The 72,089-nt window shown below is 44.1% G+C and overlaps 1 protein-coding gene across 1 annotated transcript; it reads right to left on the bottom strand.

The window, feature by feature from the left end:
* Positions 1 to 22,858: 22,858 nt before the first annotated feature.
* On the bottom strand, positions 22,859 to 57,476 carry LOC143960941 (uncharacterized). The gene is made up of 6 exons (XM_077469978.1): positions 57,116 to 57,476; positions 52,899 to 52,977; positions 44,540 to 44,590; positions 43,392 to 43,521; positions 32,700 to 32,834; positions 22,859 to 22,962 (listed from the first exon to the last, which is right to left on the bottom strand). The coding sequence occupies exons 1-5, from the start codon at positions 57,239 to 57,241 to the stop codon at positions 32,738 to 32,740; spliced, it is 483 nt and encodes a 160-aa protein (XP_077326104.1). The 5' UTR covers positions 57,242 to 57,476; the 3' UTR covers positions 22,859 to 22,962; positions 32,700 to 32,737.
* Between the last annotated feature and the right edge of the window lie 14,613 nt (positions 57,477 to 72,089).

Genomic DNA, 72,089 nt, shown 5'->3' with positions numbered 1-72,089 from the left:
GAAAAACTAACAAATAAAGAACCCGTAATAAAAAAAAATAAAAAAAAGAGAAGGGGGGGGGGGGAGGGCGAGGAGTGGAATCACCAAGCCGGGCAGCTCCCCGCACCCCGGCCCCACGGGTAAACCGGAGTCAGTTGCGACCTGTAAAGTGAACCAAATGACATATCAACATAAATTATTCTAGCGGTCATCCATAAATGCATTTGTAAACCGGCATGAAATAGAAACAACTAGAGGAGACATAATAACAACTGGAAAGTATGGCAAGGGCAACCCAGGGGGGGTACAAAAAACCTGTAAACAAAAGGGTTAATCAACAGTAAAGCTATTCAACCCGTTAGGGTCCAGGCACATCATGGGGGAGGGCCCCAGAAGTGAAAAAAGAGAACTGGTCCAGGTGGGCCCGCAGGCACGGATCAGCCGTTAGGATCCTGAGGCAACGGAGATCGAGGGGTGCGCCTGCGACCTTGTTTCTGCCACTGCGGAGTGTAGGGTAGACCAGGTGTGGTCGGAGCAAACGGCCAATCGGGCAGCGCAACTTGAGGCAGTTCAAGTGTACTGAGGAATGTAGGCAGGTCCCCTAATGTACGGAATGAGGCAGTTTTACCCGCGTGGTGCACTCGGAGGTGGAACGGAAAGCGCCACTGGTATTTAATTTGTCTTGCTTGAAGGAGCTGCGTGAGAGGCCTCAGGGATTTCCGCATCGCCAAGGTTTGGCGGGAGAGATCAGGAAGGAGCATGATAGGCGTGTCGTTGAATAGGATCGACTGTTGTGTGCTGGCGGCCCTCATAATGTCCTCCTTTACTTTGTAAAAATGGATACGGCAAAGAGTGTCACGGACAAAGGAGGGGTCAGGGGTGCGAGGACCCGATGTACGGTGCACCCGGTCCAGTTCGATCGGGTCATCTTTGGGTCGTTGGAGTATCTGGTTGAAGATGGCCGTAACCGCAGCAGGTAGATTCTTGGGTTCAACCGATTCAGGTATCCCCCGTATGCGTATGTTGTTGCGGCGACTACGGTTTTCCAGGTCATCCTGCTGATATGAGAGTTGTTGAAGCAGGACAGTGTGGGCATTTAGGATCTGGTCGTGTGACTGTATAGCGTCCCGCAGGCCATCAACCGTGTTGTCCACATCATCAAAGCGTACCCCCACATCTTTTCTCAGGTCCGAAATCTCCTTCCGATATGTTTCCTCAATCCTATGCACACAGCGTTCAAAGTCATCTTTAGTGGGAAGAGACCTCAGGTAGCTGTGCAGGAATCTGATTTGCGATTCCATGTCCCACCCATCCCCCGATCCCAATGAGGCATTCGAGCGGCTTCTGGTAAGCCTGGGGGAGAGGGCAATGTCCTCGGGGTGTGAGAGTAAGCTGTGGGAACGCACTTGAGGTTGCAGGGTCAGTTCAGAGCGTGCTGGGGACGGAGGAGCCGGCGGCTCTTTAGGTGCTGGGCGGTGCTGCGAAGACAACCTTCCATGGCCGAAGTAGTCATCCAAATCCCCTCCTGGGTGACGGCTACTGCCGCCCCTGTGCGCCTTGGGCTTGTCTTTCCCCATGGAGCTGGGTATGGTCCGGTTTACAATCTAAAAATGACTCACCGCTCCATACGTCAGGCCAGGCCCTTACAGAAGAAAGAACAGGTCAGTCAGTTAGGAGGGACTTGCATACGATGAGACGTGATTATATAGGCATGCGACAATGCGAGGTAGCATCCACAGTAGTAATTCTGAGAGGTATACTGGCTTGCGATCTGAGCAGATGGAAAGGTCATCTAAGTAGGAGCAAAAGAAATTTGTCAATCCCCCGTTGCAGTAGAATAAATGAATATGCGGTGAAAGCCAGAACAGGTCCGCAAGCAGGGGGAACAGGAGACCGCAGGGGGTACTTGAGGCAGGATGCTTGTTACAGCGAGCCAGTAAAGCAGGTTAAAGGGAGCAGTTCAATAGGGATGCAGAGTTACAGGGAAATGGCATGCGAAGCAAGTCTCCAGAAGGGGGGGATGTGGGGGAGCAGTTAGGCCAGCGCAGGGAGGCAGATTTCAGCCGCTGTCGTAGGCCGGAGCGGCCTCGGAACGAATCCCCGGGCCGCAGCTGCAGGAAACTCCGGGGATTCTCAGGCCTTAGTAGGCCGCACTAGGCCGGAGCCGGCCGCGGGCTCCCCGGGGTCCGCGGGAGCCCGAAAACGCCTCAGATGGGTCCTGGGCGAAGGGATGACGGTGGGGGTTCGATGGAAGCCCCTTACCTCTCCCTCCGGTGCAGCGGCAGTGTTCTCCGGCGGTCCGGCAGGCCCAAGATGACGGCGGCCGGCGGGGACTCGAGCGGCGGGTCCGGGCGGCCAGGAGCCTCAGCGCCGATGGATACAGGGCCCGGAGCACTTGGAAGCACAGCCCGGTCTCGGCCAGGCGATCAAGGAGGCACAATCTGCCAGGGATGTAGAGTATGGCGGCGGATAGCTCAGTGGACGATCGGAGCTCCTCAATCAAGCGTCCGCCGCCATTCGCGTCAGGCCACGCCCCCATAAGGAAATATTTAATAGTGACCCCATTAAGTCACTTTTGGCAAGTGTGGTAGTTAGAGATGGCCTTGCGGTTTGCGGCGAACTTTGCTCGTTCGTGATTCGCAAAACCAGCGGACTTCTGGTGCTGTTCCCGGCGGACATATTTGTTTACATTGTGAAGAACTTTGACCCATGACACATCCATCATGGGATACAGGACAGCCAATTGAGACATTTCAGCACATGGACATACCCCCTACCTTATAAATAGACCTGATCTGGTGGCCATTTTACATTCTGTCTTTTGTCAGTGTAGGAAAGGACGCTGTGTGGAGCAGGGACAGTTAGTCTAATCACTAGCTATTACTATTAGGTCCACAAAAGTCCTTTTAACCAACTCAATACAGTGCAGTTACACCCCCTTCCTGACCAGACCAATTTTTAGCTTTCAGCGCACTCACAGTTTGAATGACAATTACTCAGTCATCCAACACTGTATCCATATGAAACTTGCGTCCTTTTTTCCACACAAATAGAGCTTTCTTTTAGTGGTATTTAATCACTAGTGGGTTTTTTATTTTTTGTGCTATAAATAAAATAAAATGTAAATTTTGTGAAAAAAATGCCTTTTTTAAATTTTTGCTAATTAGTAATTTTTCTTCATAAATTTTGGCCAAAATTTATACTGCTACATATCTTTGGTAAAAATAACCCACATTAGTATACATTATTTGGTCTTTGTGAAAGTTATAGAGTCTACAAACTATGGTGCCAATCACTGAAAATTGATCACATCTGATCAGGCCTTTAGTACATCAGGTGTACCTCATTTCTTGAGACACTAACAAGTCAGGAAAGTACAAATACCCCCCAAATGACCCCTTTTTACAAAGTAGACATTCCAAGGTATTAAGCAAGTAGCATGGTGAGTTTTTTTAAGTTGTCATTTTTTCCCCACTATTCTTTGCAAAATGAAGATTTTTTTTTTTATTATTATTATTTTTTTACAAAATTGTCATATTATCAGGTTATTTCTCACACACAGCATATGCATACAACAAATTACACCCCGAAATACATTCTGCTACTCTTCCCGAGTACGGCGATACCACATGTGTGAGACTTTTACACAGCCTGGCCACATACAGAGCACCAACATTTATGTAGTACCTTCAGACGTTCTACGAGCAAAAATGATGCATCTCATTTCTCAACCACCTATTACACTTTTGAAGGCCCTGGAGTACCAGGACAATGGAATTTCCCATAAAATGACCCCATTTTGCAAAGCAAACACCCCAACGTATAATCTGTGAGGCATAATGAGTCTTTTGAATGGTTAATTTTTTTCCAGAAGTTTTTGGAATATGTGGGAAAAAATTAAAACGCATTTTTTTTTTACACAAAATTGTCAATTTATAAGATATTTCTAATGCCGCGTACACACGACCAGACTTTTCGAGGGACTAAGTCCGACAGACTTTCGACGGAGTTCTGATGGAGTTCTGACAGAGTTCTGACCGACTTTCCGAATGAACGGACTTGGCCACACACAATCACACCAAAGTCCGACGGATTCTAACGTGATGACGTACGACTGGACTAGAATAAGGAAGTTCATAGCCAGTAGCCAATAGCTGCCCTAGCGTCGGTTTTAGTCCGTCAGACTAGCACACACACGAGCGGATTTCTCAGTAGGAACTGGGTCCGGCAGAGTTCTGTCGGAAAAATTTGAAACATGTTCCATTTCTAAAGTCTGTCAGACTTTTGCAAATCAAAAGTCCGCTGCAGCCCACACACGTTCGAATAGTCTGCCGGAATCATTCCGTCAGACTTTTGATGTTGAAAAGTCTGGTCGTGTGTACGCGGCATTACACATAGCATGTATATAGCAAAAATTACACCCCAAAATACATTCTGCTACTCCTCCCGAGTATGGCGATACCACATGTGTAGGACTTTTACACAGCCTGGCCACATAGAGAGGCCGAACATTGAAGTAGTACGTTCAGGCGTTCTAGGAGCATAAATGACACATCTCATTTCATTCCTACCTATCACACTTTTGAAGGTCCTGGACCACCAGGACAGTGAAATTACCCACAAAATGACCCCATTTTGGAAAGCAAACACCCCAATGTATATTCTATGAGACATGGGCTGCAAATAGGTACTCGGGTACTCTGATGGGCTGTAGATAGGTACTCGGGTACTCTGATGGCCTGGTGACAGGTACTCGGGTACTCTGATGGCCTGGTGACAGGTACTCGGGTACTCTGATGGCCTGGTGACAGGTACTTTGATGGTTTGGTGACTGGTATTTGGATACTCTGAAGGGTGGTGACAGGTACTCATATGGACTGTGACAGGTACTCGGGTACTCAGATGAACTGTGACAGGTACTCTGGTACACAGATGGACTGTGACAGGTACTCGGGTACTCAGATGGGCTGTGACAGGTACTCGGGTACTCTGATGGGCTGTGACAGGTACTTGGGTACTCAGATGGGCTAGGACAGGTACTCAGGTACTCAGATGGGCTGTGACAGGTACTCGGGTACTCTGATGGGCTGTGACAGGTACTCGGGTACTCTGATGTGCCGTGACAGGTACTCGGGCACTCTGATGTGCCGTGACAGGTACTAGGGTACTCTGATGTGCCGTGACAGGTACTCGGGTACTCTGATGGGCTGGGACAGGTACTCGGGTACTCTGATGTGCCGTGACAGGTACTCGGGTACTCTGATGGGCTGGGACAGGTACTCGGGTACTCTGATGGGCTGGGACAGGTACTCGGGTACTCTGATGGGCTGGGACAGGTACTCGGGTACTCAGATGAACTGTGACAGGTACTTGGGTACTCTGATGGGCTGGGACAGGTACTCGGGTACTCTGATGGGCTGGGACAGGTACTCGGGTACTCTGATGGGCTGGGATAGGTACTCAAATACTCTGATGGACTGTGACAGGTACTCTGATGGACTGTGATTGACAGGTACTATGAGGGGTGGTGACAGGTCCTCTTTATTGGGGGGGGGGGCAGGTAGGCAATCAGTGTGATTGGTGTACACTATGCGGTAACGAGATGTTACCGCAATCTCCTCCTCACACACGATCGGTGTGTGAGGGGGAGAACAACCCAGTAACATCTCGTTACCGCGGTTTGTTTACATTTTAGTGATCGGCTGTGAAAGGATCACAGCCGATCACACAGGTAAACAGCCGGCCAATGGCTGTTTACCAGCGTCGGTGACGAGCAGTGTTCCCGGGGAACATGCCGCCACCGACGTGCACGCGCAGCGCGCTCACGATCGCGCGCATGCGTCGTGCACAGTTGGGGTGTGACCATCTGTGATCGGCCGTGACTTCATCACGGCTAATCACGTGGTAAACAGCCATAACCAAAGGCTGTTCACCCCCTTCGGTGGCGAGCGGTGTCTCTGTGACACACCGCCACCGAAGAAACAGGGATGCGCGCGCACGATCGCGCACATTCCCTGTTTAAACGGGAGGCCGTCATATGACGGCCTCCTGCCACAATAGGTGCGCCGCCTGCCCGTCATTTGACGGCCGGCGGTCAGCATCTAGTTAAGGACTGGTATAGGTGTACAGTCTATAGGGTTCTAATATACTTCTAATATACTTTCTTTCAAATATAGAAAGCATATTATAGTGCACTGCATGCAGTGCTGACCGATTCTGCAGCTGTCGTTTCTCAGTGTAGGGAGGGACAGTTTGGTGTTTGGAGCAGGGACAGTCTGCAATTCACTAGCTACTCGGTCAAGAAAGGTCCTTTTAAGGACTGGTATAGGTGTGCAGTATATAGGGTTGTAATACACTTATAGTATACTTTCTTTCAAATATAGAAAGCATATTATAGTACACTGCATGCAGTGCTGACCAATTCTGCAGCTGTCGTTTCTCAGTGTAGGGAGGGACAGTTTGGTGTTTGGAGCAGGGACAGTCTGAAATTCACTAACTACTAGGTCCACGAAGGTCCTTTTAAGGATTGGTATAGGTGTACAGTATATAGAGTTGTAATACACGTATAATATACTTTCTTTCAAATATAGAAAGCATATTATAGTGCACTGCATGCAGTGCTGACCGATTCTGCAGCTGTCGTTTCTCAGTGTAGGGACAGTTTGGTTTTTGGAGCAGGGACAGTCTGCAATTCACTAGCTACTAGGTCCACAAAGGTCCTTTTAAGGACTGGTATAAGTGTACAGTATATAGGGTTGCAATACACGTATAATATACTTTCTTTCAAATATAGAAAGCATATTATAGTGCACTGCATGCAGTGCTGCTGACGGATTCTGCAGCTGTCGTTTCTCAGTGTTGGGACAGTTTGGTGTTTGGAGCAGGGACAGTCTGCAATTCACTAGCTACTAGGTCCTCAAAGGTCCTTTTAAGGACTGGTATAGGTGTACAGTATATAGGGTTGTAATACACGTATAATATACTTTCTTTCAAATATAGAAAGCATATTATAGTGCACTGCATGCAGTGCTGGCTGATTCTGCAGCTGTCGTTTCTCAGTATAGGGACAGTTTGGTGTTTGGAGCAGGCACAGTCTGCAATTCACTAGCTACTAGCTGGCTACTATTAGGTCCACAAAGGTCCTTTTAAGGACTGATATAGGTGTATTATTTGGTGTGCAGTAAATAAGAGTGTAATACACGTATAAATTACTTTCAAATATAGAAAACATAGTATAGTGCATTATCACTGTGCAGCATTGTGACTGCTGAGCGGTTCTGCAGCAATACTACAAAGAGTGACAAACGCAATTAGAAAAAGTATTATAACTGGTGTGATAGACCAGTGGCCCCCCAAAACGACAGATTGAAGCGGGGTGTTATATACCTTCTTCCACATATACTGCACTTCTCTAGAGACTTTTGTCACAGGGTCATTTAAAAAAATGACAGGCAGAGGAAGAGGCAGGCCCTTCCGCAGGGGTGGTAGGGGTAGGGCAGGAGCAACAGGCTTGAGCCAAAGTGGCAAATTGCAGAAGGTGCATTCGATTACGTCAAAGAGGGAGATATGGACCAGCAGATAGGGAGGAGAAGCAGGCAAAACTTACATTGCACAGGAGGGACAAACCAGACTGCTAATGTATCAGTAGCGAGCCATCAACCATGTTCGGTCACATCTGGTGCTCCCAGGATGCCGGCACATGGCTCCGCAGTGTGGGCTTTTTTTAACGTGTCCCCTGCTGACAATAGTCTTGCCACCTGCAGCCTTTGCAGTCAACGCATAAGTCGCGGTAAGCCCAACACTCACCTAGGGACGACCGCCTTAAGAAGGCACATGAGCTGCCATCACCGAGCCCAGTGGGAGCAACGGAACCCACAAAGCCACACTCCAGGCTCTCACCATCCAGCCTCTTCTACTTCTCCTTCTCCTCTCTCCTCAGAATTGTCCTCCACTCCACCTTCCATCATGCCGTCCTCACGTTTTTCTGGAAAAAGGCAGGCTTCCGTGGGGCAAATGTTCGAGCATAAAAAAATGATGACGCCGGATAACCCTCTTGCCCAATGGTTGACCGCTGGCTTGTCAGAACTGATAGCCCGCCAACCGCCAAATTTGTGGCCATTGGAACACCACAATGGAAGGTCCCAGGAAAGAAGTATTTCTCACAGAAGGGCATCCCAGAGCTATATGGCCATGTTCAGCAGAAAGTGAATGTATCTCTGGCACACAGTGTCGGTGCCAAGATACATCTGACCACAGACACGTGGTCTAGCAAACACGGGCAGGGAAGGTATATCACTTTTACTGCCCACTGGGTGAACCTTCTGATGGCCGTCAAGCATGTAACCCGTGGCACCCGTGTAGATTTGGTTTTACCGCCACGGATTGCATGCAGGCCTGGCTCTTCTTCTCCTCCTCCTCCATCCTCCTCCCTCTCCTCCTCGGGTGACTCCTCCTTTTCCGCTGCTAGCGTCTCTTCCGCTGCGCCGCCCAAGCTCCCCAGAACCTATTCGACATGCCAGGTGAGACGGTACCATGCCGTGCTGCGTCTGTTGTGCCTGGAAGCCAAGAGCCACACTGGCCCGGCACTCCTTTCAGCTTTGCGTTCACAGGCAGATCAGTGGCTAACACTGCTCAATTTAACAGTTGGTAAAGTGGTGTGTGACAACGGTGCCAATCTGCTTAGCGCATTGAAACAGGGAAAAATGACGCACGTGCCATGTATGCCACACGTCTTAAACTTGGTCGTGCAGCGATTCGTTGTCAAATACCCTGGGGTCCAGGACATCTTGCGGCAGGCAAGGAAAATCTCGGCCCATTTCAGAAGATCTTACACGGCCATGGCTCGCCTTGCTGACATTCAGCAGCGACACAATCTGCCGGTCAGGCGTCTTATTTGCGATTGCCCGACACGATGGAACTCAACCTTCTATATGCTTGATAGGCTGCTCCAGCAGAAACGTGCAGTTAACGTCTACCTGTATGAACTCTACGGCCAACTACTGCCATATAAACTGGTGGACTCGGAGGCCTTTCGAAAATTTTTGGCCATTGGAACACCACAATGGAAGGTCCCAGGAAGGAAGTATTTCTCAGAGAAGGGCATCCCAGAGCTATATGGCCATGTTCAGCGGCAAGTGAATGTATCTCTGCCACACAGTGTCGGTGCCAAGATACATCTGACCACAGACACGTGGTCTAGCAAACACGGGCAGGGAAGGTATATAACTTTTACTGCCCACTGGGTCAACCTTCTGACGGCCGTCAAGCATGTAACCCGTGGCACCCGTGTAGTTTGTTTTTACCGCCACGGATTGCATGCAGGCCTGGCTCTTCTTCTCCTCCTCCTACTCCATCCTCCCTCTCCTCTTCGGCTGACTCCTCCTTTTCCGCTACTAGCGTCTCTTCCGCTGCGCCGCCCAAGATCCCCAGAACCTATTCGACATGCCAGGTGAGACGTTGCCATGCTGTGCTGCGTCTGTTGTGCCTGGAAGCCAAGAGCCACACTGGCCCTGCACTCCTTTCAGCTTTGCATTCACAGGCAGATCAGTGGCTAACACCACTCAATTTGACAGTTGGTAAAGTGGTGTGTCACAACGGTGCCAATCTGCTTAGCGCATTGAAACAGGGAAAAATTACACACGTGCCATGCATGGCACGCGTCTTAAACCTGGTCATGCAGCGATTCGTTGTCAAATTCCCTGGGATCCAGGACATCTTCCGGCAGGAAAGGAAAATCTCAGCCCATTTCAGAAGATCTTACACGGCCATGGCTCGCCTTGCTGACATTCAGCGGCGACACAATCTGCCGGTCAGACGTCTTATTTGCAATTGCCCGACGTGATGGAACTCAACCTTCTATATGCTTGATAGGCTGCTCCAGCAGAAACGTGCAGTTAACGACTACCTGTACGAACTCTGCGGCAGAACAGGTTCTGGGGAGCTTGGTTTTTTTACACCACACCAGTGGCTGCTCATGTGCGACGCATGCAGACTTCTGCGCCCCTTTGATTAGATCACCAAACTGGTCAGTCGCAGCCATGGCGCCATCAGTGACATTGTACCTTATGCCTTCTTTATGGAGCGTGCATTGCGTCGTGTCATTGATCAAGCCATGGAGGAGCAGGAGTAGGAAGATAAGGAAGTCGCAATGCTGGATGAATTCCCAGGGGGGGCTACTCTATCTGAGACAAGTCAACAACAGGAGTCTGAAGAGAAGTCAGAGGAGGATGGTGCCGGGGCGGATGAGGAGGAGCAAGAAGAGCATGCTTTAAACCTTTCTGGGATCTTTGTTGTTGTCCATGGATGGGGAGAGGAGAACGAGGAGGACAACATTATCCTGGATGATGAGCAGGAGCCAGGCCACCACACCGCTTCCAGTTTAGTGCAAATGGGGGCCTTCATGCTCCAATGTTTTAACAGAGACACGCGTATAAAAAGCATAAAGGTCAAGGACCAGTACTGGGTGGCAACGTACTTAGACCCACGGTACAAACATAAAATGGCGGAAATGTTACCACCATCACAGAGGGCTGTCAGAATGGAGCACTTACAGGCCTTGCTTAGAGAAATGCTGCATTCTGCTTTTGCGTGCGCTGGCAGAGTAATTCCCACTCCCAGAGAAAGAGTTGCGGGTACCAATCCAACAGCGCCTGCAAGAAGAGGGCGGTTTGAAGATGTGTTGGTCACTTATGATATGAGATCATTCTTTCAGCCGACCCATCGACAGGTGTCATCCGGATCCAGCATCAGGGAATGCCTAGACCGACAGGTGTCCAACTACATCGGGTTAACGCCCGATGTGGACGCTCTGAGAAGTGATGAACCCCTGGACTACTGAGTGGGCAGGTTTGACCTCTGGCCAGAGCTTGCACAATTTGCAATGGAACTGTTGGCTTGCCCCTTGTCCAGTGTCCTGTCCGAAAGGACGTTCAGCGCAGCAGGGGGGATCGTGACCGATAAGTGTACTCGCCTAGCTCACGACAGTGTTGACAACCTCACATTTATAAAAATGAATGAGGCATGGATCTTGGAGGAATTCAACACATGTGACCAGTAGACCATGTATATGCATAACTCTATAAACAATTTATATAATCTAGCACACGGACCTTTTTTCTACCTTTGGCTCACTTCCTTGTACAAAAAAGCACACCGTACTATATGCCCGTACCCTCCTGTTTGAAGAGGTTGAGCGGTGTCATATTTTTGGGTCCCGCAGCGAGTTGCTGGTATCAGTGCTGGTGTCAGTGCTCTCTATCTCGGTGCTGGTGTGGTGTCAGTGCTCTCTATCTCGGTGCTGGTGTGGTCTCAGTGCTCTCTATCACGGTGCTGGTTTCAGTGCTCTCTATCACGGTGCTGGTGTCAGTGCTCAGTCTCTATCGCGGTGCTGGTTTCAGACAGTGAGGGAGATAGCAGTGGAGAAGCCAATCAGCAGGCAGTGCCAGCACCATGGCTGAGGATCAGCACTGGACTGGCACCTCCGGACCACCGCAGTGGAGCCCTGCATAGGTGGGGGTAAGGGCAAGGCATAGGGAGGGGCTCAAGCACAGGTTGGCACACTGGGACACTGGCACAGGACTGCGCTGCCCTGACTGTGGCACTGATCATCTCCTGCACCCCCTTCATAGCCTGGCCTCACCTTGCCTCTCCTCCATGGCCTTCATGCGCTCCTGAATTGTCAAAATTTCACAGATAAAAAAAGAATGCTTGTCGTTGTCGATCCCAGATTCACTTAATACTTTTGTTATGTCATACCTGACTAATTAAAAAAAAGCACTTAGGACTTCATAATCAGAAGTACCTGCGAGGGATAAATGCAAAGGCAATGTTTTTGTTTCATCAGGAAATGCATGTTTAATATTCAGAGTAAAGGTACTCATCCATCCATGTGACAATATAAACAAAGGAAGAATTTTCTCCTGCACTCGTGAAGATGTTGATATAAAATGGTAGTGCTTTCAAAGGAAGAGATAAATTAATAGACAATCATGTGAGTCCTGTTGCCTAAACTGACCAGGGGTGGTCTGAAGTAAGCCAAGTGTAAGAAAGAGATGGAAGGCGCGTGATCTGATGCATTGATCAAAATGTTACAGTTTATTCATGAAAAAAAGGGGGGGGATGTGAATCCATACAAAAAGTATCTACGTGTTCATAAAACCAGGTTACACGTATACACATTAAATTAGAAAAATAGACATGCCCATGCAAGGGCAAGTGCTGAAATTTGGCTGACGCATTACAAGGAAAAACCCCTCTTCATCAGAGCCTTGTAGAACGAAAAGAGAGGTCTCTATAGTGTTGTGGATCAACATACAGGGGAGTGGCTAGTTTTGGAGGAGTGACACATGTTCAATGTGTACCTGTTGGTTGTGCCTGCATTCAGGTTAACAAGAAGGATGCAGCCTGCATACATCTGTTTGGGAACTGGGAACAGGAGGCAGTTGCTTCTGTAAGGATTCTTGGTAGCTCCAAACAGAAAGTGGTCTTGAGTTGCAATGAGGATATCAGCTGTCTCCATCCATGTGAGACATCAGCCTGATGTGGACAAACTTGGAGCATAGGAGAACTCATCATCTAACATGTGTCACTCCTCCCAACTAGCCATTCCTCTGTATGTTGATCCACAACACTATACAGACCTCTCTTGTCGTTCTACAAGGCTCCGATGAAGAGTTTTTTTTCCTTGAAACACATCAGTAAAATTTAAGCACTTGCCCTTGCATGGGCATGTCTATTTTTCTCATTTAATGTGTATATTTGTAACCTGGTTTTTTGAACACGTAGATACTTTTTGTATGGATTCACTCCCCCCCCTTTTTTTCATGAATAAACTGTAACATTTTGATCAATGTATCAGATCACGCGCCTTCCATTTCTTTCTTACACTTGACTCATCCATCCATGTCTCCATGTATTATTTTATTGATAAATCGATATAAATGCTATTGGAGTGTTTTCAATGCGATTTCTCAACAAATTAATGCAGAGAGAGATGGATGGATGGGTACCTTTGCTCTGAATATTAAAAATGAATTTAATAGCATTTTTAGATTGAGGTGATCAGATACGGTTTAGTTCCGCTTAAATGAGGGTAGCTAAACTTTTCTTTTTACATTTTTCTCTTGGGAATCAACATGTTTTAACCACCTCGCGCCCGCCCTATAGCCGATTTACGGTCTTAGAGCGGGCGCTTTCCTGCAATTGGCCGTCCCTGGACGTCCTGTTGTTTACTTCCGCAATGCGCGCCGCCGCGGGCGCGCATCGCGGAAGTTCTGTGTTCGCCGTGTCCCCAGGGGACAGGCAAACACAGATCGCTGTAAACGGCCAATCACAGCGGCCGTTTACAGCGTGATCGGCGTGTCCAATGGGAGATGATCTCATATGTAAACATATGAGATCATCTCTCAGCGCCGCTCTCCCTCCTCACACAGACAGCGTGTGAGAGGGGAGAGATGAACGGCTGCAGCAGCCGTCAGTGCACAGAGAGAAAAAAAGTGTAAATAAAAAAGTGCCATCCTCCCCCAGTGCCATCCTCCCCCAGTGCAATCCTGCCCCAGTGCCATCCTGCCCCAGTGCCATCCGCCCCAGTGCCATCCACCCCAGTGCAATCCACCCCAGTGCAATCCACCCCACCCCAGTGCCACCTGCCCCCAGTGCTATCTGTCCCCAGTGCCACCTGTTGTCAGTGCCATTTGTCCCCAGTGCCATCTTTCATCAGTGCCACGTATTAGTGCCATCTGTCATCAGTGCCACGTATCAGTGCCATTTGTCATCAGTGCCACCTGTCAGTATCACGTGCCATCTGTTGTCAGTGTCACGTGTCATCAATGGCACTTATCAGTGCCATCTGTCATCAGTGTCACGCGTCATCGGTGCCATGTATTAGTGCCATCTGTCATCGGTGGCACGTATTAGTGCCACGTATTAGTGCCACGTGTCATCAGTGGCACGTATTAGTGCCACGTGTCATCAGTGGCACGTATTAGTGCCACGTGTCATCAGTTCCACGTATTAGTGCCACGTGTCATCAGTGCCACGTGTCATCAGTTCCACGTATTAGTGCCACGTGTCATCAGTGCCACATATTAGTGTCATCTGTCATCAGTGCCACATATTAGTGCCATCTGTCATCAGTGCCACGTGTCATCAGTGCCACGTATAAGTGTCATCATTGCCACGTATGAGTGCCATCTGTCATCAGTGTCACGTGTCATTGTCCTGGTATTTCAAAAGTGTAATAAGTAGTCAACAAGTTAGATGTGTAATTTATGCTCCTAGAACACGTGATGGCGCTCCCTGCATGTTGAGCCTCTCTATGTGGCCAGGCTGTGAAAAAGTCCCACACATGTGGTATTGTAATACTCAGGAGGAGTAGCAGAATTTTTTGGGGGGTGTCATTTGTGGTATACACATGCCATGTGAGAGAAATAACCTATTACAATGACAATTTTGTGGAGAAAAATAAAAAAAATGAAAAATCTTAATTTTGCAAAGAATTGTGGGAAAAAAATTACAACATCAAAAAGCTCACCATGCCTCTTACTAAATACCTTGGAATGTCTACTTTCCAAAAAGGGGTAATTTGGGGGCTATTTGTACTTTCCTGACTTGTTCGGGTCACAAGAAGCGAGATAGGCCACCAGTACATCAGATGTGATCAATTTTGTGCGATTCGCACCACAGCTTGTAGACTCTCTAACTTTCACAAAGACCAAATAATATCCACTAATTTGGGTTATTTTTACCAAAGATATGTAGCAGTATAAATTGTGGCCAAAATTTATAAAGAAAAATTAATAATTTGCATAATTCTGTCACAGAAACAAAGAAATATGCGTTTTTTTTTTCAAAATTTTCGGTCTTTTTTCATTTATAGCGCAAAAAATAAAAACCCCAGAGGTGATCAAATACCACCAAAAGAAAGCTCTATTTGTGGGAAAAAAAGGACACAAAATTCATTTGGGTACAGTGTTGCATGACTGAGTAATTGTCATTCAAAATGTGAGAGCACCAAAAGCTGAAAATTGGTCTGGTCAGAAAGGGTGTTTAACCACTTTCAGACCGGACCATTTTGCTGGTAAATGACCAGAGGTCTTTTTACAATTTGGCACTGCGCTGCTTTAACTGGTAATTGCGCGGTCATGCAATGTTGTACCCAAACAAAATTTGCGTCCTTTTCTTCCCACAAATAGAGCTTTCTTTTGATGGTATTTGATTGCCTCTGCGATTTTTATTTTTTGCGATATAAATGGAAAAAGACCGCAAATTTTGAAAAAAAATGATATTTTCTACTTTTTGTTATTAGAAAAATCCAATAAATTCAATTTTAGTCATACATTTAGGCCAAAATGTATTCAGCCACATGTCTTTGGTAAAAAAAAAGTCAATAACTGTATATTTATTGGTTTGCGCAAAAGTTGTCACATCTACAAACTAAGGTACGTTTTCTGGAATTTACGCAGCTTTTAGTTTACGACTGCCTATCTCAGTTCTTGAGGTGCTAAAATGGCAGGGCAGTACAAAACCCCCCCAAATGACCCCATTTTGGAAAGTAGACCCCCTAAGGAAATTGATAAGTGGCATGTTGAGCCCATCGAATATTTTATTTTTTTGCCTCAAGCGATTGAATAATGACAAAAAAATATATATTTTTTTTTTTTACACAAAGTTGTCACTAAATGATATATTGCTCACACATGCCATGGGCATATGTGAAATGACACCCCAAAATAAATTCTGCTGCTTCTCCTGAGTACGGGGATACCACACGTGTGGGATTTTTTGGGAGCCTAGCCGCGTACGGGGCCCCGAAAGCCAAGAACCGCCTTCAGGTTTTCTAAGGGCGTAAATATTTGACTTCACTCCTCACTACCTATTACAGTTTTGAAGGCCATAAAATGCCAAGATGGCACAAAACCCCCACAAATGACCCCATTTTAGAAAGTAGACACCCCAAGCTATTTGCTGAGAGGCATGTTGAGTCCATAGAATATTTTATATTTTGCCACAAGTTGCGGGAAAATTACAAACTTTAATTTTATTTATTTTTTTCACACAGTTGTCACTAAATGATATATTGCTCACACATGCCATGGGCATATGTGAAATGACACCCCAAAATAAATTCTGCTGCTTCTCCTGAGTACGGAGATACCACATGTGTGGGATTTTTTGGGAGCCTAGCCGCGTACGGGGCCCCGAAAGCCAAGAACCGCCTTCAGGTTTTCTAAGGGCGTAAATATTTGACTTCACTCCTCACTACCTATTACAGTTTTGAAGGCCATAAAATGCCAAGATGGCACAAAACCCCCACAAATGACCCCATTTTAGAAAGTAGACACCCCAAGCTATTTGCTGAGAGGCATGTTGAGTCCATAGAATATTTTATATTTTGCCACAAGTTGCGGGAAAATTACAAACTTTAATTTATTTTTATTTTTTTCACAAAGTTGTCACTAAATGATATATTGCTCACACATGCCATGGGCATATGTGAAATGACACCCCAAAATAAATTCTGCTGCTTCTCCTGAGTACGGAGATACCACATGTGTGGGATTTTTTGGGAGCCTATCCGCGTACGGGGCCCCGAAAGCCAAGAACCGCCTTCAGGTTTTCTAAGGGCGTAAATATTTGACTTCACTCCTCACTACTTATTACAGTTTTGAAGGCCATAAAATGCCAAGATGGCACAAAACCCCCACAAATGACCCCATTTTAGAAAGTAGACACCCCAAGCTATTTGCTGAGAGGCATGTTGAGTCCATGGAATATTTTATATTTTGCCACAAGTTGCGGGAAAATTACAAACTTTTTTTTTATTTATTTTTTTCACAAAGTTGTCACTAAATGATATATTGCTCACGCATGCCATGGGCATATGTGAAATGACACCCCAAAATAAATTCTGCTGCTTCTCCTGAGTACGGGGATACCACATATGTGGGACTTTTTGGGAGCCTAGCCGCGTACGGGGCCCCAAAACCAAGCACCGCCTTCAGGCTTTCTAAGGGCGTTACAGTTTTGAAGGCCATAAAATGCCAAGATGGCACAAACCCCCCCCAAATGACCCCATTTTGGAAAGTAGACACCCCTAAATTTAGGGGTACACTAGTGAGACTAGGTAATAAATGGCGGGTGCCCTGAAACTATAAAAAAATAACTAACCAACCAGCGTCACCTGTAACAGTTATATGGTGATCACTGGTGAAAGGGTTAACTAGGGGGCAATCAGGGGGCTTTATGCGGTAGTATATGGGGGTCCCTGGCGCTATAAAAAGTTGCGGCGAACCTAAATACCTACCTGCCTAACTAGCGTCACCTGTGACACTAATACAGCGATCAGAAAAATGATCGCTTATTAGGCTGGGTTCACACTGGAGCGATGCGGGAACGCCACGAATCCGCGGCGGGTTCCCGCATCGCATGCCTCCCGGCGGCAGTTCACACTGCCCTATGCGAACTGCTGGGAGTGTCAGTGAAATGTTAATGACACCCCCAGATCAGTTCGCATATCGCAGTGCGATCTGCAAACTCGGATCGCATGGTGTGAACACCCATGCGATCCGATTCTGCTGCGGACCAAAAAAAGGGTCCCGTGCGAGTTTGCGGCGGGTGCGGCGGGTGCGACACGAATTCAGCCATACTATCTGTATGGCTGAACTCGAATCGCACAGAGATCGGATGTGATTTGCACTGCAGTGCGGTGCGAATCACATCCGTTCTCAAACCGCTGCAATGTGAACCCAGCATTAGTGACACTGGCGACGGGGGTGATCAGGGGGTTAAACCTTTATTGGGGGGGTTAGGGGGGTACCTTGGAACTAAAGGGGGCTAACCCTAACTGCCCTAACAGTTATTACAGTCACAAATGACACCCGCCGGGTGATCAGGGGGTTAAACCTTTATTAGGTAATAAATGGCGGGTGCCCTGAAACTATAAAAAAATAACTAACCAACCAGCGTCACCTGTAACAGTTATATGGTGATCACTGGTGAAAGGGTTAACTAGGGGGCAATCAGGGGGCTTTATGCGGTAGTATATGGGGGTCCCTGGCGCTATAAAAAGTTGCGGCGAACCTAAATACCTACCTGCCTAACTAGCGTCACCTGTGACACTAATACAGCGATCAGAAAAATGATCGCTTATTAGGCTGGGTTCACACTGGAGCGATGCGGGAACGCCACGAATCCGCGGCGGGTTCCCGCATCGCATGCCTCCCGGCGGCAGTTCACACTGCCCTATGCGAACTGCTGGGAGTGTCAGTGAAATGTTAATGACACCCCCAGATCAGTTCGCATATCGCAGTGCGATCTGCAAACTCGGATCGCATGGTGTGAACACCCATGCGATCCGATTCTGCTGTGGACCAAAAAAAGGGTCCCGTGCGAGTTTGCGGCGGGTGCGGCGGGTGCGACACGAATTCAGCCATACTATCTGTATGGCTGAACTCGAATCGCACAGAGATCGGATGTGATTTGCACTGCAGTGCGGTGCGAATCACATCCGTTCTCAAACCGCTGCAATGTGAACCCAGCATTAGTGACACTGGCGACGGGGGTGATCACGGGGTTAAACCTTTATTGGGGGGGTTAGGGGGGTACCTTAGAACTAAAGGGGGCTAACCCTAACTGCCCTAACAGTTATTACAGTCACAAATGACACCCGCCGGGTGATCAGGGGGTTAAACCTTTATTAGGTAATAAATGGCGGGTGCCCTGAAACTATAAAAAAATAACTAACCAACCAGCGTCACCTGTAACAGTTATATGGTGATCACTGGTGAAAGGGTTAACTAGGGGGCAATCAGGGGGCTTTATGCGGTAGTATATGGGGGTCCCTGGCGCTATAAAAAGTTGCGGCGAACCTAAATACCTACCTGCCTAACTAGCGTCACCTGTGACACTAATACAGCGATCAGAAAAATGATCGCTTATTAGGCTGGGTTCACACTGGAGCGATGCGGGAACGCCACGAATCCGCGGCGGGTTCCCGCATCGCATGCCTCCCGGCGGCAGTTCACACTGCCCTATGCGAACTGCTGGGAGTGTCAGTGAAATGTTAATGACACCCCCAGATCAGTTCGCATATCGCAGTGCGATCTGCAAACTCGGATCGCATGGTGTGAACACCCATGCGATCCGATTCTGCTGCGGACCAAAAAAAGGGTCCCGTGCGAGTTTGCGGCGGGTGCGGCGGGTGCGACACGAATTCAGCCATACTATCTGTATGGCTGAACTCGAATCGCACAGAGATCGGATGTGATTTGCACTGCAGTGCGGTGCGAATCACATCCGTTCTCAAACCGCTGCAATGTGAACCCAGCCTTAGTGACACTGGCGACGGGGGGTGATCACGGGGTTAAACCTTTATTGGGGGGGGGGTTAGGGGGGTACCTTAGAACTAAAGGGGACTAACCCTAACTGCCCTAACAGTTATTACAGTCACAAATGACACCAATGCAAAAAAAAAATAAAAAGCAATTGGTGTCACTGTGACTGGGGGGGCAGGGGTAATTGGGGGGGTGATCGGGGGGTAAAGGGGGGGTGTGAGTGTGCCTGGCATGTTCTACTGTATGTGTGGTGTGTTGGTGCAACTCACCGAACCTCTCTCCTCGGTGCCGGAACGAAAAATACCGACACGGAGGAGAGAATACATCACTTCCTCTCCTGTGTTTACATTACAGGAGAGGAAGTGATGTCACGAAGGATTTCCATTCGTCGAGAGCGATCGCGAGGGGGTGGCCATGAATGAATGGCCGCCCCCTCATCCCGGATCGCTCTCGAAGGAATGCCGACCGCCGCAGGCACCAGGGGGGGGCCCGATCGGGCCCCCCACCCGCGGGCAGGCAGGGACTTATATATACGCCCATATGCCTGCCCGTGCCATTCTGCCGACGTATATCGTCGTGCGGCGGTCGGCAAGTGGTTAAGTGCCCAGTAAGCAAGTGGTTAAAATGAGAAGATATTTCCAGTAGGTCTTTTTTTTACCACATCAGTTACACAGTTCGGTTGATTTACTAAAACCACCAAGAGTGCAAAATTTGGTGCAGGTGTACATAGAAACCAATCAGCTTCTAGTTTTTTTGGGCAAAACTTAACTGAACAAGGTGACGTTAGAAACTGATTGGCTACCATACACAGCTGCACCAGACTTTGCACTCTGCAGTTTTAGTAAATCAACCCATGTGTATCCTAGCAATCATCCCTGATGACCATAGTATCACTCATAGTAGAACTTTATTGAAGATGATTTGCTGCTACAGCAATACTCATAAAGGAGATTAGAAGATAACATCGATGATAATGTGACTTATGATCCCAAGCTAGAATTTCTGTAGGATTTATTAAACATACGTTAAATGAAAATCAAGTTAATAAGTGCTCAACATGTGAGATCAGGAGGGAGAGTTTCGATTACACCAAGTGAAGCTCCCCATAAAACAGACCTTTAGCCTCAATATAGTTCAATATATCATGGACAAATACAGAAAAGTCCAATGTGACATCCAACATTCTTATTATTATACAGGTTTTATATAGCGCCAACAGTTTGCTCAGCACTTTACAACATGAACATATAATGTTTAGCTCAAATCTTCGACTTCAAATGTGATGTTTGATGTAACTGCTTGCAAATACACAAATGTACACTTGTATGACAATGTGCTTGAATCCCGTGCATCCAACAGAAGCTGAATGCTTTACACTGCAGGCCATCAGTAATAGTACAACAATGGTTGTTTTCACAAGCTGGACCCACAGATCAAAGGCAAATATGGGTTCCAGATGGAAATAACTGATGGATCATGCATTCAGTATAGTTGCACTTCTGATATGTTGTGAAAGAGCACAAATGGCAATTCTGTAAAACAGTGTCACCAAGCCGTATATTCATATATTCAGATAAGAACATATGAAAACATTGGAAAAAAAAGGCAGTCACCAGCAGGGCCATCTTTAATATTTATTGGACCTTGGGCAAACATTTTCTTGGGCCCTCTCGAATCGACTTATCAACTATTTGCAGAACAGGGGGGCTCAAGGGCAAGATGCTTTGGGCCTTAGGCTGGCCACAAAAAAGACCACTCTAAAATGTGCAGTTTTACTATATTGGGGGGGGGGGGGGGGTCCGAGAATCAGTGAGTATCTGGTGTGACCACCACTTGCCTCAAGCAGTGCAGCACATCTCCTTCACATAGAGTTGATCAGGTTGTTGATTGTGGCCTGTGAAATGTTGGTCCATTCCTCTTCAATGGCTGTGCAAAATTGCTGGATATTGACAGGAACTGGAACACTCTGTCCTATACGCCAATTCAGAGCATCCCAAACATGCTCAATGGGTGACATGTCCGGTGAGTATGCTGGCCATGCCAGAACTGGGATATTTTCAGCTTCCAAGAATTGTGTACAGGTCCTTGCAACATGGGGCCGTGCATTATTATGCTGCAACATAAGGTGATAGTCGCGGATGAATGGCACAAGAATGGGCCTCAGGATCTCGTCATGGTATATATGTGCAATCAGAATGCCATCAATAAAATGCCCCTGTGTTCGTTGTCCATAGCATATGCCTGCCCATACCATAACCCCACCACCACCATGGGCCACTTGATCCACAACGTTGACATCAGCAAACCACTCACCCACACAACACCATACACGCTGCCTGCCATCTGCCCTGTACAGTGAAAACCGAGATTCATCCGTGAAGAGAACACCTCTCCAAAGTGCCAGATGCCATCGAATGTGAGCATTTGCCCACTCAAGTCGGTTACGACGACAAACTGCAGTCAGGTCGAGACGCCGATGAGGACAATGATCATGCAGATGCGCTTCCTTGAGATGGTTTCTGACAGTCTGAGCAGAAATACTTTGGTTATGCACACTAATTATTGCAGCAGCTGTCCGGAAGGCTGGTCTCAGACGATCTTGGAGGTGAAGATGCTGGATGTGGAGGCCCTGGGCTGGTGTGGTTACACGTAGTCTAAGTATCGATGGTCTCCAGATAGAGTAGAGGATACCTTCTTCCTTTGAAACGCGTCAGACAGCAGTGGTCCTGATGTCCTCTCCTGTACTATCTGGAGGCTGTCGATATTTAGACCAATTGCCATCATTAGGAGTATTTCACAAAGAAATTTATCTTCACATGTTTGTGAGTAGTTTTTAATCTGTTTTTATCAATAAATTTATTAAGGATAATGCACCAGGCCGAAGCGCCCTCTTTTCTTTATTTCTCTTTGTATTTAGAAGGTGGCAAGAGGAATGAAGCTGGGAAGTGTATGGGGGAAAGAAGTAGGTAAACGTAAATAAATAAAACAGGGAGGAAGAAATGTGTAAAAGGGTAGGAAAGAGAGGCAAAGAGAGGATGGGGCCTGGAGTTATTGCTCTTCCTGGGCCCTGGAGTCCACCCAAAGGTATATAAATTCATTCCAATAGAAAGAAGTTCTAGGAACGAGATAAGGATTCCATGTTTTATCCACAGTATTTTATTTCCGTTATCCAGAGGCTTACAGGAGGACTATTTGGGAGCCTCAAAGTGGCAGGGACAGTTGATTGCGGCATCAATCAGGTGAACAGGAATCAAGTGCTTAAAGGTTTTGTGGGATACAAAGTTGTGATGAAGAAGGAAAAAAGTTGGGTCTGCAATAAAGATTCTTTAGGGACATGAGAGTCACTAAATTTTCTGGAGGGCAGCAAGGCCTGAGAAATTATCCCTTGAACATTAGATCACCCGGGCATCACACTTATGTGCAAGAGTATTTGCTTTTGTTTACCTTCCAAGTACGGTATGATAAAAAGGTTTGTATGCAGTCAGGGAAATCCCTTTTAGAAATCACATGCTAACTTTAAAAAAAAAGGAAAAACTGGAGTCGAAACATTTGGCAACATGCCGTTTTATTGTGCTAATAAAGAGTCCAAGCGGTAGAGTCCAAAATGTGTCTAGATGGCTGTATTTCCATTTTTTGTCTTCCCATGACTGTTCTGTTTAATAAATAGAGATTACATATTAAAAAAACAGCATCATTTTTTATACATATAAATTTTTTTATACATTAGCTCCGTTTCGTAGATGTTTGACTTTAATAAGCATTAAACATAAAATATAAGTTTGGTTATATAAGAGTTATTTAACCACTTGCCGACCAACAACCGCAGTTGTACTACGGCAGAATGGCACGGCTGGGCGAAACGACATTATGTAACGTCGCTTCGCCCTGTGGCCACTAGGGGCCAATGCGAGTGCCCGGCGGCCGCAATCACCGCCGGGCTTCAGCGATCACTCGGGGTACACGGAGAACCGGGATCTGTGTGTGTAAACAAGTTCCGGTTCTCTGAGGGGAGAAGTGACAGATAGTCTGTTCTTTTTTTTTTATTATTCTTTATTTCTTTGCAGGAATACATAACATAGGTTATTAGTAATGTTTACATATAATTACATATAAAGAACACTTTCTAACCACAGCATATTCTATTGGACAACGACGAAAAGAAACAACATAATGTATTCCTGCCAATTTTATAGACAAACAAAAAACATTATCAATTCCCCATAGCAACCCCTTTCCTTCTTTTGTTCCCCTCTCCTCCCTTGAAAAAGTGAGAGAGGAAAAAAAAAAAAGGGGGGGGGGGGAGAAGACAGGGAAGGAGGAGAAAAGAGAGGTACGTCGCCCCTACCCGCCAAATCTACGGAGATTGTCTGTTCATATGGAGTATGAACAGCGATCTATCTCTTCACCTACACAGTCCCCTTCCCCCTTCAGTTAGAACACACACTAGGGAACACATTAACCCCTTGATCGCCCCCTAGTGTCAACCCCTTTCCTGCCAGTGCATTTTTATATCACTGATCTCTGTAAAAATGCTAATGGTCCCAAAAATGTGTCACAATCATCTGACGTTTCTGTCATAATGTCGCAGTCCCGATAAAAAATGCAGATTGCCGCCATTACTAGTAAAAAAAAAAAAAAAATCATATTTTTTGTTTTTATTTAAAAAAAAATATGTAGAAGAATACGTATCGGCCTAAACTGAGGAAAAAAAAATGTTTATATATATTTTTGCTACTTATAGCAAAAAGTTAAAAATATTGCGTTTTTTTTTCAAATTGTTTATAGCGCAAAAAATAAAAACCGCGGAGGTGATCAAATACCACCAAAAGAAAGCTCTATTTGTGGGGAAAAAAGAACGTCAATTTTGTTTGGGTGCGACGCAGTGCCGAATCGCAAAAAGTGCTCTGGTCAGGAAGGGGGTAAAATCTTCCGGGGTTGAAGTGGTTAAAAATAAATATGTAACCATGTTAAGGAGTTGGAAAAAATGAAGATGGATGGATGGAAATAGGATTTATTAGCAAAAAAATATGCTTCAGACTTGTCCGTTCTTATAAAGTATTAGGACCTCAAGCACTTTTTTTTTTTAAACAGAAAGTTGCTCAAACAACTGTGAGGCTGGATTCATACTATTTTGAATTAGATGTGGGATTCTCAGCATCCAATTCGCATGTCAGGAGATTGTGACCAGCTCTCTACAGAGCCAGTTCATACATCTCTGGAGCGGCTCTGGTGCGAATTGCACAGGAGCCCTGTGTGCGTCTTCTGGACTGTTTCAGGTCTGAATTCAGCCAAAAATTCAGGCTGAAATCAGACTTGAAATGGTGAGCGGGGACACATCGGACCCCTGCTGTGAGCCGCTCCGTGTGGCAGTGTGACCCCAGCCTTACTGTAATGACTGTTAAAATAAATAAAATATGTTAACAATTTTGCTCAAATGGATAAATAAAGAATAATATAAATGCTGAAATAATTAACTTTCCTGAAGAAATTGCTGATTTAACAGCTTGAGATCCGCGCTATAGCCGAATGACGGCTACAGCGCGGACCTGCTTTGCCGAGACTACGTCTATTGACGTCGTCCCGTGCATGAGCGGCCTGCGCGCCCCCTGAGGGGCGCGCGCGGCGCTCTGTGATCAGCGAGTCTATGAGACTCGCCTGATCACAGATCGGAGCAAGGGGTCGATCCCGACCCCTTACCACGTGATCAGCTGTCAGCCAATGACAGCTGATCATGTGACACAACAGAGCCGGTAATCGGCTATTTTTGCTCCTCGCGCTAACAGCGCAAGGAGAAAAAAAAAAGCCGATCACCGGCGGCCCTGATCGGGACATAAGTCCCGATCACGGCCAGCTTATCAGTGCCCACCTGCCCCCTGCCAGTGCCACCCAAATAATAAAAAAGTGCCCCCCATCAGTGCCACCCATCAGTGCCCATAGTGCCACCCATCAGTGCCCACAGTGCCACTGATGAGTGCCCACAGTGCCACCCATCAGTACCCACAGTTCCACCCATCAGTGCCCACAGTGCCACCCATCAGTGCCCACAATCTGCCTCAACAACAGTGCTGCATCCCAGTGTTACATATCCGTGCCCATCAGTGTCATCTAACAGGGCCCATCAGTGCCGCCCATCAGTGCCCAGCAGTGCCACCTATCAGAGCCACCTATCAGTGCCACCTATCAGTGCCCATCAGTCCCATCTATCAGTGGTACCTATCAGTGCCCCTTAGTGACACCCATCCGTGCCACCCATCCATGCCACCCATCAGTGTCACCCATCAGTGCCATCTTATCTGTGCCCATCTTTGCCCATCAGTGCCGTCTTATCTGTGCCTATCGGTGCCACCTTATCTGTGCCTATTAGTGCCACCTTAACTGTGCCTATCAGTGCCCACCAGTGCAGCCTATCAGTGCCCACCAATGCAGCCTATCAGTGCCCACCAGTGCAGCCTATCAGTGCCGCCTCATCAGCGCATTTCAATGAAGGAGAAAAATGACCTGTTTGCAAAATTTTATAACAAACTATTATACATGATTTTTTTTTTTTTTTTATTTTGCATTTTTTTTGTTTAGCAAAAAATAAAACTCCCAGCTGTAATTAAATACCATCAAAAGAAAGCTCTATTTGTGGGAAAAAAAATGATAAAATTTTAATTTGGGTACAGTATTGTATGGCCGCGCAATTGTCATTCAAAGTGCATCAGCGCTGAAAGCTGAAAATTGGTCTGGGCAGGAGGGGGGTTTAAGTGCCCAGTAAGCAAGTGGTTAAAGTACCACTAAACCCACATTCTAAAGAATTACCAATACATGGTGTATTACATGCTGTTCATACTCATTCACTATAAGATTCGTTTTCTGTATTCTGCAAAAAACCTGGTCGATCCTGCTGCTCTCTATCACCCCTTTCTGTTGATGTTCCTAATTAAGCTAGGGGTTTTGCAGCTGTGGTGGCAACTCTGCACATGCTCAGTTTTTCAGTGAGGTTCTATGCTGAACATTTCCTTCCTATTACATCTGAGCAGCCCATGTGACTATAGAGCCACACATGTGGGCATATACACAGTGGTAAATGACAGCCCACTCCTTCCCTCCTCCTCCTCCATGCCCACTAACCAGCTAAAAACAATGGGAGCAGGATATTACAATTAGATTATTGGAGGCTTCACCTCTCTGTTATTTTAAGGCACAGGCTGGAGGGGTATGACACAGACAGTGACTGGCAGAAATCCATGCACACCATGTTATTGGCAAAAAATAATACAGATTTCATTTCAAATATATATTTGTATGCCAATATAAAACAGGTTATTTATAGTATTTATATATGTAGTTTTACTATATTCCAAAAGCTTTTTTTTTTTTTTAGGGCCAGTTCACACTAGATGCCATTCCGTGCAGTTTTGTGCGCTTTTTTTCCTGCACAAAATGCATACACAGTGTTTTCCATGTATTCCAATGGCTCTAGTTCACACCATGCATTCAGTTTCTGGTCAGTTTCTGCACTAGAAACTGACTGCATGGTGTGAACTAGAGCCATTGGAATACATGGAAAACACTGTGCATGCATTTTTAGTGCAGAAAAAAAAGCACACGGAACTGAACGGAACTGCGTCTGGTGTGAACTGGCCCTTACACTATTTCAAAGGCTGCGACCAGCAGCAGAGGACCAGAAGCTCATCCTGCTTATGTTTCCCTGCAGACAGGCTCCCAACATTTTGAAATGGAAATGAGGGACACCTACTAGCAAACATATGTAGGCATAGGACACGCCTCCTGCTACACCCCCTTAAAGGAGAATTAAAGCGGTCCTCCATCCTGAAGTGGAAGTTCTGCTCATCGGATCCCTTCCCCCCTCCGGTGCCACAATCGGCACCTTTCAGGGGGGAGGGGGGTGCAGTTACCTGGATAATCCAGGTATCTGCACCCACTTCCGGGACAAGACCCCCGCAGACCGCCGCAGATAACCCACCCACCCGTTGTGTTCTGGGAAACACACAGTTCCCAGGACACAGCGGGGACCAGCAGAGACGCGCAGCGCGACTCGCGCATGCACAGGGAACCGGGCAGTGAAGCCGCAATGCTTCACTTCCCGATTCCCTGACAGAGGATGGTGGCGGGGGCAGCAGATAGATGATCGATCGCTTGTCATCTGCCGCCGACATCGCTGGACCCTGGGACAGGTAAGTGTCAATTTATTAAAAGTCAGCAGCTGCAATATTTGTAGCTGCTGGCTTTTAATGTTTTTTTTAAAGGTGCAGAACCACTTTAACCAAAACAAGGTTAATTAAATCCACAAGGGTTTTTTTTTACCTCTACTATTCCTTTATATTGTCTTTTAAAATTTACAAATGCAGCAATTTAGAATTTGGACGAATGGTTTAACACTGGGAAACACTTTTTTGAAAGATAAAAGGTGCATTTTATATACATCTATATAGATCAGACCAAAATGAGGGACAAAAGAGGGACAGAGGGACATTGCTCCAAATCAGGGACAATCCCTCGAAATCAGGGACAGTTGAGAGCTATGTTTTTAATATCACTTTAACCACTTCATCCCCGGACCATTTTGCTGGCCAAAGACCAGACCACTTTTTGTGATTCGGCACTGCGTCGCTTTAACTGACCATTGCGCGGTCTTGCGACGTGGCTCCCAAACAAAATTGACGTCCTTTTTTTCCCACAAATAGAGTTTTCTTTTGGTGGTATTTGATCATCCCTGCGGTTTTTATTTTTTGCACTATAAACAAAAACATAGCGACAATTTTGAAAAAAACGCATTATTTTTTATTTTTTGTTATAATAAATATCCCCCAAAAATATATAAAAAAACATTTTTTCCCTCAGTTTAGGCCGATACGTATTCTTCTACATATTTTTGGTAAAAAAATCGCAATAAGCGATTATTGATTGGTTTGCGCAAAAGTTATAGCGTTTACAAAATAGGTGATAGTTTTATGGCATTTTTATTAATAATTTATTTTTTTACTAGTAATGGCAGCGATTAGCGATTTTTATTGTGACTGCGACATTATAGCGGACACATCAGACATTTTTGACACATTTTTGGGACCATTGTCATTTATACAGCAATCACTGCTATACAAATGCAGTGATTCCTTTGTAAATAAGGTTAACCAGTGGGTGGCAGTGTAGGGGTTAAGTGTTCCTAGGGGTGTGTTACTAACTGCTGGGGGCTGTGCTTTCTTTTAGTGAACACTGATCTCTGCTCCAATCACGGGAAGTGGTTAAAGGATTAGTTCACCAAATTTCCAATGTTCCAGATAAGGGGCCTCTATTAACAATAAGCACTGTGCTGAAGGTGAACTTACGCTTTAAGTTTCATTCAGTGCTTGACACATATTTAAAATTGGACGTACCTGTACGCCAATATTTAAAATTGGACGTACCTGTACGCCAATATGCCTGTCCGTGCCATTCTGCCGACGTACATCAGCATGCACCGGTCGGGAAGTGGTTAAAGGATTAGTTCACCAAACTTCCTATGTTCCAGATAAGGGGCCCCTATTAACAATAAGCACTGTGCTGAAGGTGAACTTGCGCTTTAAGTTTCATTCAGTGCTTGACACATATCTGAAGATCTCACATAAAGGGCAATCAACTCTGATGCTGCGCTTCACCAGACATCACTTAAATAAATGCCTAAGCACTAGCCACAAGGTCAACAACATTTTCTGCAGAAAAGATAAATGTTTAACCACTTCAGCCCACATTTTTGGGACCATTGTCATTTATATAGCAATCAGTGCTATACAAATGCACTGATTCCTGTGTAAATTAAACTTTCAGTGAAGGGGTTAACCACTAGGTGGCAGCGTAGGGGTTAAGTGTGTCCTAGGGGCGTGTTGCAAACTGTGGGGGGCGTGGCTGTGTTTTACAGATCACTGATCTCTGCTCCAATCACAGGGAGCAGAGATCTGTTACACTGTTGCTAGGCAAAACAGGGAGACGCTTGTTTACTTCAGCATCTCCCCATTTTTCCTCTCCACGGGACCTGCGACCAGACTCACGGAGCTTCCCGCTGGCGCGCAAGCACGCCACCGCGGCGCGTGGGCCTGCCCCCACCGCCTCTTAAAGGGCAACGTACAGGTAGGTGATTTTGCCTGTACGTGCCCATTGGTGAGATTTCCCTTAAATTTTTGTCCCATAGCCAAAACAGGAAGTGACAGAAAATCCCAGTTTGTCACCGGGTTCATCAGAACTAGCATCCCCTCTATTAGTGTCCTGATTTCAACCCCCAAGGTTCTGTCCTGGTACCAATCCTATTTAAAGGGATTGTAAAGTGATTTTTTTTTCTTTTTTAAATAACAAACATGTTTTACTTACCTCCACTGTGTAGCTCGTTTTGCACAGAGTGGCCCCGAACCTGCTCTTCTGGGGTCCCTCGGAGGCTGTCTCGGCTTCCTCCCACAGGTGCTTCTCACGTTCATGCGAGCTCCCTCGCATGGTGAGAAGCATCTGCGGGCGCGCTCCCGTGATACAGCCGACGGCCATAGCCGTTTGCTGTATCACACGGCCCCGCCCCCCGGCGCTCCGCGTCAGTGGATGTGATTGACAGCAGCACGAGCCAATGGCTGCGCTGCTTTCCATCCATCCACTCCAACCAATCAGCGGCCAGGCTGAACGGTGGAAAGGACGTCGGGGGACGAGCGCGGGACTTTCAAGGGGTGAGGTAAGTAAAACGGGGGGGGGCTGGGGGCGCAGGCACTGTCAGATGTTTTTTCACCTTAATGCATAGAATGCATTAAGGTGAAAAAACATTTACATTTACAACCCCTTTAATTTGTTAATAAATGACCTGGAGGATGGGGTGAATAGTTCAATCTCTGTATTTGCGGACGATACTAAGCTAAGCAGGGCAATAACTTCTCCGCAGGATGTGGAAACCTTGCAAGTAGATCTTAACAAATTAATGGGGTGGGCAACTACATGGCAAATGGATTAATGTAGAAAAATGTAAAAGAATGCATTTGGTTGTCAAAAATATGAATGTCATCTACTCATTGGGAGGAGAACCTCTGGGGGAATCCAGGATGGAAAAGCACCTAGAGGTCCTAGTAGATGATAGGCTCAGTAATGGCATGCATTGCCAAGCTGCTGCTAACAAAGCAAACAGAAAATTTGCATGCATTAACAAGGGGATTAACGCCAGAGATAAAGCAATAATTCTCCCGCTCTACAAGAATCTGATCCGGCCGCACCTGGAGTATGCTGTCCAGTTCTGGGCACCAGTCCTCAGGAAAGATGTGCTGGAAATGGAGCGAGTACAGGGAAGGGCAACAAAGCTAATAAAGGGAATGGTAGACATTAGTTATGAAGAAAGGTTACGAGCACTGAACTTATTCTCTCTGGAGAAGAGATGCTTGAGAGGGGATATGATTTCAATTTACAAATACCGTACCAGTGCCCCTACAATAGGGATAAAACTTTTCTGTGAAAGGAAGTTTAATAAGACATGTGGCCACTCATTAAAATTAGATGAAAAGTGGTTTAACCTTAAACTACGTAGAGGGTTCTTTACTGTATGAGCAGCAAGGATGTGGAATTCCCTTCCACAGGCGGCAGTCTCAGTGGGGGGCATTGATAGTTTAAAAAAACTATTAGATAAGCACCTGAACGACCACAACATACAGGGATATACAATGTAATACTGACATATAATCACACACATAGGTTGGACTTGATATACTTGTGTCTTTTTTCAACCTCACCTACTATAAACACCATAAACACAACTCAAAACTTAAAATTTTCTTTTACTTTCAATGATAATGGTAAACAGGCAAAATCAGGGTGAATCTCCCTAAAGCCTTGTACACACGGTCGGAGAATCCGTCGTAATGCGTCTTATCGGACCGTGTCGTCGGATAATCCGAATGTGTGTGGTATGCATCGGACTGATTCCATCCGAATCTCCGTCGGACCCAATTTTCCAACATGTTGGAAATATTTCCCGACCAACTGGTTCGATCGGACCTAATCCGATCATGTGTAGAGAATTTTGATCGGACCAAGTGCCACGCATGCTCAGATCAAATTCCTACATCAAAGCTATTGGCTACTAGTCCCATCGTAACTAAATTACGTCATCACGTTCTGAATGATCAGATTTTTCGACAACTTAGTCCGACCGTGTGTATGCAACAGTTTCAGACAAGATCCAACGGGCAAAGTCCGACGGACAAAATCCGACGGATTTGGTTGGCATAATGTCCGACCGTGTGTACAGGGGCTAACAGGGGCACATAAATAATAAAAAAAAAAAAATGATTAATGTTCTAATCTATTTCCACTCTATCCAAAACTAAAAGTTTTGCCTTAAAGTTTAACTTCAGTAATTTTTTCATCTTTCCATCTATTAAATCCTCCGCCGTTGTTTTAACTTTGGATAGTAAAACTTTTTTTTCTGCCAGTAAATACCTTATACAGCCCACTTCCTGTTTCTTGTCTACTCATTAGCCTAGGCTATGCACAGCTCTGTCTCTCACTCTCGTGAGAGTTTGTCAGGAGGGTGGGGGGTGATGAGACATAAGAGGGCCAATGAGAACTGTAGGGCTGGAGGAAGTCTGCCATAAAAAGCCCTGACGTTTACTAAGCTTAGTAACTGAAGCTGAAAAATAAACATACAGCTGAATAATTATCCCTCCTCTTGGTCTGCCTGTTTACACAGCACTGTAGAAAGTGGCAGTGTCATGAGGGCACCCTTTTCAATAGCTATTTAAGACTGAAAAATAGAGGGAGTCATTACCCTGATAAAAGCACAGAGTTCCATAAACTACACTAACTAATTTATGCTATTAATGATATTTAGAGGCATTTTATTAAAGAGGAAGTAAACCCTGATGGGTTTATTTCCTCTTTGATTCCCTGCAAAGGTAAAGCATAATGGACTACTATGCATCGCTTAGTAGTCCATTATGTGTCACTTACCTGACACAGGAGCCAGCGAAGTCACTGCTGTCCCCTGTAGTTTCGAGCGTCCATCTTCTTGGTGGGTCTCCATGGGTCTCGCTGCTCCGGCGCTGTGATTCGCCGGAGCAGCGATGACGTCACTCCCGCGCATGCGCACGGGAGCCGACACTCGTGGCATATCGCCGTGATCTGCGGCTTACCCAGTGCGCCTGCTCACCGCTGTCTATGGTGCATGCGCTGTAGACAGCGGTGGCTGTCTTCAGGTAAATATCTCCTAAACCGTATAGATTTAGGAGATATTTCTTGGATCTACAGGTAAGCCTTAATCTAGGCTTACCTGTAGGTCAAAGTGGTTTGTAAGGGTTTACAACCACTTTAATTCTTAAATTTGGTTAAAAAGAGCTTCCACCTAGCTTCATCCTGAAAAGAAAAATAAAGATAGAGAGATTTTCTTACCTGGTAGCTTTGGGCCATTTAAATTTATTGAAGCTAGATTATTGTTTGGATTGCTTGGGATTGTCTGACTGTTGTTTCTTGTTGTTCGCTTTTGTTTTTTGCTGTTCTTTAATAAAATCTGACGTAGCATCCAAGCTGAAAGACATTAGAAAAAAATCACCTAAACAATAGACATGAAATATTTTGTTTTGGAAATTTCCTTTTCTTTCGAAAAATACATTTATTTAGTAAACAAAATTTGTTTTTATTTATTTTGTTTCCTTAAAAAATGCATTCGTCCGGAAATCCGAAATAATTAAGGTTGAATCTGTCATTGAAGGCTTATGGTGTCTGTCAAATGTTCTAAGAAGATTCGACGGAGCAGCTAAACTGTACGACGCCGCAATCGTACATTTCAGGTCGAATGTTCCGCCTACAAGCTATAGTAGAATTCTAATGTTGTATGACACTAGTAATAATTATATTTATTAATTATTATTACTAGTCAACCAACATTAGAATTCTTCTATAGCCTATGAGCGGAGCATTTGACCATAAATGTCCATTGCGGCGACTGCTTCATCGAATCTTCATGTCGAATCTTTTCTCTCTATATGGAATAATCTTGGACTAATAGAGTCAACCTTTTTTTGCTATTGTCTCTATAATGTCGAATCTTTTCCCTCTATGTCAAATCTTTTCTCTCTATGTCGAATATTTTCTCTCTTTGTAGAATAATCTTGAACTAACAGAGCTAAGGTTAGGCACATTCGACCACAGATTCGAAGGACACAGATTGCTATTGTCAGCGTCATGTTGAATCTCCTATCTATATCGAAGTGTTGGCACAACGAAAATGAAAATAAAGCATTTGTTTATGTCGGATCTTTCGGTTTTTGGCACGTTCGTTATCGCTTGTTGAAAAGATAACGAAAATACCCAAAATTCGGACAAAAATGCATTCGGACGAAAACGAATGCATATGTCTAATTAATAATGCCAGAAATTCCCAGTGAGGGCTATGGTGTAACAGGAAAGGTAAGAGAAGGCAAGTAGAAACAGCTGCAGTAAATGGCATTAAAAAGGCCCTGTTGCCAGACCATTCATTTTAACAACAATCTTCCCATAAGATTATATGTACAGTTAATGTAATATATGTATGTTATATACCTGTAAAAGCCCCCTTTGTATAACCAAAAGCTCTGAGGCTTCTGTTGGGTGTGGCTATCTTGGATGGGATTTCAGCAGCCCCAGGGGACTAAGAACTGTCACCCAAGTGGCACTTCATAGTATTCCCCTTACATAAATGTTTTTGTAAGGAGGTGAGGGGTAGAGCAGCTGGGCCAGCACAAACATAAATTAGACACTCTCAGAAGAGGAGAAGGCTTTGACATGCAAGGAGGGAGGGGGATCTGCTCGGCAATTGGCTCTTCCTGGAGTAGTCACATGTTCTAGCAAGGCCAAAGGCAAGAAAAGGGGGAGGAAAAGGAACAGGAATGGTAAAAGAAAAGAAGGGAAAAAAGCCAAAACAGGGTTTGGGAGTGTTGAGAGAAATAGGGGTCAGCAGGCTCTTCTACAGATTAGAAGGACTCCTCCGTAACGCCGCATTAAGGAGCCATTGCACTCTTGAAAAAGAATACATGATCCAGACCTTGTTAAAGAGTGAGGTCTCTAAATTTTACCCAATGCGACCAGATTTTTTTCAAACTTCTTGGGGCAATTACGACACATATACAGGCATACCCCACTTTTAAGTACACAATGGGGTTTATTTACTAAAGCTGGAAAGTGCAAAATCAGGCTCACTTCTGCATAGAAACCAATGAGCTTTTAACCCCAGATTGTTAAATTACGCCTTGGTAATACAACCTGGAAGCTCATTGGTTTCTATGCAGAGGTGAGCCTGATTTTGCACTTTCCAGCTTTAGCAAATAAACCCCATTGTGTACTTAAAAGTGGGGTATGCCTGTATTGCAGGCTGCATCTGAACTTTGCAAAGTGCACAGACTTTAGTAAATCAGTCAGTTCTACCTAAAGGGAATTTACTACTAATGTGTTATTGAAAAGCTTCAATACTGTATTTGCAGTAGGCAAAGACTCTTGCTCACATTAATAAGAGGAAGTTTAGTGTCCTCAAATTCACTACTAGAAGTTACTAGAGTATCCCACAGTCTTCCTCCTTCATGCCTGATGTTAGCTATGTGTGCTGAGGTCGTTTGTTCTTTAGAAACCCACATCAACAGCTTACCCATCCTCTCTCCCTTGCTCAAAGATTCTCTAGGATTGGTATAACATTGTTGTTTGAATTGCATCACCTCCCAATAAGCCACCTGAATATCACTATATACCCCTATGCCCCTGGTATCAGAATAGCAAGATTCCAACTCACTAGCTCTAGCTTCAGCCACAGATAGGATAGACTTGAATTCCTAATGGATTCTTCCAATAGTGAGTTGATAATGACCATGGAGATATGCCGACATCCCAGATGACTGCTGATTCAGTCATGTTTTTTGATTAACCAACCAATAGTCTTGTATGGCCATGGTCATTCAGAGTCTATCTATAGGGGCCACTGTGGTATGTATATGTAACAGCATAAAGGCATTGTCTGAGATTCCTTGAGGAAGCATAAAACATACTGTATATATACATAAAGGAGATCCATGTGATACATGGTAGAATTGTTAGTGGAGTGAAAAGTATAGCATTTCAACTGCGGCTGTTTCCATCTCCATGTATCTGTGAACCCAAAAACCTGTGCACATTTAAATAAGGCTAAATCCATGTTCATATCATGGGAAAATGTATCCAGATGCAGAGAAGGAGTTATATTGAAACCTCCTACAAGAATAACATTATCCATAGAGTAGGATGCAAACAAGTGTGTCAGCTTAGTTAGAAAAAAGACACTGGTCAGTGGCAGGATATACAGGCCTACCAGCACCATTGTCAAATTATCAAAGACCGCATGCATCAAAACATATTTACCCTCTCTGCGTAAATTATAAGGCCTTGTGGACTATTACACTCACACCTCTAACAAAAGAGGAGTAGGTGGCATGATAATAATGACCCACCCATGGCTTTTAAAGACTGAGTACTCTGCTCCCTATTAGATATTTTTGTTGTAGGATACAAATATATGGATGATAGGTTTTCATGTTATTGAACAGAGACCTTTTAATTTTCAGATTCAATCCCATGACATTCCAGGATTAAATCATTAAGGGAGTCAAAGTTTTAAAGGACCAAGTAATCTTTCAGGCCACCTTAGCACATTGAACCCAGGAGGGAAATAGAAGAACCATACGGATGCATAATACCTCTGAGGAGTTGATCTAGTAAGACAGAGCTCATGTTTCTGCTGTTATTGCATTGATTACAATACCTTAGTAGGCTAAAACTATAAAAACAACTGAATATGCCATTTCTCCCCTTCCCTGCACAACCAACCCAAATAGGGTGTGCCTAATTCCCCAAACTAAACATGGTATTCAGAGTCTAGTCCAGCTGCCCCTACCCTGTCGTGGTGGGGCAGCGGGTGATGGCGACAAGCGGGGCCCTTCGTGCATCTCCTGCTGTCTTCATCTCCCGTCCTCTCATCCCGATAGGCGTCCAATAGTGGCGCCTGTCGTTTCAGCCAATCAGGTGACAGGTAACAGACCCGAGCACCTGATTGGAAGAGAGGCGGTTTAGTGTTAGGAAAGCGAATATTCATTTGCTTTTCTAACACAGCTGAGTGACCTATGAGCGCCCAGCATGGTGCTTGCAGGTCACTTTTTTTTTTACGCTTATTAGAGCCTATGGCTCTAAACAGGTGCTTCAAAACACCCCACCACCACTGTAATTCAGGCACCCAAAAAGGGGACGGGCACCTGAATAGGGGGTGGCAGCTGTGTCCATAGATAGATTCATGCCTACCGAGGCCTCCGCAGCCACTCCTCCGAGTCCGATCACATACACACTTGCAGGCAGCATAGCATGAGGGGGGGGGGGCAGAGCGTCAGGGGGCTCAAGGCCCTGCCCACCCGTGGCCCACTCCTTCATCAAAACAAATGCAGCACTGGCACTGATGCCCAGTACTGTGTGCGTGCTTGCTGATACCGGCTGATAACTTTCTGTGACAAATAGACATGCGGTCTTTACCACAGACAGTGGTAATTTTCAGCTCCGATTTGCGGGCACCGCATGGGCTTAAGGAGCAGATCTGCTTTGGGCCCCAAACAGTGAAAGGGCCCTGGGCATCTTCCCCGTTTGCCCTGTGGTAAAGACCCCTGACTGTGCACCCTAGAAAGACCCTAGAACTATATTTTTCTTGTTTTTTGCTGTTTTTGGGACAAGCCTCTAAAAATTGGAGTAATAAAGTGCAGTCAGGTTTACCTAAATTTTTAAAGTTTTTAATCATTTTTTTTTCTCTCTCTCCTTTTTTAAGATCTGTGTACCTGACCTGCAAATATACTGCTAATCACTAGTGCGGGAGAGGAGTTGCCTTTTTTGTTAAGTAACTATATATATATATATATTTTTGTTGCAGTCACCAATAGTTTTCAAGGCAACGATGTACCGTATATACTCGAGTATAAGCCGAGATTTTCAGCCTCTTTTTTGAGGCTGAAAGTGCCCCCCTCGGCTTATACTCGAGTCATCGCTGTCTGCCCGCTCGATCAGCGTGTCGAGCAGACAGACAGCGGCCATTCTGATTCAAAAGCCGCGCCTCCGGCTCCCCCTTCGCCTGTGATAGGCGGAACACTGAATTTCCCAGCAGCCTGTGTTCCGCCTATCACGGACTTCGTATCATCCTCGTACTACGGACGAGGATGATACGACGTCTGTGATAGGCGGAACACAGGCTGCTGGGAAATTCAGTGTTCCGCCTATCACAGGCGAAGGCGGCGGCGCAGCTTTTGAATTTTACAATGGCCGCCGACGAACGAAGAGGGCACGGGACGGAGGCAAGGCACAGGACGGCACGGCACGGGACGGGACGGGACGGGACCGGAGGCAAGGCACGGCGGCGAGGCACGGCGGCGAGGCACGGCGGCGAGGCACGGAGGCAAGGAGGCTCGGCACGGGACGGAGGCTCGGGACAAAGGCTCAGGACACAGGTAGGCTGGACACACACACACACACACACACACACACACACACACACACACACACACACACACACACACACACACGGATACACACACACACACAGGGATGGATGGATGGATGGAGACACACACACACAGGGATGGACGGACACACAGGGATGGACGGACACACAGGGATGGACGGACACACAGGGATGGACGGACACACACACAGGGATGGACAGGCATGTCTTACCCTCGGCTTATACACGAGTCAATAAGTTTGCCAGTTTTTTTGGGGGTAAATTGGGGGCCTCGGCTTATATTCGGGTCGGCCTATACTCGAGTATATACGGTATTCGTTTTTTTGAATACAGATTCAGTGCTCTTCAGCAGTCTAAAGTGGAATGTGTAAAATGAAAATCTTGGTTGGAGCAGCATTAAATTTGTATTTTTTTTTTCTCTTTTCGTTATTATTTTTACTATTCTTCTTGGTCCTTTTCATTACCCACCTTTTTTTCTTTCCTTTCCTTGTTTCTCTAAGTTGTTCTTTTGATTTCTATCTTCCATTTCCTACATCACCCAGTCTGCCTACTGCTTTAACCTGAGCCCCGTGAGCAGGTGTGGTGAAACAAAGGGACTGCGACCTGGCAACAGCATACAGCGTCCGCTATCCCTACCGTCAGACAAAATTGCAATGATGATCAGTTTAGTTGCAAACAAGCATGGTTCTTTTTGTGTGAAATGCATTAACTGATCATCATTGCAATTTTGTCTGGCTCATGACAATAAAGAAATCTCCACAGCATCTTTTGGATTCAATTGTGCAATCAAAATTTTATTCTCTTTGTGATCTACTGACTGCCTGGGCTCAAAAAGAAGGGAATCAATGTGAGCTTTGATTTAATATTCCCTCTCTACCTAGCACCTTGGACCGGGTGTGTCCATTTTTTTTGCCTGAAGCGGTGTGTGCACCCTTGTTCAGTTTCCAGACAGTAGATCACAAGGTCTGCGTAAAGCATCAGCCTTATTCTCTTGTTTCTCTTGTTTTATGTAACTTCTTATGTCCTGAACTTTGCCTTAATACTTTGATTGTGTTTGTAGTTACATTGCAATATCATTCTTCTTTTTTTATCATTACTTTGTATATCTTTGGCAACATCATTGCTTTTAAGGTCTTACCATCTATATTATATTTGGTTATAAGTTGATACAAGTTCCTATTCTGTATAATAGTAAATTGAAATAAATTAGATTGTTATTCTTTTTGCATAGCTAACATTTGTTATTGATTTTATTTGTAATAGCCACAACAGCATTGGTTGATTCTTATATAGATAAAAGGTTGTAATCACTTATTTTATGTATCATTAAGCGTATAAGTGATGTAGGTAGAAATTGCCATAACACGTGGTAAAACACTCCACCATCAGAGTGCTTCTCAGCATTGCAGCTGGGAAGGGTATACAAGTCAAACACCTAGACGTCAAAACCACTTTCCTATATGGAGAGATTAAGGAAGACCTCTACATGGAACAACCACCAGGGTTTGAGTAAGGAGACAACCTTGTGTGCAAACTTCAGAAGAGCATCTATGGTCTTAAAGTGGTTGTAAACCCTTACAAACCACTTTGACCTACAGGTAAGCCTAGATTAAGGCTTACCTGTATGTCCAAGAAATATCTCTTAAATCTACACGGTTTAGGAGATATTTACTAAAAGACAGTGACAGCTGTCTACGGCGCATGTATAACAGAGCAAATTGACTCTGTTATACAAGCTGTACACTCACTACTTTACATTGTAGCAAAGCGTAATTTCTTCAGTGTTGTCACATGAAAAGATATAATAAAATATTTACAAAAATGTGAGGGGTGTACTCACTTTTGTGAGATACTGTGTATTGATATATATTCAGGGAGATCAGCTTTAAGGGGAGAGATCTCACATAGATAATCCAGCCGTGTGCAAGGTTATCTACCATCAACCATTCAAAACCAGTTGGTGGTAATTCCTACTTACACTTTGGGAGTTGCCATCACCCTCTTTGGAAGAAGAACATTCCAAAAGGGCAGTTCCTGAGGTTACGTAGGAATTGCACAAAGGATACCGATTACATTGCCCAGAGTAGGTTATTTACCAACAATTTTAGAGAGAAAGTCTACCCGGATGATCTTTTGCAGGAAGCATTTGAATCCTGTCTTACCAAACAGACTGCCGACAGAGCCATTGCAGCCCCTCATAACTCAGGAGCCAGGTTCATCACAGGTTTTAATGGCAATTATAAAGCAATGGCAGTTATAAAGCAGGCCAATATTATCCGTAAGCATTGGCTTATTCTTTGTTCAGACCCCAGGTTAGGTCTGCATTTACCACCCACCCCCCAGTTCATCTTTTGGAGAGCTCGCACTCTCAGAAATTGCATTACTCCAACCATACCTAAAAAAAACAATTCCGTCAGAACCATGGACATCAGGTGCTATTTTGACAATAGGGTTGGAATATTTCAATGCAAGGAACAAGGTTGTTGGTCCTCCTTTTTGGATAGTTCTGGTAATACATATTCCATTAGACACTTCATCATGTGTTTGACCCAATTTGTTTTTATGTCCTGTGGTGTCCATGCAACCTTTCATATGTTGGTCGTACCATCCAGACCTTACGTATCAGGGTTGGGGAACACTGCATGTTCATTAAAAAAGGTTTCAGAGAGCATAGTGTGCCCCGTCATTTTGCTACTCATCATGGCATGAACTTTGCGGACCTGACTGTCCTAGCCGTTGAATTCATACCTTCGGGTGGCATGACGGAGAGCGAAAGATTTCTGCGTCTATGCCAACGTGAAACCATGTGGATATATAAGCGCAATACTCTTTCTCCCAATGGGTTGAATGAGGAACTTGAAGTTCGTACAGTAATATTATATACCTTAGCTGTTTTCATCTGTTTTTTTGCATTTTCTGAGATATAGGCATTATCTGTATATTTAAAATGTCCTATTATTATTTATAAATACCCCATGCAGGTACAGGGAGAGCATGCAGACTCAAGGCAGGTGGTGTCTTGGTCTGGGTTCGAACTAGCGGCCCTTGTTTTCTGCTCGGTGAGGGTGCTAACCACTACCAAAGGATAGCAGTTATGAGGATCAACCACGCTGTATCAAAAATAATTGAAAAATCTTTATTGAAAAATCAGTAATAGGGTCAGTCCACTAGGGGTGAAGTTGCACCATTCTAGTGGGAACAGGCCCCCCCCCCCCCCAGTGCACCCACTGGGAGAGACTGGAACTGCTTGGATGACTTAAACAATTATATAATCTATACCTAGCATGTCTAGTTTGGTGCCATAGTGGGACAATGTTGTAAATTTTTTATAAGTGTTTTTAATTGGGTGCACTCGGGGGCTGTTCCCACTAGAATGGTGCAACTTCACCGCTAGTGGACTAACCCTATTACAGGGTTACAATTACAATTAACAAATGTTTTAATTCCATAACCTGGAAGGTAGGCCCTATGTTCGATTTTATCTTTATAAGCCCTCTCACTTGGTCTTTTGTGAACTGTTGCTACATTACTTCAATAAAAGTTTTATATTGCACCAGATTTTTGAGTGTGAAATTTGTCGCCACACCACGCTGCACTCCACCTACATATTGTATTTGTAGCCAGGTGCTTGGCTAGAGACAGAGAGCTGCAGGTTTCTGTGTCTCATCTGGACTTCAGGCTGAATGGGTTAACACTCCTGACGAGCTGAAGGAGCTCAAGAGACTTGAATGTTGGCAGCAATGAAACATGGGAGATGTAGTTTGAGAGAGAGAATTTGGATACGCAAATACCCAGCTTAAAGCGGTTCTATATACCGCTTTGTGATTTTTTTTTACCTATAATCCTATAATAAGGCTTACCTGTAGGTAAAATAAATATCTCCTAAACAATCACCGTTTAGGAGATATGCACCCTGCATGCAGCCACTGACGTCAGCGGTGGATGCGCTCGAAGCTCCAGAATATAGCGTTCTGAACTTTAGAGCTTCTTGCCGTAACCGTAGGCTCCTGCACGCATGCGTGAGAGTGACGTCATCATGGCTCCGGCCACTCACATCACCGGAGCTCACAAACCTGGAGGTAACCCTGGGGGAACATGTCGGCCTCCTCAGCAGTGCCTGGGCGACGCTGTGGGGGGTTCGTTCCAAGGTAAGTATTTCATAATGAGCTAGTATGCAATGCATACTAGCTCATAATGCTTTTGTCTTACAAGGTGTATTTTTTATTTTTTTGAGCATATAACCGCTTTAAAATTATATTAAAGGCAGATTAAAAAGAAAATACCGAACATGTTATACCAATTCTGTATAGTGGTTTTGCACAGAGCAGCCCCAATCCAACTCTCCTTGGGTTCCCCTGCCGGTGCTCCTGGCCCCTCCCTCCTGCCAAGTGCTCCCATAGCAAGCAGCTTGCTATGGGAGCACCTTAGCAGGCTTGCTCTTGAGCCGCTGCACTGTGTGTCCAATTACACACAGAGCGAGGCATCAACCTCACCATGCTCTTTTCTCATTGGTTCACTGCCTATAAATGACAGCAGCGGGAGCCAATGTCTCAGCCAATGAGGAGGAAGAGACACAGGAGAGCCACTGCTCTCGTTCACATTTCTGGATTGAGATGGGGCTCAGGTGAGTATTAGGGGGGCTGCTGCAAACAGAAGGTTTAAAAAACTTTGAGCCTTTACAACCTACGGTACTTTAGGTCTGTCACTGAGTGGGAAAATGTACAAAAACTGTAAAAAAGAAGGACCTGCAAAAGTAGAGAGTTTATACTCACCTTCCCAGAGGCATATTCCTCCAATCTTCACTCACTCAAAAAGCTCCTTTACATCAGGCATACTTCCAGAACTGTCAAATGCCTGGTTCCCTACTGCACTCTGTGGTCCCTTTCCCAAAATACATCCCAAAATCCCAAAATAAATCAAGTGTAGTGATATAGGGGTAAGTGAAAGGAACTACAGCATACGGCAGGGAGTGCTGACACCCCATATTGCCAGAAATGTTGAATGTGGAAATTCTTCTGATGGCCTTATGTCTTGAAAAAAATGAAAAGCCAAGGATCAGGCAGCTGGACAGACGAGCATATGCTTTCTTCTTTTCTAGGACCTGCTTGTTGACATTTTTGTAAACTCAGCAACAGAATCACTGGAATAGTTCAACAGGCATTTACATTTCAAATATACAATAAAATTGTTGTTATTAAAGCGGTTGTATACCTTTTTTTTTTTTTACTTTTACCTACAGGTAAGCCTAAAATAACGTTTACCTGTAGGTAAAATTAATATCTCCTAAACCTGTACGGTTTAGGAGATATTTACTTTGCATGCAGCCACTGACGCAACGGTGCATGCTCTGTGAAGGCCCGGCTGAGGGTCTGGCAGAACATGTCAGCACCCTCGGCGTGGACCAGGATCAGATGTCGAGGCCTCGTTCTAAGGTGAGTATTTCATAATGAGCTAGTATGCAGTGCCTTTGCCTTGCAGGTTTTTTTGTTTAAAAAAAAAAGTGTGGGTATACAACCGCTTTAAGAATAGAGGCCCTTTCCTTTTAACAGGTAATAAAGAATTATATAATTTGGGCATATAGTATGACTTACATGTCGTCAACAGGAAGTTCTTCCAGTACTTCTTGGGCTGCCTCTGCTACTCCTTTAACTGTTTCCAATTCTTCTGGAATTTCCACTCCAGCGGCTTCAGCCAGGTCCGTTGCACAGCTAAATAGTTCCCCTAATAATTTGTATAACATTTGTTTTTTAAAAGTATATCACATATTCATACCTTTTTAAAGTAAGACCCGCACCCCAAATCCCTATGAATTAAGAACAGCCTTTGAGGGGAAAGACAATATGTCAAAAGGGCAAAGCATCTGCCATGAATAGATAATATCTGTTTAAAGTGTAACTAAATGCAGAACTTTTTTTTGGATAGATTATTGGAGGGTTCTATCCTTTGTGTGGGCACAGCAGCACAAATTCATTTTAATGGGCTGCTGTGTCTGCGTTTCAATTAGGAAAAAGGTTTTTGCACCATTTTGAAAATGCAGCCACCTGGAAACCGTATAGTGCTTTTGCTCCATCTGATTTTCTGGTGGTTCCTGCGTACGCAAATGCCTTGCATTTTTAGATGCGTGGGATTGTCATTAAGAATGAATGGTAGCCCCATGAATTTTTAAAGAGCAGCGCATTTTGGCTGTGGGTGGTTGTGGGTGCAGGAACAGATGCAATTCCCACACCCGCAGCCACCCATAATAGCGTGAACCAGGCCTTACATGTTGCTAAAACCTGCCTTCAGGAATCTAACTGTGCTTCTCTAGTTGCCTTCTCCTATGGTGGCCACCACTGGACTAACCTAACCAAAACCCTTTAAGTGCTAGCCCTGCCTCTGCTAGATAAGGCTATATTGGGAGTGTTAGTAGGATTACTGTTTTTTTATCTGTGGGTGGACAGGAACAATTCCACATGTAGGCAAGTGGGCCTTATTTGTTTTCTTTTCCGATTGAAGGGAAGCCTGGAGAAGTGTAAGGTTATTATACATTTTTTATTACTACTCGCATCCCTCTGACATGTGATGCTGGACTCTAAGACAACCCTTCCATGAGTAACAGGTCTTTGTCTCTTCTCTCATACTATATCTCTCTGATATATACTGGACTTTTTGGAACTTAAAGAGCAACTTCTGTTTCTTATACTTTTGACTTTACATAACAAATCATTTCTCTATTGTGTTTGGTCGGTGTTAAACTTACAGAATCTTTCCATCGCACAGCAGCAATTGCAGCATTTATTTTCATCATTTTCTGGTAAATATGAAAAAGTAACAGTTAAAACAGATCTTTTGTCATTGTTCAATGTATTTCATTAGGTATAGAAAACTGCATGTAAAATTATAGTTTGCCATTCAAGTAGTAGTGCCATCAGTGGCGGCCCGTCCATAAGGTGCGCAGGAGTGCCGCCCCCCTAATCTATGTGCCCAGCCAATAATCTACATACAGGGATTTCAATGGTTTTTTTTTATTATTTTTGAAGCACATGATTAGAGCCTGAGGCTCTAATTGGCTTAAAAAAAGGGTGGGCTCGGGCACAGAGCACTGCACCCTGCGCCCACACAGTTTCGTGACAATAGAAAATGAATATTCACTATTGTCTTTCTATTGCGTCATCAGGGACGCAATACCGATTTGCGAAACGCGTAGCGGCCATCTGAACCCCATCTAATTTGGAAGAAAGGCTGGGATATGCTCCTGGAGAACCACGGCTCACCACTGAAGGCTGTGAACGGAGGGAGAGGTAGACTTGTTTCCCATTTCCACGTACATTGCTGGACAAGCTGGGTGCCGGCCGAGGCACTGGCTTATGTGAGTGCACACCTGATTGATTTTAAACAAATTTTTAATAAATTTGCATTTGCTTGCTACACTATGATGGTCCTTTGTATATCTCTTTGAGTCAACTAGTACGAGAGGTTTTACTTTCCGTGAGGAGAAACTATTGATGTGATCAGTGAAGGAATGGTTATCCTTAAATGAACCAAATGCGAAAACACAGACTAGGTCTGGTGAGTGGCCATTCTATTCGGTGGTGGTGGAAGCACTGGGTCGGTGTTTGTATTAAGCACTTTAAGTTGAGACAGAAGCACCATTGAGAAATTTGCTGGCACTGAAGGGATTGCTTATATTTATGCACTATATGTATTTATGCACTATGCAGGAGGAACTAATGCATTTGTGATATTAATGTTACATTATGCTCTAGTTTGGTCTATATTGTATGTCTATATGTCTATATTGTATGTGGTTTACAAAAAGCATTTTTTGTCACATTGTTGGAATTGTTTCCTGTGGATAATTTTTAAAGATACTCACAGCAATCCTATATAATTTTGGGATATTTGAGCACTTTAGCCATTTGTGGTTTGATTAGGATAAGTTTTATATATATTTTGTAGTATAATATATATTTTCTTAAATATTTAGTAACAGTGCGGAGGTTGGTGACCTGGTTGACAGGCATACCCTGCAGTGGTACCATTACACTTTTGGGTTTATAGTTTGAAAAGCAGTGTTTAGTTTTATTTAAATATTTTGTAGTGGTGTTAACACATTTATAGGCTTATAATTTTGAATCACAGGGTTCTAAAAGTGACTGGTCTGGTGGCAAGTCATTTTCCATCCACAGTTTTGCCCAATTAGGTCAAAGGAATTAGGTCAAGCAACATGGCTTCTAATTTGTTGTGGATCATGAATTCCGTTATCCTTTGCTTCACCTCAAGGAGACAAAGGTTAGGAGTCTTTCAGTAAAACAGATCTTTTTTAAATACCCTAAAAATAAAAAATATCAAATCATCTACATGTTAAAACCTTTCTTTTCCAAAGAATTGAGTCATTGGCTCAGTTTGAAACCAGTTTTAAAATGATTTATCTATAGATTACTATCTCTGTGTGTAAGGGACTGTACAATTGGCTGTGTGTTGGCGTCAAATTGCTACAGCCCCATCTAGCATCTTCTTAGATAGGACAATAACCCACTGCTGGTAGATGAAAACCTTCTCTATATTGTACCAAAATCCTAGCCATAGGCCCATTCACGACATCCCTAGCCATAGGCCTTAATATTTGAATAAAGGAATCATGTCCACCCAAGAAATAGGTTTTCCACACTTCGCCATAGCTTGCAAAGATGGCCATGATGACATCTAACATTACATTGATATGAGGGAATGGAAGAAGGTAATCCCACATCCATCCTGTTCTGCAGTAGTATCAGAATGTCAGAGTGACAACTTCAGCCTTGCCCCAAATAGGCCACGCCTCAATGCGCTTCACTCTGCCCCCAGAGCTTAGTCATTGACCTACTAACAGAATTCTTGGGCACACCACCATACGCAAGAGCATCTTCTGGAGCATTCATTTGGGTGCAAAACGCCAGCATATATAAGCCATTTTCCCTTTTGCATCTCCTCTCTCCTTGGGAGCACCACAGTGTTGGGACCAAGCTCCCTGTATACTATGTTGTAGATCCACAGCCTTCCACTTCTGTCACCAAGATTGACAAGATGTTTTTCTGTAGTATATTAGTCTCTCTATCTCCCACTATAGCTCTGACCAGCTGGGCACACTTCCTTATGAGACTCTCGTTCCCAGGTACACTAGTACTCACGTCAGAGGACACTTAGCCTGGCCTAAAAGGCCTTTGCATTCTACTCACAGTCCAGTCAGACTGAAAAGGAGTCAGGGCGACAACAGCTGGTCCTTCTGGGTGTTGAACTACCTCATCAGGGGGTTCAGCCCAGTGAAGGCCCATGTTGGTAGCTATGGCGCTCCTCCTGACAATAGATGGTGTGTGAATAATTCTCTCAGAACCCAAAAAAAAACAAAAAACTTATATATATATTTTAAAGATATAAAGTGATAAGTGCCTAATACAAATCCACAGTGTTAAATCAAACTCCACCATACCATATAAGCATAACAATATTGACAATAATATTCATAGCCAACATTTGTTAAAACAAGTTATAAAATAAAAGTGCTAGTGCCAAAGTGCAAAAAGGTAAACACTCTGTCTTATATGCCAGATTTTATAATAATATGTGATTCAGTGTTTAATGTCTACACCCGATATGAAGAGAGAGGTGTACCAAAATGGCAGCTCCAGATGACATCTGACGACGAAACGCGTAGGGAATGGCCATAGGACGTACACAGACTCTCTCTCGAGGTGGTGGCAGTGAATGTATCTCATGATATACAGTGCTTGTTTCTCTGAAATTTTGTGAATAATTTTCTTTGGATTAAATAAATTGGATTTTGTTACAATATCACACTATGGATATTTTACTTTTTTCATCCAAATAAATGAATTGTGGTGATGACAAGTAAGATGCAATTGGACCAGCATTATATAGCGACATAGGGGCTCACACTGTGGAGGCGCTGTAACCCCTGCAGGGGAGCTGGTGAGTGCGAAATTTGATTCCTGCACAAAAATCGCACAGTTTTTTTCAGAATCTAAGAAGCACTGAGCACTAGCCACTTTATTACTGTTTGGAAGTTTTTTCTAACAATGTGGTTTTATGGACATTAAACACTGAATCACATATTATTATAAAATTATTGTCAATATTGTTATGCTTATATGGTATGGTGGAGTTTGATTTAACACTGTGGATTTGTACTAGGCACTTATCACTTTATATCCTTAAAATATATCTATAAGTTTTTTGTTTTTTTGGGGGTTCTGAGAGAATTATTCACACACCATCTATTGTCAGTAGGAGCGCCATAGCTACCAACATTACCTTCTAATATAATTAAAGGGCTTTGCAGGCTCCCATCAACAGATCCTTGCTATACCCGCTTTTTCCACCCTGCAGCTCCATTCATGCTGCTGGCTGCCTATCACAATAATACATGTCAGAGCCAGAGCCAACACTTCCTTGATATGTCAATCAAAAATCGGAAGAAGTTCTGGACAGCCGCACTCCAAAGAAATCTTTGCCTTTTATTAAAAAAAAGTAATCAAAGATACATGCCACAGCAGAACGGACAAAAGAGCTTACGCGTTTTACACTACAAACAGTGCTTAATCATATCTAGCTCACTATATGCATTGCCAGCACGTGGGCTTCTAAACTGGAGGAGAGGTTTTCTACCCTTGTCTTGTTTTCTAGCCTTGTACCTATAGCGGTTTCTACTTCCTTGATATGTATCATATACAAAAAGAGAAGGAGCTGCAGGGAGATGGGACGTCCTGCAGTGAGTCACACTGATAGGAGGTCTGGTGGTTAAAGAGAGATAGAGAATTTCAACTGGGGATATAGTGACTGGAGGGGAACATTAACAAAAATTTATGAGAGGAGTGATTTGGAGAGGGAATAATTGTGCTTGGGGGGGGGGGGGAGATTGGAGATTTGGGGGGAGAAGAGCATTTGTACTAAAAGGAATATTTGGGGGGAATTATTACTGGGAGAGGGGATTTAGGAGGAAGGATTGTGCTGGGGTGGTGGTGTTGGGGGGGGAGAGAACTGGAGGGGAAGACTATTTGTACTAGAGGGGGAATTTAGGGTGCGGGAGGATTTGTGTTGAGAAGGGAAGAGGATTTATGTTGGAGAGGACAGATTTTGTGGATGTATTTGTACTGGGGGGGGGGGGGTTAGGGTGGTGGTGAAGGATTTGCATTGGGAGGGAGAGGATTTGTGCTGCTAGGGAAATGGGGGGAGTATTTTTGCTGGGGGGGTTAGGAGGAAGGATTGTGCTGGGGGGATTTGTGATGGGAGGGGGGACTGGAGTGAAGAAGATTTGTTTCCTAGAAGGGGAATTTAGCATGGGGGGGGAATTGTGTTGGGAAGGGAAGAGGATTTGTGTTGGCAGGGACAGAATTTTTGCAAGATGGGAAAAGGGGGGAAGTATTTGTGCTGGGGGAGGGGGGTTAGGGGGGTGGTGAAGGATTTGCTTTGCGAAGGAGAGAATTTTTGCTGGTAAGGAAATGGTGATTTGTGCTGGCGGGGTAGGGGGTGGGGATTTGTGCTGGGGGGTAGGGTATGGGGATTTGTGCTGGGGGGGTAGGGTATGGGGATTTGTACTGGGAGCGGTGAACATGCAGATTAGTGCTGTAATTTTTTTGGAGGGGAAAGAGTGGGGATCTTTGCTGGAAGGGTAAAGTAGGGGAGAGTAATTTTTCACCCTCCTGACCCCTATATTGTGGCTATATTTATACCATAGGCATGCACAGGGGGTGTGCCAGGTGCGGCGGTGAAGATTTCCACTACCGCTTGGGCTTCCCCCTGTGTTGCGCCCCCCAAAGTGCTGTTGGCTTCCCTGCTCTCCTCTTCACCCGGCTGCTGCGACAATGTTTCAGGTTGGAGAGCAGGGGAAGGGGCTAGTAAATATGTAATTTAGCATCCCCTTCCTTTTCTAAATGAACACAGTGAACACTCACTGTGTTCATTCATAGCTGAAGCATAGTAATGTGTTTTACTTACTAAGTAAGTGTTTACTATGATTCAGTATCAGTATGTGAATGAACAGGAAGCCACTCAGCACAGAGCACTTCCCATTCATTTAGGCCGCGTACACACGCGGGGACTGTCTGCCGAAACTAAGTTCGTCAAACAGTCCGCTCAAACTTTTGAATGAACGAACACGCCCACACACTGCACTTTTTGAGCGGACAAATACGGCAAACTTTGTTCGTCGTACTAAGTCCGCGCAACTTTTGAAATGAGCGGACTCGCCCACACACGAGGCAACAGTCCGCTCATTTCGAGCGCGTGTCAAGGTAGGCGGGGCCCGCGACGTCTCCGCCGCCTGGAATGGACTTAAAGGGGAACCCCAACGCCGAAAAAAATCGGCGTGGGGGTCCCCCCAAAGTCCACAACAGACCCTTGTCCGAGCACGCTACCCGGCCGGCCAGGAAAGGGGGGCGAGCGAGCGCGCCCCCCCTCCTGAGCCGTACCAGGCCGCGTGCCCTCAACATGGGGGGTGCCTTGGGGAAGGGGGGGCCGCGCGGCCCCCCCACCCCAAAGCACCTTGTCCCCATGTTGATGAGGACAAGGGCCTCTTCCCGACAACCCTGGCCGTTGGTTGTCGGGGTCTGCGGGCGGGGGGCTTATCGGAATCCGGGAGCCCCCTTTAATAAGGGGGCCCCCGGATAACGGCCCCCCACCCTATGTGAATGAGTATGGGGTACAATGTACCCCTACCCATTCACCTGTAAAATAAAAGTACCCAAAAAAAAACACAACACACGAGATAAAATATTTTATTGCACAGCTCCGGGGGTCTTCCGTCTTCGGGGGTCTTGTCCCCCTCTTCGGTTCTTCTGCCGGTCTTCTGTCGCCGCTGTCGCCGCCGCCTTCCGTTCTTGTTCTTCTTCTTGTTCTTCTTGTTCTTCTCCAGGAGATGTTGACACGTCGCTCTCTACGGCCGGAATGCCAGAGCCGCGCTGTGCGGCCACTTATATAGTGACAATGGGGCGGTGTCACATGGTATATGTCACATGGGTTGGTCACATGGTGACCCCGCCCCCTTACGATGTCATAGTCCCCATGTGACATCAACCCATGTGACCAACCCATGTGACATATACCATGTGACACCGCCCCATTGTCACTATATAAGTGGCCGCACAGCGCGGCTCTGGCATTCCGGCCGGAGAGAGCGACGTGTCAACATCTCCTGGAGAAGAACAAGAAGAACAAGAAGAAGAACAAGAACGGAAGGCGGCGGCGACAGCGGCGACAGCGGCGACAGAAGACCGGGCCACCGCCTGCAAAAGAGCTATAAGAAGGCGCGGTGGCCCGGCAGAAGAACTGAAGGCAGCGACAGAAGAACGGAAGGCGGCGACAGAAGACCGGGCCACCGCCTGCAAAAGAGCTATAAGAAGGCGCGGTGGCCCGGCAGAAGAACCAAAGAGGGGGACAAGACCCCCGAAGTCGGGAGAAGAGGCCGGCGGCGGGGAGGAAGAAAGCCGGACTCCTCCGCTAGCAAAAGAGCTACAAGAAGATAGCGGAGGAGTCCGGCGAGAAGACCCCCGAAGACGGAAGACCCCCGGAGCTGTGCAATAAAATATTTTATCTCGTGTGTTGTGTTTTTTTTTGGGTACTTTTATTTTACAGGTGAATGGGTAGGGGTACATTGTACCCCATACTCATTCACATAGGGTGGGGGGCCGGTATCCGGGGGCCCCCTTATTGAAGGGGGCTCCCGGATTCCGATAAGCCCCCCGCCCGCAGACCCCGACAACCAACGGCCAGGGTTGTCGGGAAGAGGCCCTTGTCCTCATCAACATGGGGACAAGGTGCTTTGGGGTGGGGGGGCCGCGCGGCCCCCCCCTTCCCCAAGGCACCCCCCATGTTGAGGGCACGCGGCCTGGTACGGCTCAGGAGGGGGGGCGCGCTCGCTCGCCCCCCTTTCCTGGCCGGCCGGGTAGCGTGCTCGGACAAGGGTCTGTTGTGGACTTTGGGGGGACCCCCACGCCGATTTTTTTCGGCGTTGGGGTTCCCCTTTAAGTCCATTCCAGGCGGCGGAGCCCGCGACGTCTCCGTCGCGGGCCCCGCCTACCTGCACACGCGCTCGAAATGAGCAGACTTCCCTCCGAGCGGGAACAGTTTGCTCATTTCGAAAGTAGCCTACACACGGGCGGACTGTTCGCTCAAACCAAGTTTCAGCGGACAGTTTTTCGGAATTTCCGAAAAACTTTGTTCGTCAAACTGTCCGCTGAAACTGTCCGCTGAAGCCCCACACACGAGCGGACTGTCCGCTGAAACACTGTTCAGCGGACAAAGTTGAGCCAACAGTCCGCCCGTGTGTACGCGGCCTTACTGTTCAGTGCAGCGGAGGCTGCAGAGAAAGGCATGTGTGTTTGAGCTTTGGGGTACACACCCTAATGCAATAGGCTGTGCACACCTATGATTTATACATATCGTGGCTATATTTCTACCTCTGTAACGTCTCCAAAATATGCTCCTTTTTAACCATTGAAACCACTAAGCAACTTATTATCTCTCGTCTTGACTATTGTAGCTCCCTCCTCATTGGCCTACCTCTCTGCAAGCTATCCCCTCTTCTGTCTATCATTAATGCTGCTGCCAATCTATTCACTGGCTTCCATTGCCAGAATAATAAAATCCAAAATACTAATTCAAAATACTAACAATAACATACAAAGCAATCTTGTCTCCAAATATCACCCAAACCATCCTCTCTGCTCTTCTCAAGAGCTCTCTAGCTCCCTTGTCTTCTCCCCCCCCATGCCTGTCTTCAGGATTTCTCCAGAGCCTCCCTCATCCTCTGGAACTCCCTACCCCAATCTGTCTGGCTATCTCCTACTCTGTCCACTTTTAGGCAATCCCTGAAAACTCATCTCTTCATGGAGGCCTATCCTGCCTTCAGCTAATAAACAAATCTTCTATTTCTCCCATCAGTTTATCCCTCAGTTATTGCCTTTTGTTTCACCAGCCCCTTTCTATTAGATTGTAAGCTTGCAGGAGTAGGGCCCTCCTAACCCTCTTGTATTGAATTGTATTGTTACTGTATTGCCTCCATATATATTGTAAAGTGCTGCTTTTGTCATTTTAATCCAAGAGTAAGTTTGTTAATTGTTTACCATTGTCCGTTGCCTCGCTGCTATGTTCTTTATCTGTTGTTTTCTTCTTTGACATGGTATATCTGCTTTCCTTTGTAATCTGCAGTCAATAAGCATATTTAGGTATAATTATAATACCCTGCAACAGAGAACTTCTATTTACAGTGCCTTGCAAAAGTATTCACCCCCTTGGCTATTTACCTGTTTTGTTACATTACAGCCTTTAGTTCAATGTTTTTTTAATCTGAATTATATGTGTTGGATCAGAACACAATAGTCTAAGTTGCTGAAGTAAAATTAGAAAAATATATACATAAAAATATTTTTCAGAAATAAAAAACGGATAATTGGCATGTGGGCATGTATTCACCCCCTTTGTTATAAAGCCCATAAAAGCTCTGGTGTAACCAATTACCTTCAGAAGTCACATAATTAGTGAAATGATGTCCACTTGTGTGCAATCTAAAAGTCACATGATCTGTCATTACATAAACACAAGACAAAAAGAGCCCTAATGCCGCATACACGCGACCGGACTTGCGTTGTATTTGGTCCGTCGGAATAGCATACAGACAAGCGGTTTTCCTGATAGGAAATTTTCTATTTCTAGGTCCGTCAGAATTTTTGAAGAAAAAGTCTGATGAAGCCCAATGATGAAGAAATGATTCCGTCTGACCTTTTCTGCCAGAAAGTCCGGTCGTGTGTACGTGGAATAAGGCTAACGCTGCGCTAGAACCAGTGAAAATTAAAATCCAAAAATGTCACCAAAAAAACAAAACAAATGAGTGATAGTGTCAAACAAAGCAGCCAGAATCAAAAAAAGTCCAGTACACAAAATTCAAACAAGATATATAAACAGACAGTGGATGCAGTGCTAAAATATTATTGATCAAAAAAATTAAAGAATTATGGGTGAAAAAGAAAAGTGAAAAAAAGAAAAAACTAAAGCAGATTCCCATCACATAAGAGAATCCATAAGTGTCTGTTTACTTCACAATAAAAAGAAAAAAAAAGTTGTGGGCATGTTCTGTAAATTAAATAATGCAAATCCTCAAACAATCCATGTTAATTCCAGGTCGTGAGGCAGCAAAACATGAGAAAATGCCAAGGGGGGGGGGGGGGGGGGATACTTTTGCAATGCACTGTATAAATGTTTTCATACAAGATTCACAACACTTTCACAAAATAGTCATACTTTTTTTTTAATTCTTTTTATTCTGATTTGAAGAATTTAAAGTATAGAATACAGAGCCTACTGGGCATACCCAGACTTGCAGGGCATAACAAATAAAAGAACAGTGGGAGAACAAAATTACAAAGAAAAACTAAAGTAAAATTGAAATTCTAACGGATAAGTATGCTCAGACCACAATAATGGAGTAATTCACAGTATTCATGGATCAAAACTCGGGGTGGAGAAATAGTAAAGCCCCATACACACTATCAGATTATCTGCTGAGTTTTTCCTTCAGATTTACCAAAACCATATAATATGAGGACAAACCTTAGGAGTTTCAATGTGTATGCAATCAGGCAGGCCCTTCTACTACATGGTTTTGGTAAATCTGAAGGAACAACTCAGCAGATAATCTGATAGTGTGTATGGGGCTTTAGGGATCATATACCTGGCACTTCCCTGTAGGTCATCACCAATCTGAATTGTAGTGTGCACAGAAAACAGCTAAGACAATATATTTTTTAACTGGGTTGCATTGAATTCTGTTGGAAGCTGTGTGAATCTTGAAAATAAATAGATACCCTAGTGTTCAGCCAGATGTTTATTTTAAGTTTTTACATTGAATTAGACCAAGGACAGCATGGGAAAAAAGAGCATTTAACTGACTTTACATTCTGAAGACTATACTATTCTTTCAGGGTCATAGTCAGATCATTACCAATTAGTGATATGCAAATTGCAGGAACTAGAATTTAGCCAGAATTGTGCAGATTTCTCCATTTGGTTACCACATTGCATTTTAGAGGGTACATCTCCAAAAGTGATGCGTCCTGAATAAGAATCAAACACCTTCTTTTGGAATGATTAAAGGGTATATATGCACTATATTGTAAAAAGTATGGGACGCTTGCCTTTACACACACACACATGCACTTTAATGGTATCCCCGTCTTAGTCTGTAGGGTTCAATATTGAGTTGGCCCGCCCTTTGCAGCTATAACAGCTTCAACACTTCTGGAAAGGCTGTCCACAAGGTTTAGGAGTGTGTCTATGAGAATTCTTCCAGAAGCACATTTGTGAGGTCAGGCACTGATGTGGATGAGAAAGCCTGGCTCGCAATCTCAGCTCTAATTAATCCCAAAGGTGTTCTATCGGGTTGAGGTGCAGGCCAGTTAAGTTCCTCCACCCCAAACTCATTTATTTATTTATGGACCTTGCTTTGTGCGCTGATCTAAAGCATTTGGTGAAGGGGGATTATGGTGTGGAGTTGTTTTCCAGGGGTTGGGCTTGGCCCATTAGTTCCAGTAAAGGGAACTCTTAATGCGTCAACATACCAAAACATTTTGGACAATTTCATGCTCCCAACTTTGTGGGGACAGTTTGGGGGATGGCCCCTTCCTGTTCCAACATGACTGCACACCAGTGCACAAAGCAAGGGCCATAAAGACATGGATGAGCAAGTTTGGGGTGGAGGAACTTGACTGACATGCACAGGGTCCTGACCTCAATGTATGCGGTATAGCAAATGCAGCATAATACTAATCATAAATACACTTACAAAAAAAATACAGTATATACAGTACACTAATGAACAATGAATGCAATAATTAATAGATACATATAAATAAAAAAGCATAAACAAAAATGAAACTCCTTATATGTGAATAAATTATAATATACAAAATGTATAATACTGATATTATTTAACCTGAATTAATAAAACAATTTATACATACATAAACGCACTGTACCTTCCTAGTTATTATTAATAAAACAGTTTAGATCTACAGTATATTGACATTTAACCCTTTGGGGTTCAAATTTTCCAGCATATAGTTCCACTTCTGCTTATGATATTAGGTGCTTTACATTTCCTCCTCTCCATCCTATTTACATCTTTTCTATCCTCCCACAAAACAGACCCCATTTGGAATTCTGTTAGTATAGTGACATACTCATAGAACAACGGGAACACAATTTCTCGGGGTATATTTATAAAATATCAGAGCAACAGCGTGAGATAAATTCTCACCCAGTCTTGGGAATATTTATGTGGATAAGTGGGAGAAAGAACTTATTAATGGGAAAGAATGGTCTCAGTTATACCTATGGATGGAACATTTATTGCACTGTACACAATGGTGCAAGAGGAAAATTTCCAACAAGATATACAGTGGGGAAAATAATTATTTAATCCCCTGCAGATTTTGTAAGTTTGCCCACTTACAAATAAATGAAGGGTCTATATATTTTATCATAGGTATATTTTAAATGATAGAGATAGAATATCAACCAAAAATCCAGAAAAAAAATACAATACAAATGTTATAAATTGAGTTGCAGTTTAATGAGTAAAATAAGTATTTGATCCCCAAGCAAAACATGACTTAGTACTTGGTGGAGAAACCCTTATTGGCAAGCACAGTCGTAGGGTGTTTCTTGTAGTTGGTTACCAGGTTTGCACACATCTTAGGAGGGATTTTGGTCCACTCTTCTTTACAGATCTTCTCTAAATCCTTAATCCCTTGTACACATGGTCGGAGATTCCGACAACCAAATCCGTCGGAGTAATTCCGACAGGTTCATTCCGGAGGAGGTCCGGAAGTGATGTTGCATACACACGGTCGGACTAAGTTGTCGGAAAATCCTATTGTACATAACGTGATGACGTTATTTCATTAGGACGGGACTACGTTCAGGCTAGTAGCCAATAGCTTTGGTCTAGGAATTTGATCTGAGCATGCGTGGCACCTTGTCCGTCGGAGTAGGCTACACATGATCGGAGTATGTCCGATCGGAGCATTTTGTCGAAAAATTTACCGGCAAGTTGGAAAAGTTGGTCCGTCGGATATTCCGACAGAAACAGTCCGATGCAAACCACACACAGTCGGAATATCCGACTGTCCGATAGGAAACATTCAGTCGGAATCTCTGACCGTGTGTACAAGGGCTTAGAGTTGTTGGCTGTCACTTGGCAACTTGAAGTTTCAGCTCCCTCCATAAATGTTCTATAAGATTAAGGTCTGAAGACTGGCTAAGCAACTCCATGACCTTAATGTACCTTGGTGGTATGTTTTGGGTCATTGTCATGCTGAAAGACCCATCCACAACCCATCTTCAGTATTTTGGCTGAAGGGAAGAAGGTTTTCATCCAAGATTTTGCAATACATGGCCCTGCCCATTGCATAATGTTTCCACCTCTTTGTTTGACTGTAGGGATGGTGTTCTTAGGGTCATAGGATTTTTTTGAGTTAATGCCAAAGAGCTTAATTTTGGTCTCAACCGACCGCAGCACTTTCTCCCAATCCTTCTCTGAATCATTTAAATGTTCACTGGCTAACTTCAGATGGGCCTGTACATGTGCCTTCTTGAGGAGACGGATATTGGGGCGCTGCAGGATTTCAATCCATGGCGACGTATTGTGTTACCAATGGTTTGCTTGGTGACTGTGGTCTCATCTGCCTTGAGATCATTCACAAGCTCCTCCTGTGCAGTTCTGGGCTGAGCCTTCACTTTTCTCATGATCATCCTTACCCTGTGAGGCACAATCTTGCATGGAGCTCCAGACCGAGGGCAATGATGGTTATATTGTATTTCTTCCATTTGATGGTCATGTAGCCTTGTGCAGGTCTACAATCTTGTCCCTGATGTCCTTTGACAGCTCTTTGGTCTTGCCCATGATAGTAAGTTTTGAATGGAAGAGATTCTGTGGACAGGTGTCTTTTATACACATAATGGGTATTTGTTAGAAGCACCTCCTTAAATTAACAAGACTATTGTACCACATGAGCACATACTGTAGCCAGTCTGTGGGAGCCAGAATTATTGTTGGTTGGTAGGGGATCAAATACTTACTTTACTCACTGAACTGCAACTCAATTTATAACCTTTGTATCATGTTTTTTTCTGTATTTTTGGCTGATATTTTGTCTCTATCATTTAAAGTTCACCTATGATAAAAATTATAGACCCTTCATTTCTTTGTAAGTGGGCAAACTTAAAAAATCTGCAGGGGATCAAATAATTATTTCCCTCACTGTAGACCATTTTATAGTTTACCAACTAAAACCTTTTGTATATTTTGTTTGCTATGCAGTGTGGAGTCATATAGATATTTTTGAACATTAGTTCTTTTGTTGATATGCACATTCAGATATATAATTGATGACAGAAAAGGTGCTCTTGACTATTTTTATTACATGTCCGGGTAACTGCAAATGATGGGAAAATCAAAGTTTTGCAGTTGTCTCCAGAACAGGAAGTAAGAGAACTTTTTTCAGTGAGGATACCTGTTTTGGTGTCAACTTTCTACAAGGGGATTTACCTTAAATTCTGAGGGTTTTCCTTTCACTTCTTGGTGGGTTTCCAGGACAGAAAGTAAAAAGAAATCTTCACAGGCAGCAAAAATCACACGCAAAATTTAAGGCTGGTTCACAGTGATGCAAATTGGATGCAGATTTCGCTGCATCAAATTCGCATGACAGGAGAGTGTGACCGTCTCTCAATTGAACTGGTTTACATAGCTCCAGGGTGACCACGGTCTGCATTGGAAAAGGGTCCTGTGCATCTTTGGCTCCATTTCAGATGCAAATTCAGGAAAAATTTGGATCTGATTCGCACCTGAATCAGTGAACAGGGTCGCACGGACCCCCTGATGCAAGCCTCGGCTGCATCGGTGTGAACCCAGCTTTAAAAGGATAGGAGAAGCCTACCCGTATCCACTTATAAATAATCAAAAGCGAATCTGAAATGTGACATATGATGTGCCTCCCCATTTAAGTGTGCAATCCACGCGTATAAACTGTATAAACCATAAAAATTCAGGCGCTACACCCCAAAAATTCTTAACAAATATCCTCAAAAAAAAGTACATAAAAACAAATGAAATAAATCCAAAGCACTTGGTGTTTGCACCAAGATAGGAAGAACAAGCAAGAGTCACAAGTATAATACATCTGCACGGTGTTTCATTTTTGAACTTTTAGTTTGAATTGAAGTGATTTGGATTTATTTCACTTGCTTTTTATGTACTTGTTTTTTGAAGTTATTTATTCATAATTGTTGGGGTGTAGCGCCTGACTTTTTATGGCTTATACAGCAATAATCACCTAACCATATAAAACACTCTCCAAATGTTTTAAAAAGGTGTATAGAACATGGCAATGGTTTAAATCCTGTGCTTATGTCATAATGAAGAGACCCAATAGACATTTCAATGCCCCATACACACGGTCGGACATTCCGACTACAAAATCCGTCTTATTTTTTCAGACGGATTTTGGCCCAAACTTGTCTTACATACACACGGTTGCACAAAATTGTCAGAAAATCCAATTGTTCAGAACGCGGTGACGTAGAACACGTACAATGGGACAATAAAGAGGCAAGTAGCTTTCGTCTCGTAATCTATTTTGAGCATGTGTGGCACTTTGTCCGCCTGAATTGTCTACACACGATCGGAATTTAAATCGGATTTTGTTGTCGGAAAATGTTAGATCCTGCTCTCAAACTTCGTGTGTCGGAAATTCTGACGGAAAAAGTCAGATGGAGCCCACACACGATCGAATTTTCCGACAACAAGATCCGATCGCACATTTTCCGTCGGAAAGTCCAACCGAGTGTACAGGGCATAACAGGACTGACATTCCTGGGTGGTTGACTGATATAGACACTGGATGCTTTTTTGCCTTGGTGTCAGCAAGAGATGTGTTGCAACATGCAGTAAATAGTGATACTTCAGAGAAAAAAAATTGAATGAGTTCACCAACCTCCAAAAATTGATTTTGGGTCAACTAACCTTTTAAAATATTAAAATAGTAAAAAAATAAATAAGGTGCTGAAAGATACACAAAGTGTCAGGTAAAAAAATATATAAATGAAGCGCCCTCCTAGCGTAGGATGTTAGACAAATTTAGTTTGATTGTTTCCCCCTCTCCTGTTTAAAGTTTGTCAAGCAATACATTTTTAGAAGGTCATCCCCTAGACTGAGTTATCAGAGCCAGACTATATGGATTGGTGCATGCGGTGGCGGGCAGCCTCTATACAATTTGGGAAGAACCAGCTATAACCAGCGGCCTCTGTGGGGGTAACACTACATTAACAAAACACCAAAATTCAAAAGAAGATAGTTACCCACCCGACCAATGAATATTTCATTATTTAAATGAAATAAGCCAACCATTGACTCACCTTTCAGGAATGTTGTATGATCGTCTATAATCTACAGCTTCTGCTGGGTGTACAGTTTTATAGTCTTTCTAGCCAACGAAAGTGTCATAAGTTTATTATTGGGAGCCTAAACTTTAATTATTAACTTAGAGTGGTTGTAATGTAAACCTTTACAGATACTAAAGTGACTATTTTCAGGTTATACACAGAGATTAGGGATGAGCCCCCCCCCCCCCCCGTTCAGTTCGCACCAGAACTTTCGAACGGACCCAAAATTTGTGCAAACTTTAGAACCCCATTGAAGTCTATGGGACTCAAACGTTCGAAATAAAAAGTGCTAATTTTAATGGCTAATATGCAAGTAATTGTCCTAAAAAGGGTTTGGGGACCTGGCTTCTGCCCCAGGGGTCATGGGTCAATGCCTAAAATGTTTTTAAAAACTGCAGTTTTTTCGGGAGCACTGATTTTAATGACGATTAAAGTGGAAAAAAAGTGAAATATTCCTTTAATGCTAATCATGCCTGGGGGGTGTCTATAGTATGCCTGTGAAGTGGCACGTGTTTCCCATGTTTAGAACAGTCCTTGCACAAAATGACATTTAATGGAAAAAAAGTCATTTAAAACTGCTTGCGGTTTTAATGTAATATCTGGTTCCGGCAATATGGATGAAAATCATTGAGAAAAATGGCATGGGTAGCCCCCCCCTGCCCATTACCAGCCCCTTTGGGTCTTGTATGCTCTGCAGAAATGGCAGAACAAGGTGTAAGCCCTCAAAGTGACTCTTGGTGGGTGCTGGAGCGCCCTGCTGTGAACGATTATATCAAGAATTGTAATTACATGCCATTGTTGAACAGTGGTAGAAAAATTGGGCCTTTGGTGGTTGTGGTGGTGGTGCTGGTGCCACAACACTATAAGTTCTCACAGTTACTCTCGGTGGGCACAGGAAAAGGCCCTGCTGTGAAATATTATATAAAGAATTGTAATTACATGCCCCTGTTAAACAGGGGCTGAGAAATTGGGGCCTTAGGCACTGCTTGCTGGTGCCACGACACTGCAACCTCTCCCAGATACTCTAGATGGAGGGCAGGAATGAGCCCTGCTGCAAAGCATTGCATCAAAAATTGTATTACATGCCCCTGTTAAACAGGGGTTGAAAAATTGGGCCTATACACTGCAACCTCTCCCATATACTCTAGTTGTAGTGCAGGAATGAGCCCTGCTGCAAAGCATTGCATCAAAAATTGTAATTACACGCCCCCGGTAAACTGCGAACAGCCGGTGTTCGAGTCAAACATGCATTCGACTCGAACACCAAGCTCATCCCTAACAGAGATTAATCAAATCCTCCTACATAAGTGTACCTGTTTATCTGCAAGGCTCCCTCCTCTACATCTGTTCAAAGTCCACAATTTATACAGCATTTCTTAGCTTTAGAAGGCGGGGGGGTGGGCATCTGACACAACAGAGCAGGGAGCTGAGTGTAATATAGCACCTGGGGGGAGGGAATGGACACCTCCCCTCTATGCAGTCCAATAGGGAAACATGCACAGCTGAGGCTGTCAAACACCTTTCCCCAGGATTCTGTGGTCATGGCAAAACCTGACAGAAGTGATTAGTGCAGATAGCAGAGGGAAGAGAGAGCACATAGGAACCACACTAAATGCTTTGGATTGAGGGTAGTATGCTATAGAAGGATATGCTTTGTGTATTTTTAATTTCAGTGGTTTAGCCGCTTCAGCCCAGGAAGATTTTACCCCCTTCCCAACCAGAGCACTTTTTGCGATTAGGCACTGCTTCGATTTAACTGACAATTGCGTGGTCGTTCGACATTGCACCCAAACAAAATTGGGGTCCTTTTTTCCCCACAAATAGAGCTTTATGTTTGTGGTATTTGATCCCCTCTGTGGTTTTTATTTTTTGTGGTATAAATAAAAAAAGAGCGACAATTTTGAAAAAAAACACAATATTTTTTCCTTTTTTACTATAATAAATATCCCCCCAAAAATATATGAAAAAAAAACATTTTTTTTCCCTCAGTTTAGCCGATATGTATTCTTCTACATATTTTTGGTAAAAAAAACTTGCAATAAGCGTATATTGATTGGTTTACGCAAAAGTTATAGCATCTACAAAATAGGGGATAGTTTTTGCCATTTTTATTATTAATTTTTTTTGTTATTAGTAATGGCGGTGATCTGCGATTTTTATCGGGACTGCGACATTATGGCAGACACATCGGACACTTTTGACACTATTTTGGGACCATTGTCATTTATACAGCGATAAGTGCTATAAAAATGCACCGATTACTGTAAATGACACTGGCAGAGGTCAAAAGTGTCCTAGGGAGTGATTCTAACTGTGGGGGGGCTTCAACTCACATGACAGCGATCACTCTCAGTGATCACAGCATTCTGTAGCTCCGTGACATGAAGTCACACTGCTGAAGACTCCCACAGAGGCGGATCGTGCAAACGGCGTGGAGAAGAAGCCGGGGTAATATGCGGGACGAGAAGAGCGAAGGAAGAAGAAGAAGATGAAGAAGAAGATGAAGAAGATGAAGAAGAAGATGGAGAAGAAGAACAACACCGAAGGAAGATCAGAAGAAAGAAGATGAAAGAAGAAGCGCAAAGAAGAAGAATTTAATAAAGGACTTGTCAAAAACTGTCTCTTGTCTTTTTTAACCTTTTTGTCACTTTTTTTGTGAAATGGTAGGGGTACAAATACCAATTCACACGGGGAGTGGGATCTGGGGGTCCCCTTGTTAAAGGTGGCTTCCAGATTCCGATAAGCCCCCTGCCCGCAGACCCCCACAACCCTCGGGCAAGGGTTGTGGGGATGAGGCCCTTCTCCCCATCAACATGGGGACAAGGTGCTTTGAGGGGCTATCCCAAAGCTCCCTCCCAATGTTGAGGGCATGTGGCCTGGTACGGTTCGGGGGGGCGCTCTCTCATCCCCCCTCTTTTCCTGCGGCCTGCCAGGTTGCATGCTCAGATAAGGGTCTGGTATGGATTTTTGGGGGGACACCACGCTATTTTTATTTTACATTTTGGTGCAGGGTTCCCCTTAAAATTCATACCAGAACTGAAGGGCCTGGTATGGATTTTGAGGAGGCCCCCCACACCATTTAAAAAAAAAAAATTGGCATGGGGTTCCCCTTAATATCCACACCAGACCTGAAAGGCCTGGTATGGAATTTGAGGGGACCCCCATGCATTTTTTTTTTAAATTTTGGTTCGGGGTTCCCCTGTGTGGAAATCCCCATGCTGTTTTTTATCAATGAACATTTATGTGTATTGCGGACTGACAAATCATTATAGCCGCTAGTAGTGTTAAATTACTTTTTTTCCTTTAGAAATGTCATTTTGCTGTCAGATTGTTGTAAACATGGGAAACATGCGCCTCTTTACAGGCATACTGTAGACACCACCCAGGTATTTAATTTAAAGGAATATTACACTTTTATTGTTTCTTTTTAACCATTATTAAAATCACTGCTCCCGAAAAAACAACAGTTTTTAAAACTTTTTTTTGCATTGATACATTTCCCCTGGGGCAGGACCCAGGTCCTCAAACACTTTTTATAACAATACCATGCATATAAGCCTTTAAAATTGGCACTTTGGATTATTCATGTTCGTGTCCCATAGAATTTAACGGTGTTTGCGTGTTCAAACAAATTTTTTGCCTGTTGGAATGTTCTGGTGCGAACTGAACGGAGGGGTGTTCGGCTCATTCCTATTCACCACGCTCTCGTGCATGGAGTGGGCGCTTGAACAGCGATCAGTGGTGTGCTGTGTCCCTGGGACACGCTGCAACCCTGATCTCGGTAAAGAGCTGATGATGAGGCTCTTTACCCATGTGTTTAGCTGTGTTCAATCACAGCTGATCATATGGAAACAAGGAAATTACAGTTATTGGCTCTCCTTGCCTCACACTGACAGCATGTGAGGACAGCACCATTTCCTCACAGGGGAGATATGTACAGGTAATCAAGGCACTGATCAGTGCAGCTCCAACAATGCCCAGCAGTGATGCCAGTCAGTGTCCAGCAGTAATGCCAAATAGTGCCCATCAGTTGCCGCCCATCAGTGCTGCATATTAGTGCTATATATTACTACCTTCTCATCAGTGCCCTTCAGTGCCTCCTCATCAGTGCAGCCTATCATTGCCCATCAGTGCAGCCTCATCGGCGCACAACAGTGAAAAAATAAAATTACTTATTTACAAAATTACAATAAAAACTTTTTTTTCTTAACAGTTTCAGTCTTTTTAAAAAATGTTTGTAAAAAATAAAAAACCCAGTTGTAATTAAATAACACCAAAAGAAAGCTCTATTTGTGTGAAAAAACTCATCAAAATTTCATATGGGTACAGTGTTGCATGACCGCGCAATTCATTCAAAGTGTGACAGCGCTGAAAGCTGAAAACTGTCCGGAAGGGGTAAAAGTGCCCAGTATTGAAGATGTTAAGCTAGCAAATGTGTGCCCATTCCAGAACACGAAAGGATAGAGATATGCCAAATAAAGCAGTGTCTTAATGGGTAGTTAATGCAGCAGATGGAGGTGGGCAGTACAAGCAGACGAGTAGTGTGGATGGTATGATAGGAGACAATATATGCAGGAGAGAAGCATTGAAAGTTATGACACAGCAGGCAGTATGCAGAAGAGAGGTGTACAGGGTTGGGCAGTATTTGTAGGTGAGGAGTGCGGAGGGTATAACAGCAGAAATGTGTGAAGTAAAATTGCAGGGAGGGTATTATGTGGGGCAATACTTGTAGAAGTGGAATGCAGAGGGTGCGGGTGGGGGATGGGAGCAGTTTGTGCACAAAAGGAGTGTGAGAAGTATTGGCAGAAACGTATGGGAGGGTATGATGAGGTTCAATATGTGCAGGAGTGAAAGAAAGGAGTGCAAAAGGTATGGGGGGAGGGGTGGTTAGTGCAGGAGAAGAGTGCAGAGTTTATGACAGTGGGCAGCAATATGTGCAGAAGAGAAGTGTGGAGGGTGTGACAGGGGGCATTATGTGCACAAGAGGGTTTTGGGTATGACAGCAGGAATATATGCAGGAAAGGTATAGGGAGGGTATAGTTGGTGACCATATGTACAGGAGAAGAGTGCCAAGGGCATGACAGTAAAAATGCAGGGTTCCCCCTTGCGCGACTTTAGAGGGTTGGTCGTTGTATGACAATACCAAGAAATACAATATGTAGAAAACTTGTAGAAAAATATATAAATTTGTTAGAACAAATGGTAAAAAAATAATTGAGATAAAGCAGGCAAAGAAAAATGTGGCTGTACAGTCAACAACACAATGGTGACTGTAGGCTGCTGAAGGTCCTGGACCACCGTGATGCAGAGACTGTCCTGGAACCACACCCAACACGTTTCAGAATTGCTTCCTTCTTCAGGGCACTTTAGTAGATGAGAATATTCACACTACAATACAGATAAGATTTATAAGATACAGTGTACATCATATGAATATAACATAATATCATATAGACATATGAACAGGAACCATTCCTTATTGTGGTACTTGTAACAAGACAAACTTACATGTTGTTGATCAAAAGCAAAATAACATAGCAGCCACAGCAAATTTTAAAAACCACAGAATCCATCCAGGGGCTGCTCACCTGTCAAATCTCCCCACCGCAGCAGCAGGCTCAACCAACAGAGACCCAGCGAGACCAGACTACCTGGAACGCACCCAGCAACGCAAGATGTGTGGAAAGGGGATTTATTTGATTGTATCCAATCTGGCTGTTAAGCGAAAAATTAGAATATGAGAATATGTGTATAGTCAAGGCAGATACTATATGTTAAATACTACCAACTTTACTCACAGCAAATGGTCTAACCATAACAAGGATAAGTAATGGTAACTAAAACATACCGACCGAACCAGACAGCCTCTCCGATAGACTTTTGTCCTGTTCCGAAATGCCAATAGTAAATACATATATATGTACCTCGCTATATAGGAAAGCATATAGAACCAATGCTGAAACAAAAGATTATAGTGTAGCAAGGTCTCCGGCCTTGTCCAGTCTAATGAGGACCTCCAAGGCCAAAGATAGCAGACAGACTTCAATATGTAGTGGGTTGTGAAGCATAGTGCGTGCAAAGATGCTGAAAGTGTTTGGGTGCAAGACACTTCTTGGATGTAAAAGAGGTTTTATTTCTTTTGACAGTCCTTTTTGTATTTTGGGGGGAAAGAGGGTTAGGGCCAGGACACCCTTAAGTATTTATAGATTAAATTGGCAGACTCCAAGATTTCAATAGGAGGACAGCTGTGCAGGGAAAGGCCCCAGCAGGGTGCCACTTCTTCACATGCAGGAATGCTGTCTCCTATGGCAACAGTTCTTTAACAGTTCCTAACTCAAACGTAACAATTCTTTTAGCCCTACTACAACTGCCTCTTGTAGTTCTTCAAAGCTTTCACTAGACCCTCTGATTTGAATCCCTTGAGCTCCTCCAAGGTTGGCAGTGGTATCTCCCTCAGGCATCACTCATGCTTCTCTGCTGGGTCCCTAGCTTGGCACTCCAGATACTTCTCGAGCTTCACCCCTGCTAACCAGCAAGGTCCCTGGCTTGACTCACAAGGCTGCCCTGCAAGCATCTCCTCCACAGGTTGGGTCCCTGAATTGATCACCGCCTAAATTTTCCCGATTCTCTACCGTGCACGTTCGGTGAGAATATGGTTCCGGTACTTTCTTCAGTTACCCACTGTGGTCCCTGGTAAAGGTGGTTGGTCCCTGTAAGAGAACTGTTAGTGCCCGTTGTGTGCGCACTCGCACACATGCGTGCACACATGCATGTGCATGCAGGCTTCCACAGATGTCTGTGCGCATCAATGCACAAACGCGCGCTCGTTGGACTACATGTGCGCGCAGGAGCATGCACACAATGCCAATTTAAAGAAGTGCTCTGATCCCAGATGGTTGCTGACTGATCTTCAGCTTGTCCTGATACCTGAATTCTTCTGTTCCCTGCCTGATACCCATTGACAAACCTGGCCTGCCTTGACCCTGCTCCTGGATCCTGCTCTTACTTTGACTACCGGTTTCTGATCCTGGCTATCCACTGGACTCTGCTTCTGTCAGCTGCTTGGTACCGCACCGCACCGTCCACCTGTTACCAGACCCAGCTATCCTCGTGACCTCACTTCTGCCTGCTGCCTTGTACCTCGCTGTCCGCCAGTTACTGAACCCGGCTTCCCTCAAGACCTGGCTCTTGCTTCTGCTCTGCCTGCAAGTGCCTGCTATTACGGTCCTGCAACCCACTATGATCGCCTGCTGCAAGTCTACCTGGAACTTAACATCACTTAATGTTCCAGTGCCACTGTTCCAGCGGAATTCCTCTTTAATCCCAGCTGATCTTTGGTGCAAGATGACCCTTCCTGACTTAACAGTTCTCCTGCCTGTCCAAGATCGCTTCCTCTGCTGCAAGGCTCCGGGTCCACAGTTGCGGGCACTCATGTTCCTCCTGGCCTTTGGTTCCCTCTGTTCCACTTCCAGTGGGACCCGGGCGGGAGATACAAGAGAGGCCAACCTCGTCAATTCAGTCTCCAACAAGGTACATGACAGTCCCTTTGCGGTGACAGTTTCCCTTCTACCTCCGACCACTGACAGAAGAGAAAAGTGCAACAAGGTCAAACTTAGAGAGAAATCAATAGATCTTTATCAATCGACCAAGATGACTACTCTTGGCAAGTAAATTTGTGAGGAGCTCCCTGACTAAACCCCAGGGTGCTACAATTCCTAAGTGCAGAATATTGCAATTCCACAGAAAGTATATGCATACAGTATATATATCCCGTTACTGAAGAGCATGTAGTGGGGCCAAATATAAGCACCTATAGGGAAATATTCTTAAAGGTCCCTTGTCAAAACAAGAGAAAAGTATGGGCAAACAATAGAAAAAAATCTCCCAAAATTACTCATTGGTGGAATTTATGAATACAAACATCCCTTGAGGATAGTGTATAGATACAGCCCATAAGATGGTGTGAGAGCGCTATGCGGTGTGGTGCTGGACAGGCTTCTTATGTAGCCCCCTCAAAACCATACAGGGACACGTACAACCAAAAGCGAAAAGGAGGGGCCAAAAATAAAAACACCACATCCCAATTTATGAACTGAAAAATTTGGGGGGGACTGAAGGTCACAAACCTTAGGACTTTTTAGGTGTCTATTGTATTTTCATATATAAAGACAATTACCATAGTTTATGGTTAAGAAATTACATATATAAACTTGTATTACAAAATTCATTAAAAACAACACCACAAGAGACAATTTGAAATTTGCTTAATCAAATGTTGCACTTCAAAGCTTTACAAATAGACCATTAATACCACTCTTATCTCAACATGTTTCGCTCTCCGGAGCTTCCTCAGGAGAAGTTGCGTAGTGGCTATAAAACTATAAGCAACAAGAGACACTGTAAATACTCATGCATAATTCAATACTTTTTTTACACACACACACACACACACACACACACACACACATATATATATATATACAAAAAAGAAGAACAATATCTACATATAAATATTGTACAAGGGAAGTTTTTTTTTTTTAAAACACTAATCATATTTGAATGGATATGAATCCTGGAAAATGTGCATCTAGAATAAATAAAATAAAATGAAAACAAAACAAAAAGAGTCTTACCAGAACAAAAATTTATATATATGATTTAAGCATTGAAGACAAGTTCCAAGATTGATGATAGGTCAAACCCCTATGTCTTCCCCTTTAAGTAGATATGTAGATGGGAACTATATCTAATACTTTTCTAAGGCCCGGAAAGCTAAAAAAATGATTAAAAAAAATGCATATGGTTAATACTAATAAATTCTATCACTATCTTACTACCATGGAGTTAAGTTAATAAATTACCGTTTATTTTGTCCTGAAGTTAAATCAATTCAATCATAAAAGGTCACATCGCTTCCTCTAGGGGATGCGGAAAGAGACAGCCTCTCAAGCAGTGTTTGATCAGGGGACTCAAGGTGCAGAGCTATTGTAGCTACAGACAATCAAATTTTTCCTGAATCAGTAAGCAGTTTCTATGAATAAGGAATAATAATAAAAAATAAATAATAAATACATGTGCAACAAAATGTCTGTTTCTAACTATTCCTTTTCAAAGCAATCAATCACTAATAAGTACTAATATCACTGGCAAACAACCTGAACATAAAATGTTAAGAATATTCCCCACTGATCCCAGCGCCCACAGAGTCAAGGATGATATAATTTGCAAGCTGCTATCATACAAAAGATAAATAAATCATAAAAATTATATAGTATATAGCTCTCGTAAATCTATTGTCCGATATATACCATATTGACAGCGCTAAAACAACAAAACAATCAATCTTAAGAGGGTGATAGTCCCATGGTTATAAAAAGCACCACAGTAATGTCCTTAAAAAGTCCCACGCATCTATGGATGGGATTTCAGTTGAAACAATCAAATGATGAGAAACAGAAAGAAAAGTCCATCTCCAAGATAAGATAACCAGTGCAAAAAGAGCTTGACAGCCGGTGACACCCCTTATGGTAACACACTCACCAGAACCCAAAGGGTTAACAGGCACTTCGTTATGAGTAATCTTTCTCTGGTGTTCCTCTGTCATCAATGATCAAAGAAGGTTCTCAACCTCAGATTCTTTAATATCGCATCAATCACAGATATTTCAGGACTTTTTATACTAAATGATGGGTTCCCTTAGCTTTCCAATTTTGGCCTTTTGGTCCTCTTGCAGTTTGATTGTGGTGTGACTTCACACCACAATCAAACTGCAAGAGGACCAAAAGGCCAAAATTGGAAAGCTAAGGGAACCCATCATTTAGTATAAAAAGTCCTGAAATATCTGTGATTGATGCGATATTAAAGAATCTGAGGTTGAGAACCTTCTTTGATCATTGATGACAGAGGAACACCAGAGAAAGATTACTCATAACGAAGTGCCTGTTAACCCTTTGGGTTCTGGTGAGTGTGTTACCATAAGGGGTGTCACCGGCTGTCAAGCTCTTTTTGCACTGGTTATCTTATCTTGGAGATGGACTTTTCTTTCTGTTTCTCATCATTTGATTGTTTCAACTGAAATCCCATCCTTAGATGCGTGGGACTTTTTAAGGACATTACTGTGGTGCTTTTTATAACCATGGGACTATCACCCTCTTAAGATTGATTGTTTTGTTGTTTTAGCGCTGTCAATATGGTATATATCGGACAATAGATTTACGAGAGCTATATACTATATAATTTTTATGATTTAATCAATCACTAATGAATGAATAGATGCTTACCATGATCATTTAGCAAAAAGATTCTGGCCGGGAAGAGAAAACCCCCTCTGTTTTAAAAAAAATACCGGTCAGATTGTGCCGGAGAATACTTCGGCTTTATAGCCCCATGCGGCATGGCGGTGTTTGACGTCATCGCCATGCCGTGGACATTCTAGAAGGAGCCCCAAGCGCACATGCGTGGCTGTCTATACGGCAAATAACGGGAGGAATGATGCAACCGCAAACAAACCTCCGGTGGCCATATTTTCTAAGGGATGCCCTGTTTTTACTCTACGACGGATGGCCAGCCTGGACGGCGCAACCAGCGTCAAGTCACAGGCGACCATCTTGGATATTTCTTTGCCCTAAGTGTTAGTGGAGGGCGGGTGGTTAAGAGGTTTGTTTAATTTTTACACCAAACCTCATTAACTAAGGGACTGGAAAAAGAAAAATTTAAACAGCCTTTTACCTGCAGGTGCAATCCAGGGATTCCATCAATAAGGGCAACAAAAAGGAACGGGACATTGATTAAATCCCGGACCTTGTGTGCCCTTTGTGTCCATACATATCAAAAAGGGGAGAAAAAGATGTAATATAGAACATCATACAGGGAAACCCATCGTTATAAGTGTGTACTCTGTTACGAATATACACATTATAGCAAATATATTACTTGAACTGTATCAAAAAATGAATACGTCCAGGTTTAAATAAAATCTGTATATTAATTATCAAAAATATAATTTTTCAATTAAATCAAATTTTGTTCTGTGGCAGCTCTAGATCGTGCATATTCCTGATTCAGTACAATCCTTGTATAATTACTCTGGTGCGTATTATATATTTCACATATTTCACAAAAAAAAATTAATTAATTAATTAATTAATTAATACATTTTTATAAATGTGTTATGTATATTGTAAAAAACACAAAAAAAATGTTTTTTTTCTTTCACAGAAAGGGCTTAAAGCTTAAAGTATCATTTAGGCCTGGGGATTTTAAAGCATTTTGATCTGAGATCCATTTTGCTTCACGTTGTAAAAGGACTTTGTCATAGTCCCCTCCTCTTTCATTGGGAGGGACATGCTCAAGAGCAAAAAAATGCATAATTTTGTCATCAAAAGCATGGCATAAACCCATGTGACGACTAATTGCCATCCCCATCTTTTTCTTCTACACCAAGGACACATGGTCCCTGATGCGGTGAAAAAATCAACGTTTTGTCTTTCCTATAGAGAAAGCGTTACATCCACACGTCATCAAGTCACCCCAACGGACTGCCATGTTGTCAACAATTTTGGGGCATACAGTCGTTTGTTAGGGAGGATCACTTCTCTGGAAGCATGGAGGTATCTACAGAACCCACACTTATGGCATGATCTAGTTCCCTTTGTATTAGCCACTTTATTTGAGGAAGAAGTATAGTGACTGCGTACAATTTTGTCTTTTATAGATCTTGATCTTCTAAATGTGATTTCTGGATAGTTCTTAAAGTGTTTGGAGACACAGGGGTCGCCCATCAATAGGTACCAATGCTTTTTTTATTATATCTCGCATTT

Source organism: Lithobates pipiens, unplaced genomic scaffold (genome assembly GCF_037356315.1).
Source record: "Lithobates pipiens isolate NorthernLeopardFrog02 unplaced genomic scaffold, aLitPip1_a1.2 Scaffold_8, whole genome shotgun sequence".
In the NCBI taxonomy this organism is placed as follows: Eukaryota; Metazoa; Chordata; class Amphibia; order Anura; family Ranidae; genus Lithobates; species Lithobates pipiens.
Note: the sequence above shows the minus strand (reverse complement) of the source record. Positions and strands in the feature narration are given on the sequence as shown.

Coding starts and splice junctions, on each gene's coding strand:
- LOC143960941 (XM_077469978.1), bottom strand. CDS start 57,241: ATGCAATGGGCAGGGCCATGTATTGCAAAATCTTGGATGAAAACCTTC. Junction 52,978..57,115: donor ACCCAAAACATACCACCAAG/GTACATTAAGGT, acceptor TATTGACTGCAG/ATTACAAAGGAAAGCAGATA. Junction 43,522..44,539: donor CTGTGCGATGGAAAGATTCT/GTAAGTTTAACA, acceptor ACAAATTATTAG/GGGAACTATTTAGCTGTGCA.